This window comes from Myotis daubentonii, chromosome 1, assembly GCF_963259705.1.
Source record: "Myotis daubentonii chromosome 1, mMyoDau2.1, whole genome shotgun sequence".
Taxonomy (NCBI): Eukaryota; Metazoa; Chordata; class Mammalia; order Chiroptera; family Vespertilionidae; genus Myotis; species Myotis daubentonii.
The window spans coordinates 151,280,036-151,340,983 of NC_081840.1; the positions used below are offsets into that span (position 1 = coordinate 151,280,036).

General features: G+C 40.2%; 1 pseudogene; it reads left to right on the plus strand.

Moving 5' to 3' along the window:
• Positions 1 to 35,088: 35,088 nt before the first annotated feature.
• Positions 35,089 to 40,440, plus strand: LOC132236780 (proline-rich protein 11-like; annotated as a pseudogene).
• The last annotated feature ends 20,508 nt before the right edge of the window (positions 40,441 to 60,948 follow it).

The following is a 60,948-nucleotide window of genomic DNA, read 5'->3' on the forward strand; positions in this document are numbered from 1 at the left end:
TTTTTTTTTCTTTTCTTTCTTTTCTTCTTTTTCCATCACCTGATTTTACCCTTTTAATTACTACCTTCTTATTTTTAACCAGTATTATTACTGCTACCATTTTACCATTTTTTAAAGTGCCATTTTATTTTTTCTTTATTTTATTTTGGGATTAGTGTTCACCATTCTATTTTCATCGTTATATTATTGGTTGTTTCTAGTTTGCATTCATATCCAGGGAGCTGTTGCTGGAATTTGTTGGGATTAATGGCTGTTCTATAGGAGTATTCTCCTCATATAAAAAATCTCTTCCCTCTTCCACTTCATTCTCTCTTTTCGCTCTTTTTTTTTTTTTTCTTTTCTTTTCTCGCTTTTATTTTCCCCCTTCCTTTTTCCCAATTTCATTTTTGCACTCCCTTTTTTTGGTCCCTACTTTTCTTTTCCTTTTTCTCTTTGATCTTTTTCTCTTCCTTCTTCCTTATCCCCTAATTCTCTTAATTCGGGTGGTCACCTTTAATTGGGGTTATTAATATCGTGAATATATTTGTGTATAGTGCCTGGTACGTGGTGCCTTGTTGTGTTGTATTTTGTGCCTTTAAATCAACGCAGCAGATCCAAGCAACAGCAACCTCCTGAGCACCTCATCCTCTGCTGAGGAACAGCAGCTGTACGTGAAACCTCGCCCCACCAGCCGGAAGAGCCACCACAGCTGTGAACAGCACCCACCAGAGGAGCTGCTGCCAACTGAAGAGCAGCTGCTACCGCAACCGCCCGAAGAGCAACCACAGACCAAGGAGTCACTGCCACCAAGGGAGCAACCACTGAACAACTCAACGTCTAGATATGTCAGTGAGATCAAACATGGGTAGACAAAGAAACCCCCAAAGGAAAGAGAAGGAGGACTCTCCAGAAAAGCAGCTAAGTAATACAGAGGCATGCAACATGACAGATAAAGAATTCAGAATAAGGATCCTAGAGTGCATAAACCGGATGGAGGAAAAAATCGACAACCTCTGCAAGAAGCAAGAAGAAACAGATGAAAAAATCGATAACATATGGAAGAAGCTAGAAGAAACAGATGAAAAAATCGATAACATATGGAAGAAGCTAGAAGAAACAGATGAAAAAATCAACAACCTAAGTAAGACCCAAGAAGAAATGAAGAGTGATATAGCTGCAATGAAAAACTCCATTGAAAGTATCAACAGTAGACTAGGAGAAGCGGAGGACCGAATAAGTGAATTAGAAGACAAGGAAGCAAAACACACCCAAAATGTACTGCAATTGGAGAAAAAAATTAAAAGACAGGAGGAGAGCCTAAGGGAGCTTTGGGACAACATGAAACGAAACAACATACGAATAATAGGAGTACCAGAACAACAGAAAGATGAACAAGGATTAGAAAACCTACTCGAAGAAATAATATCAGAAAACTTTCCTGAGGTGGGGAAGAAAAAAGTCACACAAGCCCAGAGAGTCCCAAACAAGGTGAACCCGAAAAGACCCACACCAAGACACATCATAATCACCATGGCAAATGTTCAGGACAAAGAGAGAATCTTACAGGCTGCAAGAGAGAGACGGAAAGTTACATACAAGGGATCTCCCATTAGATTGTCAAATGACTTCTCAACAGAAACACATCAGGCCAGAAAAGAATGGACTGAAATTTACAAAGTGATGCAAAGCAAAGGACTGAATCCAAGAATACTCTATCCAGCAAGGCTATCATTCAAACTTGAAGGGGAAATAAGAAGCTTCACAGACAAAAAAAGACTAAGGGAGTTTGTCACCACCAAGCCAGCAATGCAAGGAATGCTAAAGGGACTGGTATAAAAAGAAGAAATAAAAAGCTCAGAAAGAAAACAGCCACACACACACACAAAAAGAAATGGCTACAAACAAGTACCTTTCAATAATAACTTTAAACGTAAACGGACTAAATGCTCCAACCAAAAGACATCGAGTGGCTGAATGGATAAAAAAACATGACCCATACATCTGCTGTCTACAAGAAACCCACCTCATTAGAAGGGACTCACACAGACTGAAAGTGAAAGGATGGAAAAATATCTTTCAGGCAAATGGAAAGGAAAAGAAAGCTGGGGTAGCAATACTTATATCGGACAAAATAGACCTCAAAGTGAAGGCCTTAACAAGAGATAAGGAAGGCCACTTCATAATACTAAAGGGATCAATACAACAAGAAGATATAACCCTGGTAAACATATATGCACCCAATGTAGGAGCACCCAAATTCATAAAAAAACTCCTGGAAAATATCAAAGGAGAGATCGACAACAATACAATCATAGTAGGGGACTTTAATACACCATTGACAGCACTGGATAAGTCCTATAGACAAACAATCAGCAAAGATACAGCAATCCTAAATGACTCACTAGATCAGATGGACTTAATAGACATCTTCAGAACACTTCACCCCAAAGCCAGAGAATATACGTTCTTCTCAGGTGCTCATGGGACATATTCAAAAATAGACCACATATTGGGTCACAAGCAAAGTATCCCCAAATTCAAGAAGATTGAAATCATAAAAAGCGTCTTCGCAGACCACGATGGCATAATATTAGAAATAAACTACAATAAAAACAACCCAAAATACTCAAACACCTGGAAGCTGAATAGCATGCTACTAAATATTGATTGGGTTACCAATGAGATCAAAGAAGAAATTAAAAACATCCTGGAAACTAATGACAATGAAAACACAACAATCCAAAACCTATGGGACACATTGAAAGCAGTCCTGAGAGGGAAGTTTATAGCTCTACAGGCCTATCTCAAAAAACAAGAAAAAATGGTAGTAAATCATCTAACTCTACAACTCAAAGAATTAGAAAGAGAGCAACAAGAAAACCCCAGAGTGAGCAGAAGGAAGGAGATAATAAAGATTAGAGCAGAAATAAATGACATAGAGACCAAAAAAACAATACAGAAAATCAATGAAACCAAGAGCTGGTTCTTTGAAAGGATAAACAAGATTGATAAACCTCTAGCCAGACTCACCAAGAAGCAGAGAGAGAGGACCCAAATAAATAAAATCAGAAATGATAGAGGCGAAATAACAACAGACCCCACAGAAATACAAATGGTTGTTAAAAAATACTATGGACAGCTTTACTCCAACAAACTAGACAACCTGGAGGAAATGGACAAATTCCTAGAAAAATACAGCATTCCAAAACTCAATCAGGAAGAATCTAAAAATCTCAACAGGCCAATAACTATGGAAGAAATTGAAGCAGTCATCAAAAAGCTTCCATCAAACAAAAGCCCAGGACCAGACGGCTTCACAGGGGAGTTTTACCAAACATTCAAGGAAGAACTAAAACCTATCCTCCTCAGACTACTACAAAAAATTCAAGAGGAAGGAACACTTCCAAGCTCATTCTATGAAGCCAGCATCACCCTAATACCAAAACCAGGTAAAGACAACACAATGAAAGAGAATTACAGGCCAATATCCCTCATGAACATAGATGCCAAAATCCTCAACAAAATCTTAGCAAATCGGATCCAGCAGTACATCAGAAAGATCATACACCATGACCAAGTAGGATTTATCCCAGGGATGCAAGGATGGTACAATATCCGCAAATCAATAAACGTGATACATCACATAAACAAATTGAAAGAAAAAAACCACATGGTCATATCAATTGATGCAGAAAAAGCATTTGACAAAATTCAACACCCATTTTTGATAAAAACTCTCAGCAAGGTGGGAGTAGAAGGATCATACCTCAACATAATAAAAGCCATATATGACAGGCCCACAGCCAACATCATACTCAATGGACAAAAACTAACACCATTTCCCCTAAGAACAGGAACAAGACAGGGATGCCCCCTCTCACCACTCCTGTTCAACATAGTACTGGAAGTGTTAGCCATTGCAATTCGGCAAGAAGAAGAAATAAAAGGCATCCAAATTGGAAAAGAGGAAGTAAAACTGTCCTTATTTGCAGACGACATGATATTATACATACAAAACCCTAGAGATTCCATCAAAAAGCTACTAGACTTAATACATGAATTTGGCAATGTAGCAGGATACAAAATTAACCCCAAGAAATCTGAGGCATTTCTATACACCAATAGTGAACTTTCAGAAAGAGAGATTATAAAAACAATCCCGTTTACCATTGCACCGAAAAAACTAAGCTACCTAGGAATAAACTTAACTAAAGAGGTAAAAGACCTCTACTCAGAAAACTACAGGACGTTGAAAAAAGACATAGAGGAAGACATAAACAGATGGAAGAACATACCGTGTTCATGGATTGGTAGAATCAACATCATCAAAATGTCCATACTACCCAAAACAATCTATAAATTCAACGCACTTCCCATTAAAGTACCAACAGCATACTTCAGAGATCTAGAACGAACTTTCCAAAAATTCATCTGGAATAAAAAAAGACCCCGAATAGCTGCAGCAATCCTGAAAAAGAACAAAGTAGGTGGGATCTCAATACCAGATATCAAGTTGTATTACAAAGCCACTGTTCTCAAAACTGCCTGGTACTGGCACAAGAATAGGCATATAGATCAATGGAATAGAATAGAGAGCCCAGAAATCGGCCCGAACCAATATGCTCAATTAATATTTGACAAAGGAGGCAAGAACATACAATGGAGCCAAGATAGTCTCTTCAATAAATGGTGCTGGGAAAATTGGACAGATATATGCAAGAAAATGAAACTAGACCACCAACTTACACCATACACAAAAATAAACTCAAACTGGATAAAGGACTTAAATGTACGACAGGATACCATAAAAATTCTAGAAGAATCCAAAGGCAAGAAAATCTCAGACATATGCCGAAGCAATTTCTTCACTGATACAGCTCCTAGGGCACTTGAAACTAAAGAAAAAATGAACAAATGGGACTACATCAAAATAAAAAGCTTCTGCACAGCAAAAGAAACCATCAACAAAACAATGAGAAAACCCACTGTGTGGGAAAACATATTTGCCAATGACATATCTGATAAGGGCCTAATCTCCAAAATTTATAGGGAACTCATACAACTTAACAAAAGAAAGATAAACAATCCAATCAAAAAATGGGAAAAGGACCTAAATAGACACCTTTCAAAAGAGGACATCCAGAAAGCCAAGAGACATATGAAAACATGCTCAAAGTCACTAATCATCCGAGAGATGCAAATCAAAACAGCAATGAGGTACCATCTCACACCTGTCAGACTGGCTATCATCAACAAATCAACAAACGACAAGTGCTGGAGAGGATGTGGAGAAAAAGGAACACTTGTGCACTGCTGGTGGGAATGCAGACTGGTGCAGCCACTATGGAAGACAGTATGGAGTTTCCTTAAAAAACTGAAAATGGAACTCCCATTTGACCCTGTGATCCCACTTCTAGGAATATATCCCAAGAAACCAGAAACACCAATCAGAAAGGATATATGCACCCCTATGTTCATAGCAGCACAATTCACCATAGCTAAGATCTGGAAACAGCCTAAGTGCCCATCAGTAGATGAATGGATTAGAAAACTGTGGTACATCTACACGATGGAATACTATGCTGCTGTAAAAAGGAAGGAACTCTTACCATTTGCAACGTCATGGATGGAACTGGAGAGCACTATGCTAAGTGAAATAAGCCAGTCAATAAAGGAAAAATACCACATGATCTCACTCATTCGTGGACAATAGAGACCATTATAAACTTTTGAACAATAATAGATACAGAGGCAGAGCTGCCTCAAACAGATTGTCGAGCTGCAGCGGGAAGGCCGGGGAGGGTTGGGGGGCAGGAGGTAGGGGGGTAAGAGATCAACTAAAGGACTTGTATGCACGCATATAAGCATAACCAATGGACATAAGACACTGGGTGATAGGGGAGGCTAGGGGACTGTCTAGGGCGGGGGGATAAAATGGATACATATGTAATACCCTTTGTAATACTTTAAGCAATAAAAAAAAAAAAACACACACACACACAAAAAAAAAAACAAATAGTCACCCCTATAAATTTAATTTTTAAAAAAGAATGTTTGTGCTGGCCGGTGTGGCTTGGCTGGTTGGAGCATCCACCCATGCATCAAAACGCGGCGGTACAGTTCCTGGTCAGGGCACGGGCCCAGGGTGTGGGTTCAGTCCCCAGTTGGGATGCATATGGGAAGCAATCAATAAAAATAAAGAATGTTCAACTGTGAAAACATAAAAAGTAGTAATACAACCATTTCACAATATAAATATTACAGTGATATAGTAAAAACTATTTTTTAATGCTACCGAGGTATAAAATTGTGTCTCTTGCACAATCAGGATGCTGTAAAGTAGGATGTAGATTTTTAGTAATAATAGACTTAATTTCTTAAATTAACTTTATTGGGGTGATATTGGTCAATAGAATCATATCGGTTTCAGGTGTAGATTTATATAATACAAGAACTGTGTATTTCACTGTGTGCCCACCACCCAAAGTCAAATCTTTGGTCACCATATATTAATTAGACTTAATTTAAATAGGAAGGTGTAGTATACAACCCTGAGTGTGCATTCATTAATTCAGCACTGAGTTATCTTTTGTAACCCTTATTATATTTTTATTAATCTTTTATTTTATCTCAAAATTATTATAGATTGCATGCAGTTGTAAGAAATAATATAGAGAGGGCGAATATTTAAACTCCCCTTGTGGTTGCCCAAGACAAGCCTTGTCAATAAGTTCCTTTGCTTATTAAACCTCCACCTACTTAAAAATAATACTAATAATAGAGAGAGATCTCATATAACACTTACATAGTTTCCCCCAATGGAAATACTGGTATCTTGCAAATATCACAATCAGGATGGTGACATTAATATAGTGAAAAATACAGGCAATTTCTATCACCACAGGTATTTCTTGAGTTGCCCTTTTATAGCCACACCCACCTCTCCTCTGATCTTTCTTTATCCCAAATCACTGACAGCTAATGCATTCATCTCTATCATTTTGTCAATCAGAATATATATAATTGGAGTACATAACCTTTCAGGATGGGCTTTTTGTTATTATTATTCAGTGTAATTCTCTGAAGATTCATCTAAGTTGTTGGCTGTAACAACAGTTTGTTATTGTTGAGTAGTGCAGTATGGATGTACTGTGGTTTGTTTAACCATTCACCTGTTGAAGGACGTCTGATTTATCACTAGTTCGGGGTTATTATACCCAAAGCTGCTATAAACATTTCATACAGGTTTTTGTGGGAACATACTTCTTTCATTTTTCCTTTTTTTATTGACCAATTTACTTGGTGCTCTGACCAAGAATCAAACCACATACACACAAGACAACACTCCAACCACATGAGTCACACAGGCCAGAGCAAACATGTTTTTATTTCCCTGGAATAAATGCCAGAAGTGCAATCACTGGGTCATATTGTAGCTGGGTGGGTTTTTTAAAAATTGTTTTCCAAAGTGGCTGTACCATTTTTACGTTACCACCAGCAATGTGTGAGTGCTCCAGTTTTTTTACATCCTGATCAGCATTTGGTGAACCCTTCTATAGTTTTTTTATTGATTGATTTTAGAGAGAGAAGAAGGGAAGGAGAAAGAGAACGAGAAAAAGAGAGAGAGACATTGAGTTGTTGTTCCACTTATTAATGTGTTCATTACTGGGATTGAAGCCATAACCCTTGGCTTTTGAGTCAATGCTCTAACCAACTGAGCATCTGGCCAGGGCAACCCTACTGTAATCTTTTATGTCAGCATATTCCTGGGACATAAATATTAAGACAATGTATTTGTGTAAGTAATTCCATTTTCTTGTGAAGTTATTTGTTCAATTACATATAAATGAAAGATGGCCAGTTAAAAAGAATTAAGAATAAAAGTTGAAACCAGTAAAATTGAAACCAATAAATTAGGCAACATATTCTATTTTACTTCATAAGTTTCTCTAATAGAATTTTTATAAGCCATTGACTTATCCTCCATTAAAAAAAGCTGACAAGTTCAACTTTACCAATCACATCTTAAGTTTACAGCTTTACCAACAATTTGTGGTGTTCAGGGAGTTTTTTGGGGTCAAAATTCAGTGAAAAAGAAATAACTTATCAGCATAAATAAATAACCTAAAAACAGAGTATTATCGCATGTATTCACTTCATTTTTTATTCTTTCATTTTCTATTTCTTTTTTTTCTTTCAGATTTACTTTCCCCTTTCTTCATATTATTTATCTAAGCCAATTGTTACCTCTCAAACACAATTGTCCTCAGAAGTGTTGCTAATCATTTGAAAAGACTCAGGAAACAAAGTCATAATCCATCTAGACTCAACTCACCACCTCAAGAAATCCCCAGGATTATATACCTATTCAGTTATTCAGGGAGTTAAACCCAGGCTTAGGTATAATAAAAGCTTGCTAAAATGTCTTTTGTCCTTTTACTGGAATACACAGTCTCACATGCAAAACAGCAAAGCAGGAAGCGATCACAGGAAGAGGAAAGATAGCACTACAGACTGAGAATAACCAGAACATGTTCTCTTGTGTTTTGAGTTAGCCTCTGCTTTCCATACCTTGAGAAGCATCAAATTAAAAGAATGTGACTTGAGACGGCAAAAAGAGAGAGAGAGAGAGAGAAACCACATAGATTTACAGGCATGCTCATAAGTCCATGTAGTTGCACAGCTCCAGGCAGAAGGTTTATGTTCATTGAAGAGTGGAAAATGTTTAAGTTTTTCCAGAAGCACCATCTGTTTCTACGGCTGGTCTTGGTTTGAATTATTTATTACAATAATCTCAGATTTATCAGGTTAACCTTTGGATTGCCTCTTAAAAATAACTATGGAATATTTAGAATTTTTTGAGTAATGTGGTAGAATACAGGAATGAATTTTACCATTTTATTGAGAGGACTTTAAGGTCTTTATCATAACAAAATTGACCCCCAAAATTGTGTTGTTTACGACATTTAATAGGTTTGCTTTTTACAGATATATACAATAAGTCCACAAGATGGCGCTAAGATAATTAAAAATTTTAAAGGATTATGAGTTGTGCAACTTCAAATAACAAAACAAAACAAAACAAAATATTTCCCACCATAGTTATCGTAAGATAGGTGCCTTATTGGTCTCATAATGAAAAATGGAGAAGAAGAAAAGAAAACAGTTTCCAAAATCAAAGCCAGGATTTTAAAAGCTGACAAATGGCTTTCTATGAATCTTTATGATCTGGTAAGTCTCAGTATCTTAAGAAAAATATAAGTGACTTCCTATAAGCAAAGTTAAAGATAAATGGAATGCTACGAAAGGATTAAATATAGAAACATTGAGGGAAAAGTGCATTTCCAAAAGATAGCATAGCTTTCCCCAGTGCAAAATTACATTAATCTCAATGAAGGTTATTTTTACAAAATGGAGGGAGAAAATAACAATTTTTCACATATTTGTTGATGTAAGAAACATCCAAAACTATAGAGAATTTTCATAAGAGTTTATTTGAGCCAAACTGACAACAATTGCCAGGAGGCAAGATCTCAAATGCTCTAGAACAGCGATTTTCAACCAGTGTGCCGCAAGAATTTTTAACATATGCAATACCTGACTATTTAGCCAGGGGCACTGACCTCTTTTCCCTTAGATTGTCAAATAAAAAAAAAAACTACAACAGCCAACACAACAATAGCCATCTGGTATGAATGAATCAAAATTAACCTGTTTTTTTGTCAGATCAGCAAAAAATATATTTTGGGGTGTACTGCAGAATTTTAGTAATTAGTTCATGTGTGCCATGGGATGAAAAAAGTTGAAGATAACTGCTCTAGAAGGCAGTTTTTCAGTTTCTTTTATGCATTGAAATTTAAGGAGGAAACATAAGGAAAATTACACAAAGGTGGGAGAAATTAAGGCAGAGACCTAATTACAGGATAGTTAAGATTATGTGCTCTCTTGCTTTATAGGAGAGGCCTGAAAAGAGGCATTTCAAGGGTGTCAATATAGTAGATGTGCTGAAGCAATGGACAAGGCTTGCTAAAGGCAAAGATAAGCTTTTTACTAAAGCTTATAGCCTGAGACATGACTATTCACCATGACCTGCCCAGTTAGGAACTTATGATTAGGTCATCTTGTGAAGTTACTTTCCATGGAACCCCTTTTTGGTCCACATATTTAAGAACTCCACTTATAGCTTCTTGGGTTTTGTAGACTGGGACAACAAATGTTTAGTTAAAAATAGACAAATTTTTCAAAAATCAGTTAAGAGCCTGATTACTACACCAAATTGACTAGTCCAGTGGTCGGCAAACCATGGCTCGCGAGCCACATGCGGCTCTTTGGCCCTTTGAGTGTGGCTCTTCCACAAAATACTGACTTCTGCGCATGGGCCACGAAGTTTCAACCGCACTGTACGTGCACACCCGCACGTGGTATTTTGTGGAACTGCCACACTCAAGGGGCCAAAGAGCCGCATGTGGCTCGCGAGCCACAGTTTGCCAACCACGGAATTAGACCAACTACGTTAATGGTCTGCAAGATCATGACTTAGTTCAAGAGAATGGAAATGGACTATTCCCATGGTCGGCAAACCGCGGCTCGCAAGCCACATGCAGCTCTTTGGCCCCTTGAGTGTGGCTCTTCCACAAAATACCATGTGCGGGTGCGCACGTACAGTGCAATTGAAACTTCGTGGCCCATGCGCAGAAGTCGGTATTTTGTGGAAGAGTCGGTATTTTGTGGAAGAGCCACACTCAAGGGGCCAAAGAGCCGCATGTGGCTCGCGAGCCGTGGTTTGCCGAGCCGCAGTTTGCCGACCACTGGTCTAATTCAACTGCATTTTCCCAAGGTTTAGCTTCAAGACAGCATCTAACTGGTTGATAGCAGTGGAGAGCAGTAAAGGGTACAGGCTACAATTCCTTCTCTATGAAGGTATCAGCCTTCTTTTCTGTGTTTCCTTTGGTTTCGTTGATGCTGTATTATTTTTTGGCTTAAACTTTTCCCTCACTCATACCTAATTCATTTTTACTATTTGGAACCAGGAAGAACTGAGAATCAATTATTCCTCATTTTTCTTGGTTTAAAAGTGTCATTTTAGTGATTATTAGCCATTTTTGAATTATGTGGATACATTTTTAAGTTTGTTAGCACAAAGTTACACATGGAAAAATAAAATGGGGTCCTAGTGGTTTTTGAAAGCATAAAACACAACTTAGAAAAGAAGTTCTAGTCCCATTAGATCAATGTTTTTCTTAATTAAAAACATTTCAGACTATGAGTCATGTGTAACTTAGCTAGGAGTTTTAAATCTTTAAATCTTAATCCTTTGAATCTCTATGGAGGCGAGCTCTTAAATGGAAAGCATCCCATACCTAACTCCTACCTGGCCTCTTTAAGATTAAAGTATAGCATCAATTATGCGTGGCCATATTGAAATTCTGTTACTGAGCAAATTTTTCAAAATTCATTTCTTAATTATCAAAGTAATAGTCAATGGAGGAAAAAAATATATCCTCTTCCTGGGTTCACCTTCAGTTTAGTGGCTATTCAGTAATATTCATAGCCAAAGGGAAGAGGAAATAATTGCAGTGTAGCCTTTCCATTATTATGTCTTTGTTTACTAAACACTATCGAGTCCCTAGGATATGTTGATAACAAATGAACCCAGACAGAAAACAGAAGCCCAGAGTTCACTGCCCCAACATCCATGGCTGAAGAAAACCCTGCCAAGAACATTAGCTCGGGAAGACAGAAAGCATGATATGGACAAGAACACGCAAATGCAGTTCCATGTGACAGACACTGTGAATGTGAGTCACTGTATATTCAAGGATGAATAAGACACCATCCTTGTCCTCACAGACTCCATAGCCCAGTTAAGAAACAGGCATTTATACAAATAATCACAATAGCTGCTAGCACTGCACAGATCATCACACCACTAGGAGGTAGATTTGAGTTGCAGTGGCTGTAAGACCCTACAGTCAGACAAGAACTGTTTAGAACAGTTTCCCGAGCATTGCCTGAATGCAATGGGTAGCACCAAAGTGGCATGAGATCCTTACAATGTCCTTATACTCAAGTTGTTACCTTTCTAGCTTAGGCAAGAAAACTAACATACAAAAAACATTGAACACAGCTCTAGCAAAGATGTAAATCCAACTAATATTGCAGTCTAGCAACTGTAAAGTCCATATTTGTGTTTCCTTTCCAACGTTCTCAACCCTGACTGACTTTAAATTACTAGTATAGATGCTCAAAAGATAAGAATCTGTTTGAACAGCAGTAGTCTAAAAAGGAAGTTTGGAAAGAGGCAATTTGACTTCTAGTCTCCCTACTCTATTGAAGCTGCACTTTTCAGGGTTTACAATGAATTCTTCGTTGAAGGTTCAAACATTATTGTAGAATCATATCATGCTTTATTTGTTACGTCATTCTTTTTCCATCTCCCTCACAGTACCCAGCCAGTTGCCAAACCTTGTAGTTACCTCCAATGTCTCTCACATCCATCCCTTCTTTTCCATTCACTCTAACTGTACGAATCCTAGTCTCCTGCCCCCCACCAAAAAAAATCCCAAGCACACTTAAAGGAGTAACTGAAGAGCATTGAATAAAGGGACCTCTTACAGAGGTGTAAACGGTGGTGAAGCTCCCAGGGACTTACAACAGCTGGAAGCCATCACCACCTTGAGTCCTGAAGGAGCAAGATGAGGAAGTTGTGTTACTGAAACCCAAAGAGAGCTGTACTTCTGGGAAAGGGGCCACCTGGTAGAGAATGTGGCTTCAAGGAAAAGGAAGGCAACATCATGACCCAGAGCTGTAGGGAATTTGCAGTAAGGAATAAATACTCCAGCCTCTTTCTCCTTTGACACCCCAACCTCCTGTTTTTGTCTCCAATTGGCCAAGCCTCTTTAAAAGCCAGATGCAAAGAAGCCCAGTGACTAGTCCACAAGGCTCATCCGGGCAGAGACTAGACCTCCAGGGACAAAGAAAGAACAGCGCACTCTACTCAGGAAGCGCAAAGCCCAGGATATCTCACCTGGCCTTTGTAATTACCTACCTGTTCTCTCCCTTCTATGGTCAATCCTCCAGCCCATGTATTGGTCCCATAAATAGTTGTTAATTTTTTTTTTTAGTTGGAGTTACACATCACAAAAGCATTCTCTACTTTCTACTTTCTTTCTAGCTCTACCTGTTTCATTATTTTCTCAGCAGTTACATTTCTCTAAAATTATTATGTTCATTTTTCATGTTCATCGCTAATCATCTACTTCCCCAAATAGAATTAAGTCCAGAGAGCACTGGACTGTGCCTACTGCAGAGTGGGCGCTCATTTATTAATGAATAAAGGCACACGCATGAATGACCACTGTATGTTGAACAACATGACTGATACAAAATGAATTGGCTACAAAACCTGAACCGAAGGAGATAAAAATTAATTCATCTTTTTAATGCCCAGCATCTTTGAGTGCAGTTCCCAAAGACATATATTATTGTCAGGATGCACAATCCCCATCTTTTATTACAGGAGCAAAAGGGTAGAAATCACCTGTTTCTCTGCCCAATGGCAGCCAACACATGAGCATATGACCTATACCTTGCCAATCAAATGCTCCACTTTGAACCTTGGAGGAGTGGCAAACAGAAGTATGTTCTGATTATATCGCTTCTTGTCTCAAGAATCCATCAGTAATGCTGTTTTCCAGTTAAGTATTTCCAGTTAAGTATAAATTTCTTGGGCTGATTTACAGATTTTCCAGGTCCTTCTTGTGTACCATAAGATTAATTAAGAGCTGGAATTAGAGTTCAAGGTCAGGGCTGTCCAACCACAACAACAACAAAAAACGTGTACTGTCTTTTCAAATGTTACCTCTGGCATCAAATGAATGAATCAGTCAGAAAAGAATTAGTGAGTTGTGCAGATGTGTTTTTATTTTACCTTAAAAATCACAGACCTGAATTTATAGTTAGAAGATGTAACTTTTAAATTTTCTAAACATTCCTTCCAAATGAGAATTTATTCTCATTCATTGTGAAGGAGTCTTGGCCACTTTTAACAATGAGAGAAGCTGTTTCTTTTCATCTCTTACAAAGAAAGCAACTAGAAAAATCAACTGCAATAAAGAAGTCATGTCATTGTCTAAGCTGTTTCATGAAATTGATTTTGGTTTTTATCAAAGTCTTCAAATCACAAAGTAGTAAATAGTATATATATATATGTCAAATGTTTTATTTGAACTGTTTTCTTGAAAATTTACCACTAATTCACTAAAAGAGAAGAAAGAAAGCTTAAAATCAGAATTTAAAAGGGTGTTTAGAGAATGGTAACAATTATTTCTAACCCAAAAACCACAGAATTCAAAACCACAGTTCAATTCAATCAGGTGAATATAAAAATATGCATTGCTATTGCTGGTCAGTCCTTCAATCTACATCTGACCTGAGACACCATTCTTGCAAATCCTATCTAATAAAAGAGAAACATGGTAATTGGCGTACGACCGATACCCTTTTCATTGGCTAATCAGCAAGTTATGCAAATTAGCTGTCAGCCAAGATGGCGGCCGGCAGCCAGGCAGCTTGAAACTAACATGAGGCTTGGTTGCCTCAGTGACGGAGGAAACCAATGTTCCCCGCCTGCCGCTGCCTCTGAGCCGGCAGTTTAAGAAACATTGTAACAAATACCGCCCAACTTCAGCCAGCAGATTTGCAACATTGTAAGCAAAGGCCAGAAACCTACTTTCAGCCGGAGGCCTAAGAGCTGGAGCCAAGCCTCAAGGTAAAGCTGGCCCAGAATTAAAAAAAAAAAAAAAAAAAAAAAAGGAAAAAAGGAGCGTTTGGGAGTTCAGTCACCCCCAGCCTGAAAACAGCCCTCAGCTCCTCACCCAGACTGGCCAGGCACCCCAGTGGGGACCTCCACCCTGATCCAGGACACCCTTCAGGGCAAACCAGCCGGCCCCACCCATGCACCAGGCCTCTACCCTATATAGTAAAAGGGTAATATGCCTCCCAGCACCGGGATCAGCGGAGCCGTGAGGCCTCCCGGCACTGGAATCAGCGTGACAGGGGGCAGCACCCAAACCCCCTGATCGCCCTGCGGCTCTGTGTGTGACAGGGGGCGGGGCCCCAACCTCCCTATCCACCCTGCTCTGTGCCTGATAGGGGGGAGCTCCCCCACCCCACGGGCCCTGCTCTGTGTGTGACGGGGTAGAGCCATAACCTCCCCATCAGCCCTGCCCTGAGTGTGAGAGTGGCGGCGCCCCAACCCCCTGATCCGCCCTGCTCTGTGGGTGATAGAGGGCAGCACCCCAACCCCCTGATGGGCCCTGCTCTGTGCGTGACAGGGTACAGAGCCCCAACCCCCCTGATGGGCCCTGCTCTGTGTGTGACAGGGGGTTGCTCCACAACCTCCCCATCGACCCTGCCTTGAGTGTGACAGGGGGCGGCGCCCCAACTCCCCAATCAGCCCTGCTCTGAGCCCGACCAGGGGCTGCACCTAGGGATTGGGCCTGCCCTCTGCCACCCGGGAGCAGGCCTAAGCCAGCAGGTCGTTATCTCCCGAGGGGTCCCAGACTGCTAGAGAGCACAGGCCAGGCTGAGGGACCCCCCCTCCCCCCCCGAGTGCACAAATTTTTGTGCACCGGGCCTCTAGTAGAAGAGAACAATGAAACTACAGAGGGAACGAATACTGAGAGGGCAAGCTTATATTTTGGTGAGCTATATCTTATATTAATGATGATATAAATAAAATAATTATAACTCACCATTTATAGGTCCTGTTAGTCTTATATTAGCCTTTGGTTAAGAGCCTGATTCTAGGTCCAATATTGGCAATTAATGGATTAATTATTTAGTAGGTGATTTTAGAGATATTTTTTCTTGGTAGAGAGTGATTATACAAGTTAGATTGTGGATAGAAAGAGACAGATGATAGAGATGGATAGGTAGGTAGATAGATAGATAGATAGATAGATTATAGATAGCTGATAGATGATATTTAGGTAAATTGAAAGCTTTCTAATATAGAACTGAAAATAACATTAATTTTCCTGGATGTAGTTATCAGTATATAAACACTGGTTAAAGTTGAGACATATTTCAATATACAATTTTGCAATTTCACTGAAGGCAAAAGGAAACTACTGAATGGTCCCCAGTATTAGGAGAGCTTAAGTCATGTCAGTACTTATTAAGGCTATAGAAAGCACATGTCACCTACACCAGTAATTACTGGTATTGGTTTATGACACGCCAAGAGTGGTGTAAAATTATCAAAACAAAATTAACATTCTTAATTTTAAAAAATATGTCTTAAGACTCTGCAAAAGAACTCAATGAATATAACCAAATAAGTAATAAAATATTTCAATTCAAAGTTGCAGGAAATCAACAATCTTTACCTAATAAGCTAAGCAAAATGATGGCTAAAAGAGAAATTACTCAAACCTATAGAAGCATTACTTGCCTGATGCTATACCTCCACCCAGTGGCAGTTAATGCTAACTGGACTAGGAGGACTCCAGCCAGTAAGAGCAAAGGAAAGAACAAAGATGCTCACAGCTGCAGAGCTTCTGCAAAAGGTCAGGTTCCAACATTAGAGCTTCCTTGTACAAACCACACCCATTATTTCAAAGTATTCAGAGGCTCAAAGCTGCAAGACCATTTAGAATGAGGAAACTAAATCATTCGACGCCACAGTTATGCCTACAATATGAAAAAAAAACACACAAAAAACAAAACAATGAAAAGTGGAAAATTAGGTCAATTGTGCAGGTATTTGACTCTACATAATTAATAACCCTAGGGCTGACTTTTCCACTGAATATTCTTAGGTAACATTTGTATAATCTGAGATTAGAATTTGAGCATTTTGCCTTCATTGGGTTTTATCTGATTTTCCTTAACATTTCTTGTGAAATGCTATTCCTTTCAGCATGTAAATTCAATGAAAGAACAATCTGTCTGGTTCATAACTGTCCCCCAACCTTAAAACAATGCCTGTCCCATATTATGTTCTCAATATATATTTATTGATTTAATGAAGAAATATGATTCCTCCTACAATACTTGAGATACATAGTCTTTTATTCTCAAATACCTTTGAGAATCTGAAAAAAAAAGCAATAAATCTTTTCTCCCAAGATATACATGTATAATTATGCATACAGTTTCCCTTGGACTCAATCACTCATGTTTATGGACCAAGAAGTTCTGCTCTAAAAATAATATTAAGACCAAACTTCAAATCTGGGAAATTGAGATGATTAATTGCATACATTATTTTTGCTCACCTTGCTTCAGGTGTTATTATCTCAGATCATGACCTGACAGTAAAATGAAAACTAATGGGGAAAAAATCAGTTAAATTTGAAAATCATGCAAAATATCAAAAAATATATATATGAGAAGAACACAAGAAAAAAATTAATCTGAGAACACCAAACACTCAGTCTACTATTGTTCCCGTTCTCTTCTTCACAGGGTTGTGCCCAGAGTGGTCATAGTGATCAGCAGTCTGAGAAGAATAAGATTCGCCAGGTCCAAATGCCCAAAGAAGGCACGCCTGGGGCTTTACCCCTATTGTTCAATAAGGGCCAAGCCAGTGCCCAGAAGTTTCCCCACAAGTCAATAAATCTATTGCTCAAAATGAATTTGGCACTAAGACAGTGTCCTAGCTCTGGGCTCTGAAATCCTTGTTGCACCAATAGTTGTACAACCTCCCTTTTCTGTGTCTTAGGTTTTGCAACCGTTCCTTACCTGCATCTTTATGGCAGAACATAAGAATTTTTCAATTGTTCTCTCCAAGAGCATTTCTATGGGCACATCTGGTGCTGGTTTGCAATTTCTTGGTTTGCAACCTCGGGAGTCCCCCAGGTGTAATTTGGCACTGGCCCCATCCGTGAAAGGCAGGGAGATACTAAAGAAGGAGGCAAACCATTCCAGGTTTAATAAAGCAAGAAAATGTAATATATATGAGGCTTGTCTTGACAGCTATAAGACGGTATCTCTGCACCCTCCCACCAGAATCTTCAAAGTTTAGATAGAGGCTTATTTTTTTAATATTTTGCATGATTATAGTCCAGGTGGTTTCAACAACACAGTGCTCTCTCAAGGCTGCATCCTTGAAGTGACTGTCAGTATAAGAATAGTAGGCAGAACCTGCATTCCAAGGATGGGGCCGGGGCGGGGGGGGGGGGGGGCGGGGGGGGGAGGGGAGGACCCTCTGATTGCCCGGGGTCAGCTCTCAAGTCAACGGGTAGTCACATCCTCTTAATGACTTCCCCCAACAACTGGCCATAACCCATGACAGCCGTCTACTTTAATTTAATTGAACTATTATTTACTGATAACTCTTATGTCCCAGACTCTCTCCCAAACATTGTGGGGATGGAAAAACAAAAAAACAGCAATTCCACTCTTATGAATGTACCTGAGAGAATTAAAAACATATGCTTACACAAAAGTTGTCCATAGCAACATTATTCATAATACCCAAAAAGTGGAAACAACCCATCTGGTCATCAAGTGATGACAAGCTAAATAAAATGTGGTATATTTATACAATGCAGTACTTATTAAGTCATCAAAAGAATTAAAGTAGTGACGCGTGATGCAACATGATTGGATCTTAAAAACATGCTAAGTAAAAGAAGCAAAACACAGAGGACCACATACTGTTTGATAATATTTATATGAAATGTCCAGAATGAGCAAATCCATGGAAATAGAAAGTAGAGTAGTGGTTGCCAAATAGTGTGGGATTGTAGGAATTGAGATTAACTGCTAATATATACAAAGAATTTTTTTGGTGCAGGGAGATGGATAAGTTCTGGAATTAGATAGTGATGATGGTTACACAACATAGTAAACATACTAAAAAGAACTCAAGTGTACACTTTAAAGTGGTGACTGTTATGCTGTGTGAAATATATCATAGCAACAAAAAATACTATTAAAAAAAAGTTAAGAGCGTCCATATTTCTGGAGAGGACAGTAATTGGGAAGGGGTACATAAGGACTTTGGGGGAGCTAGCAGCATTTTATTTCTTGATTTTGTTGGTAGTTACATAAGTGTTTGCTTTAAGCCATATATTTATGTTTTATGCATAATTCCAAATGTGTCACAATAGAAATGTTTTAGGAGAAAGAAGGTGCGATATAGTACATTAATATCTATATGGTATTGTTTCCAAAAAGAAACTAAAGTAACACAATTAATAAGGAATCTCAATTTTTTGGAAATGAGATAAATGAATATACATTTAAGGCAATAAAATTTTTATATATTACATGTGTTGGTATCATTACATATTCTTATATCTCAAGTTGGTATCTTAAAAGATGTGCATTTGGGGGGAAGAATTTTTTAAAACTGAAGCAAAATCAGAAAAATAAAGATCACATACAAATAGGAAACACTGACCTTAAAATTTTACAAATGATGAAAAGGTAACTATATTTTTCCATAAAAATTCAATGACAAATTAATCTATAACTAAAACAAGTTTGGTGAACTGTGAAAAATTCAGAAATCTAGATACTTTTTTTGAAAAATAAACGCTTAGAAAATTACCTGTAATATATGCAACTTGTGTTCTTTGCCCATTCACCTCTCTTCTTCCCTCCGCTTGTTCCTCCTCTTTCTTTTCTTCCACGTCCTTGTCCTCCTTTTCCTTTCACCATTTCGTACTAAATGGGTGTAAAAAGGGAATCAAAATAATGTTGAATAAAGGAAACTCTTGTAAATCAAATACCTTTTAAGTATTTTGGGAAAGTAACCACATAAAGAACTAGCTGGTTTGGCTCAGTGAATAGAATGTTGACCTGCGGACTGAAGGGTCCCGGGTTCCATTCCGGTAAAGGGCACATTCCTGGCTCAGTCCCCAGTGGGGAGTGTGCAGGAGGCAGCCCATCAATGATTCTGTCTCATCACTGATGTTTCTATCTCTCCCTCTCTCTCTTCTTCTCTGAAAACAATAAAAAAAACATATATTTTTATTTTTATTTTTTTTTAAATATATTTTATTGATTTTTTACAGAGAGGAAGTGAGAGAGATAGAGTTAGAAACATCGATCAGCTGCCTCCTGCACATCCCCCACTGGGGATGTGCCCGCAACCCAGGCACATGCCCTTGACCAGAATTGAACCCGGGACCCTTCAGTCCGCAGGCCGACGCTCTATCCACTGAGCCAAACCGGTTTCGGCAAAACATATATTTTTAAATGATGTGTCTCCCTCTCTGCAGAGAGAGTTTTACATAATAAAATTTCAGCACATGTTCAGTAGAAGTAATAATATATATTAATTGATATGTTATAAATCTTTCTCTAGGAAGTCTACCATTTCTACAAATGTAGTTTAAAAAATTCTTTCTACCTAAGATCCTCCTTCCAACCAAAAGAGCAAACCAAGAAAAAAAAATGTCATTTAAATCCAAACCCATTTACTAAAGTTTTATCGTGCCAATATATTAGAAGCTATAAATATGCTAGGCTTTGTCCATGCAGAACATCATATTTTATCTGTCAGCTACTGACATTGATAGAACTACAAAAAAAGGAAGAGGAAATTACTCCTTTTACTCCTGCATGGTAACAAAAGCGCTCCTTCTCCCTCCTCGCGTCTATACCCAACTCTTTTGTATGCCTCCTACTCATCATCCTTCAAATCTCCGTTTCAGTATCTCTTCCTCAGGGAGCAAGTTACATCCTCACATTCTTGCCTCACAGTTTCCATCCTTCTCCTTCATAGCACTTGGCACAATTGAAGTTAATGATCTGTACAGTGCTTGTTTGATACTTCTTTACACCCACTAGATTGCAAGCCCCATGAAAATAGAAAGCATGGATATCTGAGTTGCTATTGTATCCCAGCATCTAACCTGGTATATGGCAATAAATAAATAAATAAATAAATAAATAAATAAATAAATAAATAGGAATTTTATATTTTATTCCCTTGAATTCCCTTACGTTAAAATTCAAAAAAATTAAGATGAATTTAAATACCAAATAAGACATGTGATATATATACTTAGCCTAGGACAGTGCCAAACTCCATTAAAATTTATTGTTTAATAAATATTGAACAACATCATTATGAGTCAAGACCAGGCCATGAAGTCAGACATTTACTATAAATTGATACGATTCTTAATCTCTCCTGAAATATTCCTGTTAAATTTCCATAAATAAAAGGGAAACTTAAATGTACTGGGAAGTTCTCTATTTTAATGTCTGTGGCATTTAATTAAAACATAAATCTGTATAGCCCACATTACTGGTTTGGAATATATGTTTGGTCTCATCTTGTATTTTCCGCTGTATATCTCTTTCCCCCTACCTGGCTTTCTTAGTAGAAGGTTGATTATCTCTCTCTTCTGACCTCCCCTTTCCCTTTCTGAGCCCAAAGGCTCATTCATTCAAAATGCCTGGCTGATGGTGCAAACAAGAAAGGTCCCTTGCCTCGCACAGCTGTTGTTTCTTTCACCGTCACAAGATGTCACTGCTGAAAACCAGCCTTCGCAATCGAACGGACACATACATGTCGTCTCTAATCTGCAGCAAAATCCTTTCTAATCCCAGTCCCTGCAAAACTCCACCCTTCAATGTAAGTTTATAGCTCTTTAATTTCCTACACAGATGCTCAGTCTTTTTTTTTTTTTTTTTTTCCAAAAGCATCACACTTAGGCCAGAGTAGCTGAGTCCATAGGAATTTCATACTGTGCCAGAACTTGCAAGTCAGGGGCCCCTGGTTTAAAATTTTCTCTTTGATATGTTTTGTTCGTCCACACTTTTAAAAGTCACATCAAGTTTTTTACAGAAAAAAAACTGAACTTCCAGTTTCTCTCGAATAATGTTGCAATACTGAACTTACATCTGACCACAGCAACAACCTTCTGGAGGTGAGTTGCAGGCACTTCCTTCTGCCTCCTACATCAGATCGCACAAGGCAGGCACTCCTCTACAGTCTTCCTCCACTCCACACCCTTCAATGTTGGCTGCTGCCTGACTTAAGGTCATTGAGTGTATGTTCATTCTAAGTGCTAATGGTTACCCAAGGTCAAGAATCCAGAGTCTGTCTTTTTTCACAAACTTTCCTATGTGGACTTAGGGGTCCTCACCTGCCATGAAACATGAATCAAGGCCACTTTTGTTCATTAGAGAGGTCTCTGGAACCTCTCCTCCCAAAGGCTCATTGACCCCCGGCCATCCAGTAACAGGTTCTACAGACCAGGCCAGCTATATAATTTGCAAGGCCCAGCACAAAATGAAAATGTGGGATCTCTTATTCAAAAGCCAAAAAAGTGTCCGTGACAGTACTACAACATAAAACTTTTCCTTTTTTTATGGTCCCTCTCTCTAAACATGTCAACATGTTTTTTTTTATTTACTATTTAATAAAATAGTGGAAACCTCTCATGTATAGCCAGTTGGTCAGAAGCACAGGGAACAACCTGGGATTTTCACTGGCATCTGAGGTAGCTCATAGTCTTGCAGCACTAAACCCTTAACCTGTGGAATCTGACATTACCTCCAGGTAGATAGTGTTGAGTTGAATTGGAGGACACCAGCCGATGTCAGAGAACTGCCTGGTGGTGTGGGGAAAACGGCCACACATTGTAATTGGTGACCAGAATTGTTACAAAGCATGTTTTATTATAAGAGTTATCAAATCATGCTAGCCAAAGTTCTGAAGATCACCAAGTAGCAAATATTAAAGCAATCATTAATGAGGACACTCAGCTTTTCCTTCTCAATTAAATACAACTTAATGAGGAGCAGAGGGAATTATTTTGTTTCCTTTGCCTCATCTCCTTTCCCTTTCCATCTGTGTGCATTACATCAGATACTATGTGATAGATCATACTTCCACAGTGACCTTCATTCCTGAATATAATTTCTTGTACTATGCCACAGAAAAAGTTTTCTTTATCAGAAGAAAGCTTAGCCAGCCCAATTTCAATTGCACATTAAAATGCAGGCTTCAGCCCTAACCAGTTTGGCTCAGTGGATAGAGGGTTGGCCTGTGGATTGAAGGGTCCCAGGTTCGATTCTGGTCAAGGGCATGTACCTTGGTTGCAGGCACATCTCCAGTGGGGGGTGTGCAGGAGGCAGCTGATCGATGTTTCTAACTCTCTATCCCTCTCCCTTCCTCTCTGTAAAAAATCAATAAGATATATTTTTTAAAAATGCGGACTTCAATAATTTAATTTCTCTGATAAAAGGATGATAAATATGGTATAAAAATATGATGATAGTGTTCATTTCCAGTGGGAGATTTTAACAATCTATTAATAATCAATTTTCCATGCATTTTTTGTTTTTCGTTTTCCCAGAAGGTATGGTTTTAGTTTTTTCCCACAGAAATTTAAATATTTGTCTCTTTTAATACTTCTAATCCTATATCACACCTTCCATCAAACTGTCTGCCTTGGGTTTGTCTAAAATAAAGGATAAGAAAATTAAAAACTAACACTTAAAAATATTTTATTTCAAGTTTACCAAAATGAAATCCCCATCAAAAGTAATATATACCTCTCTCCCTCTCTTATTTATTTTTTTCTTATATGAGTACTAAGTTGTAGGCCTGGTTGGCCCTCCAATAATTCTACCATAGAAGAAATTTAAATTAAATTCCTAAGATTCAGTTAAATTCATCTGATATTCCCGTTTTTAAAAATGCCACTATGTGGAAAGATACTCTAAACTGATAATAATGTAAACCTGAAGGAAAACATTTAGTTGAACTTTTATAACTGGATTTTAGACAAAATGTTGAATTATGCATTATGAAAGCAATGCTGCTAAGCAAAAAAGACAGAGCCCTCTTTCAAGTCTTCCCAAGTAACTGTGTTAGGTCTCATGTCCCGACTGATAAAATTTCCTAATGACATTTAGCAAGGATGCTGACTATAAGAAAAGAGACATACCTCACTCAGCAAACTATTTAGGTTGTAAATGTTTAACAGATTTAAATGGTTATTAAGATAAAGAGATGCATAGCTAAGGAAATAGAAAATAAAAAGGAGCTATTGATGTTTTCAAAGTAATAGGTTGTCCTACAAAATATATACATACATTTTGAATAATTATAAAGGCAGTGCTTATTAAAATACATTTCATTTTCAAAATTGAGCTATCAGCTGTTATATACACACTTTGGCCTATAAAGTGTGTATACATTTGAGGGGACACCCAGTATATGCCAAAGAATGCTGTTTGTGGTGACGCCAACACCAAAATAAGCTCTGAGTATTGGAGTGAACACTGTTCAGGGGTAGCTATACACCACTAAGCTACTAATAAAGGCACTAACTTCAACTTGCACTGGGACTCAGCCGAAGCCAAACAACAGTTTTCTTTGAAGATTAAACCAGGCAGTATTCACCAAGCCAGCTGATTCTCAAAACTAATATTGAGGATGTTGGTTTCTCAAAAAATTAAGCATAGAATTAGCATGTTTATTCCACTTAATTCCACAGTAATTCCACTTCTGAGTATATACCCAAGAGAATTGAAAACAGGGATTCAAATGGATATTTGGACAGTAGAATGGTAGTTTCCAGAAATGAGAGGGGGGTATTAGGGAGGTATTGCTTAATGGGTACAGAGTTTCAGTTTGGGAAGATGAGAAAGTTCTGGATGAATAGTGGTGATGGCTGCACAACAACATGAATGTACTTCATGTCACTGAACTGTATACATAAAATGATTTCAATGGTAAGTTTTATTATGTATATTTTACAATTTAAAAAATCTTATAAAAGAAGCAGATGTTAGCCATGTAAAATTTTTAAAATTCAGATAAGCAAAAAATTCTCATATTTTACAAACAACTTTTATATATAACAATTGTTAGCATGGGGGGGGGGCGTGGGCGGGATACCCTAATACCAATGATTATGCTGAATGTGACATGACTAGTCATATCCCTAAAAAAAAAAAGTCGAGCAGTTTAAGCAAAACCAAGTTGAAAGAAATCTTAAAACTCCTATCTTTTACACATTAATAAAACAGCAACAGAGTTCCAGAGGGGTTAAGGAACTTCCTAGAATTCAAAATATATATTGACTCTCTTAGCTAGTGCTCATTAATGCAACATATCTATTTGACAAGTATTTTATCCTATCTAGAAAAAAAGCTAATTAAGTCCTAAACAAATTAAATCTATCCATGATAGCCAATGTGTTTTCCATTTAAACACTTACTTCACAGATATAAATAGCACAAGACTACAGCACTTTTTTTCGGGGGGGGCGGGGAGGGAATGGCTGCAGCACTTTAATTCACAGATAGGAAGGTGGTGAAGAGTATAATTTAGATGGCAGCCCAGCTCCTATTAGGTATACAAGTATGAGTAATTATCATTTGACAATTTATCATTATTACTGTTTTGTGTTTTCATCAGTGTTCTTTTTCATACATTTAGATTACTCAGTATCATATGGATTTTCAAACACCTAAAAGTTCATCTCTAATGTGGAAAGAGAAATTGATTAAAACATTGAGAACAGAAATTGTCTCTCAATACTTCATGTGGCCTCACTACAATAAGAGGAACAGAATCCACTTGATCTAGAATTCAGCCACTGTAAATTCAACTTGACTTGATTTTTTTTGCATAATCTAGGGTTTATAACCAATACCATCAATATCTGAGTATATAATTTTTAGAATACTTATGGCCTTTCTGCTATTGCTTCTAGTTTTTAAATTAATTCAATTTCTAATTACATTTGACATACATTATTATATTAGTTTCAACTATACATCATGTATATACCTTACAAAGTGGTCACCTTAATAATTCTAGTACCCATCTGACACCATACATAATTATTACACTAGAGGCCCAGTGCACAAAATTCATGCACTGGGGGGAGGGGCTCCCTCAGCCCAGCCTGCACCCTCGCGTGGTCTTGGACCCCTCAGGGTATGTCTGCCTATGGGAATGAACCTAAGCCCGTGGTTGGCAAATCAACCAAAAAAATGAGTTCGCGTGTCACCTCTGACACGTGTGTCATAGGTTCGCCATCACTGCCCTAGAGCCATTTCTGGGGAAGTAGGGATCCCCTTGAGTGCCATGTTCTGAGGCTGAACTAATTGGTCAAGCTGAGGCAGAGGTGGGTGGCCATATCAGCCATCTTTGGTGCTGTTTACCCTTTCCCACCCCAGCTCTGTTTAAAACCCCAGAGCTCTGGATTCCCAAGGCCCCTTCCAGACCAGAGGCCCTGGAAGGGGGTGAGAGGAAGTGAGTAGGGCAAGTTTGAAAGTCGATATGCCTGTGTGCTGAGGGATGGCCGGAGACAGTGGTGAGAGGTAGCAGAGGAAGGGCTCTTATACACACCTTTCTGTGGGAGCCACAGGTGAAGGAGGCCAGGGGAGTAGAGTAGGAATGGGGCACCATGGCCCCAGCCTCTTAGGCATCCCTGTCTGTCCTCTGCAGTGTGCATGGAGGAAAAGGGCTGCCTCTGAGGAGGGGCCAGGCCAGGCCAGGTGACCATCTTGAGTTCTGGCTGAGGTGATGGTCCTCACCCTGAGATGCCTTCTAACTGGTGATGGACCCAGGCCACTACCGTCAGGACCCGGGTGTTCGGTCGTCCATCCAGTTGTGATGGCCCTAGGCTATTATTAGTATAGATTATTGGATATAGTCCTTATGTTGTATTTTACAACCCTATGACTATTTTTATAACTAGCAATTTTTACTTCTTAATCCCTTTCACCATGTCCACCCATCCCTCAAACCCCTTCCCATCTGGTGACCATCAATATCTTCTCTGTGTCTATGAGTTTGATTCTGCTTTGCTTGTTTGTCCTTTTTAGATTCCACATACAGTATATGTGAAATCATATGGTGTTTGTTTCCTCTGACTTATTTCACGTAGCATAATATCCTCTAGGTCCATCCATGTTGTCTCAAATGGCAATATTTTATTCCGTTCTATGGCTGAGTAATATTCCATTGTGTATATGTACCACATCTTCTTTATCCATTCCGCTCTTAATAGACCCTTAAGTTACCCTGGCCGGTGTGCCTCCGTTGGCTGGGCATTGTCCCATGCACCAAAATGTTGCTGATTCGATTCCCGGTCAGGGCACATGTCAAGGTTGCAGGCTCTATCCCCAGTAGGGGCATGCAGGAGGCAGCCAATCAATGTTCCACTCTCACATAGATGTTTCTCTCTCTCCTTCCCCCTTCCTCTCTCTCTAATAATCAACACAAGTATTTTTTTAAATAGATACTAAATTTGTTTCCATATCTTGGCTCTTGTAAATAATGCTTCAGGAAACATAGGGGTGCATATAGGGAGGGGCAAAAGTAGGTTTACAGTTATGAGTAGACAAAGCAGTTTTTGTGCTATTATTTATTAATTATTGTGTTCTTTTCCATACAAACAACTATAAACTTACTTTCGCCCCACCTTGTATATTCTTTAGAATTAGTGTTTTGGATTTCTTTGGGTAAATACCCAGAAGTGTAATCACTGGGTCATAAGGCAGTTCTATTTTAAATTTTACCCTTTATTAATGTTTTCAGTAATGGCTGCACCAATCTGCATTTTAACAGTGCACAAAGATTCCCTTTTCTCCACATCCTCACCCGCACTTGTTGTTTGTGGATTTATTGATGATAGCCATTCTGATAGTGACAGGTGATATCTCATTGTGGTTTTAATTTGCATTTCTCAGATGATTAGTGGTGTTGAGCATCTTTTCACATATCTATTGGCCACCTGTATGTCCTCTTTGGAAAAAATGTTTATTCATATCTTTTGCGCATATTTTAATTGGATTGTTTGGTGTTTCTTGGTGCTAAGATGTATGAGTTCTTTATAAATTTTGAATATTAACCCCTTATAGGATATATCATTGATGAGTATCTTCTTCCATTCAGTAGGCAGTGTTTTATTGGTTATTTCCTTTGCTATGCAAAAAAAGTTATTTCAATGTAGTCCCATTTGTTTATTTTTTCTTTTGTGTCTCTTGCCAGAGAAGATATATCAGGAAAAAAGCAGCACTACTAAGACCAATGTCAGAGAGTGTACTGCCTATGCTTTCTTCTAAGAGTGCCGGGGTTTTTGTTCCAACATCTAGAAGGGTTCAGCAATCTGGAGAAGGACTGTGTGTAACTTAATAAAGAGTCCAGAGATGAAGCATAATTTTGAAAGGCATTTGGGGGTCAGAGGAGTCTAGCTAAAGAAACTAAGATCTCCTTGTCTCAGGACCCCTTACTTTTTATTAACACAATTTGTCCTAAGGCGAGGTGGAGATATACACTTCAAAGGGTAGGGTTAGGTACAGAATCCATTGTCAGAATGGAAGAACTTGCCTACAGCTATTCAGGTGTTTGGCCAGTAGGAGGCAATAACATGTAGATTAAGATGCCCTGATTGCTTGTCTGGCAGCAAGCAGTCATCCTTTTCAGGTTTGGGGAAATGACTTTAGCCATTCCCAACAGACGATAACATATGAGACTCGGCCCTTGCTGACATGCTGGAATAGGCTTCCGGCATAAGAGTTTTATGAAAATACAAAATTTGTGCACTCATGGGAGGTGGTCCTTCAGCATGTCCTGCATCCTCTCGCAGTCCGGGCCTAAGCCGTCAGTTGCACATCCGTAGTGCTGCCACGAAGGCGGAAGAGGCTCCTGAGCCCAGCTTCTGGCTGAGCGGCACTCCCCCTGTGGGAGTGCACTGACCACCAGGGGGCAGCTCCTGTGTTGAGCGTCCGCCCCCTGGTGGTCAGTGCACGTCATAGCGAGCAGTTGAGCAGCCTTCATGTATCATTAGCATATTACACTTTGATTGGTGAACAGCCTACCAGGTGACTGGACACTTAGCATATTAGGCTTTTAATATATAAAATCTTCTTAAACTTAGGATTCTGACATTTCCTAAGGCTGGGGAATTTTCAGGTTTTTTAAGGAGATCCATGGTTTAATAAGTAAATAAGATGTTGCTCACAGCATATTTTCTTTTTCCTAATTTTTTCATTGGGAAATCTGATTAAGAGCAAATCAGTGTTACCAAAAAAAGGTAAGCACTAGTACCATTACTATTCATTGCAACACATAACTGAAGCCAACCCCTAGGTCTTGGTGCTGATAAAGTTGTGAATCCTCTGACCTCCTGGCATATGCCTTACTGATGAATGTAGTTCATGGAGAGACTGCCACTTCAGGTAATGTCTTCAATTTCTGCTATTGATAGAGCAAGGATTCTCAAACTTTAATGGACAGAAGAGATTCACTTACATTATTTGTTTTACAAACTGCATCCCCAGTTTATGATTCAATAGATCTGGGAAAGAAATCCTTCATTGATCACACACTGAAGATGACTGTGAGGCAGGACCATGGACCATGTTTTAAATACCATTTGCTACCTAAGTTCCCTCTGTCATAAATATCTGGATTCGGGCTATGAATCTAACAATGTGATAATGGGTTCTTACTGATGTATAGTGGCACAGATGAGAAACTAATTTTGCTCAATGAAAAGGGAAGGCAGAGAGAGTAAAAGAGATCCCCAAAGAATAGGTGACATTTAATCTGGGATTTTAAAGATGAGAAGGAATTTTCTAGCGAGGACTACCTGATGCAGAGCTTTGTATCCTCAGAGGAGCATAGTGTATCCTGTGGAGGGGTTGTTTCCAAACACAACAGCTGCACCAGAAATCTCCTGAGCTATTTATTAAAATGTAGATTCCCAAGCCCTCCACGACATTGAACTGAATCAAAGCCCCTGGGCAGAGACCTGGGTATCTGGACTCTTAATTAACCAGGGTCCCGGGGATTCTGATAAGCAGCCAGTATGGGAACTATTGGTAGACCAAGCGTTGTCCATCCTGAGAATCTAGGTCCTTACCAGGATACAGCATCTGAGAGTTGATGGCAGGCACTATCCAGCCGGGGAGCAAAACATAGTCAAGGAGAAGGTCCAAAGCCAGAAATAGGTCAGAAAATTTCCATAGAAGAAGAGATAGATATAAATATGAGGATTAGGCAAATGAGTTGGACTAGAAAAGGCATAAGGTGTGACCACAGAAGGCAGTTTGTAGAAATAAAGACAAAGTGAGACAGAAAAGCATCCCATAAGAGATCAGGCAGAAGTGAGCTTCCTGAACTCTACAAGGTATCCTTAATCTAGCTGATGATTTTCACCTGGGGTTGAAAAGCCATTTTTTTTTCATTTAGCAGTTGAAAAGACAAATCTAAGAAAAAACCAGGATTGGAGTTTGGAAATTATGACTCAATAGAAACCTGACTTTAAAGGAACCCAGTCGAGAAAACAGACACTAATTCTCAAGAGAAGAGGGTAGTGTGTTGTCTCTTCATTCTGTAATTTGCATTCTCAGTAGGATTTAACTCAGTTTCCCTCATGCTTCCTATCTAAGCATGTAGACAGTGCCATGGTTTTGGTAAAAAAAATAATAATAAAGGTAAAGCCAATGATAGCAAATGAAATAACTTGTTTTAAAATGAAAAGAAATTGCTGAACAAAAATAGATCTAGAGACAAATGTCAGGGTAGGAGGTGGGGGGGGGGGGGGTGGCGGGGTTAGAGAGCAACCAAAGGACTTGTGTGCATGCAATACACTGACACTGGGGCGGTGGGGCTTGCCCGGGGTGGGAATGGCTAGGGGTGGGGGAAGAAGGGGAGGTCAATTGGGGAAAAGGAGACATGTAAAACTTTAGACAATAAGAAAAATAAATAAAAATTTTAAAAAAGAAAAACTTATGTTAAGGAAAGTCTAAGCCAAATTAAGATACTAGCTAGACCCATATCTGAAGGCTTATTTATTGTCCAAGCAAATATTACTCTCAGAATTTTATGCTCTACATTAGTTTTAACTTATGACCAAAAAATTGCATAACCCAGCCAGGAATGAAACGGATCACCAAACCCACAAACATAAAAACGCTGAAGAATTTCTAATATGGTTGTCAGTTGAGAAGTGGGTTTTTTTTTTCCCTGTAAAGCTAACTACTTTCAGTGTGTTATAACTTTTGTGGCCTTTGGGCACTTTTATTTTCATAGGCCCCTTCCTTCATAAAATATATATACATATAAGTTGTTTTTTATTACTGCTTTGGCATAAAGACAAATATACTCCAGGCTTGATTAATTATAAAATACTCGAGGCCTGGTGCACAAAATTCGTGCACTCAGGGCCATCCCTCAGCCCAGCCCTCTCGCTGTCTGGGACCCCTCGCTTCTTACCGCCCACCTGCAGCAGAGGCAGGAGAGGCTCCCGCCACCACTACTGCGCTCACCAGCCGTGAGCCAGGCTGGCTGAGCAGCGCTCCCCCGTGGGAGCGCACTGACACCCAGGGGACAGCTCCTGCGTTAAGCTGCTCCCTGGTGGTCAGTGCGCATCATAGTGACTAGTCATTCTGCTGTTTGATTGATTTGCATATTAAGGTTTAATTATATAGGATTATTGTTATATTCAGTTTTTCCTTTTAATTTAAAATAATTCTGTGGCCCCCTAAAAGTATCATGGGCCCTATACACTGTGCCTATTATGCTTAATAGACAAGTCCATCCTGGCTACTTTAAGTTATCCTAAGAAATGAAACATAAGTAGAAAGTAAAACTAGAGAGAGAAAATGAGGATGAAGAAGACTATAACCCAAGTTGTCCATGGCAAACATAAAATTCCTTGGAAGCTGCATGCATTATCTTAAGATTATATTCAAATATTTTTTTAAAATGTTTCAAATTACTTCTCATGACGACTTGGGCTTTATCTTTTAAAGAAGATATAGAAAGCATAAAACCTAGTATACAAATAGGTTTTCATTTTAGAATGGCTCTTTCACCACACAGTAAAGAGTAAATTAGAGGAAACAAGGTGAGCATTTGGATTAGAAAGATCACCCACCACTCCTCTCACAGTTTCTTCTCACAAACTTCTCTCAAAATGTCATGCAACCTCCACTGGCTTTGAAATACTTCTGAAAATCCTTCCTCTAAACGTGGGTAAGCCGAAACACAGATATGGGGGAAGTGGCATTTCTGCTTGGTTAATCTTGGCTGAAGGGTAGCAAGATATTAAGTAGGACTTTTTGTCTTGGAGTTTCACCAGTGACCCCAAAGTCTAAGGACAATGTCTAAATTGAGCTGCTAGCCCACTGAAGCAATACATCCTAAGGACTGTGAAACTGATTCTATCAACATCGCTCAGTCTCCCACCTCCATTTCTGTGAATGTTGAAACTGAGGATGTCTTTGGAAAAAATTCTGGGAACTATAGCGGGGATGGGACGGAACCAGGGAAGGAAGGAAAAATATTCCCCACACCTTAATCCAGGAGAGAAGGGTTTTTGTGAGCTTCTCAAAGAATTGGCCTACAGCCTCTGAAGATTGGGAGACTCTCTACCTCTTGTGCAAGAAATCTAAAGAGGCAAAGCTGTGACTAGATTAGCCTGACTGTAAACAGCAAAGAGGGTCGGTTGCACTGGACAAGATCTACACTCCCAGTGATGGTGTGCAAAGGTGTTTGTCTTCTAGGGGATGTGAGGGCTCAACCAGAAGAAGCCAAAGATCCAGAGTGAGAGGTATATTGCCAGAAACTTATAGCTAAAGGGGGACTCAAAAGCATCCAGATATGGGAGCATTACTTGCTTAATGCAGTCATAGCTCCTCTTGCAGACGGATCTCCCAGGGGGAAAAAAAGACCCCCAGAGGGAAAAAAGAGCCAATAATTGTATATATGTCATCTTTCAGACACCTATCTTTGTCCCCTGCAGTCGACCGGTGTGGGTGTGAGTCTCTTTTAATCAGTAAAATGAGGACGTGACATTGCAAGACTTTGAGGCTTGGTCAGAAAACGCAATGTAGCTCTCACTTTGTTTTCAGATACAATGAAATCAGTCAAATAAAACCTTTCTTATGTCTTACCTTGCTTCTCCGGAGAAACAGGAAATTATATCTAGGAGTGGAAGAGGAGGTAGAATTAGGAAATCATTAAAAGGCAAAGCATTCCTAGGCAGGCCTCCACTGAAGGACTATAGAAACCTAAATTAGATTATAATCCTAAATGTTTATATTAAACTAGAAGCCTGGTGCACAAACTTCATGCACTGGAGGGGAGGGGGAACAGGCCTAAGCTGGCAGTCAGACATCCCTCTCTCAGTCCGGGATCCCTCGCTCCTTACTGCCTGCCTGCTCACTGCTCCTTACCACACGGCTTGCTGCTCCTCAGCGCTGCCGCAGAGGTGAGAGAGGCTCCTGCCACCTGCCGCTGCGTTCACCTGCCATGAGCCCGGCTTCTGGCTGGGCAGCACTCCCCCAGTGAGAGCGCACTGACCACCAGGGAGCAGCTCCCGCGTTGAGCGTCTGCCCCCTGGTGGTCAGTGCACATCAGAGCAACCAGTCATTCTGGTCATTCCACTGTAACAGTCACTTAGGCTTTTATTATATTGACTAGGGGCCCGGTGCACGAAATTCGTGCACTGGGTAGGGGGGGGGGGGAGTGTCCCTCAGCCCAGCCTGCCCCCTCTCACATACTGGGAGCCCCCAGGTGTTGACCCCCATCACCCTCCAATCGCAGAATCGGCCCCTTGCCCAGGCCTGACGCCTCTGGCCTAGGCGTCCGGCCCGGGCAGCGGGGACCCGCAGCTGCAGCGGCCCCACGATCGTGGGCTTCGCTTTAGGCCCAGGCAAGGGACCCCTAGCTCCTGGGACTGCCAGCTTCGACCGTGCCCAGCTCCCATCGCTGGCTCCACCACTACTTCCTGCTATCACTGGCCAGGGCGGAAAAGGCACCTGATTCTCCGATCATGGCTGGGGGGCAGGGCAAAGGCGGCCCCAGGGCCGCCTTTGCCCTGCCCCCCAGCTCTTAGCTCCCCCCTGGGTTTCCGATCACTGTCAGTGGCAGGGGGCTTCTTCCTGCTTTCCCTTTTGCCTCCCTGCATTGTGCCTACATATGCAAATTATCCGCCATCTTGTTGACAGTTAACTGCCAATCTTAGTTGGCAGTTAATTTGCATATAGCCCTGATTAGCCAATGAAAAGGTTATCGCTGTACGCCAATTACCATTTTTCTCTTTTATTAGTGTTGATTTGATAGGATTTTTTTTTTTTTGAAATGAGACTTTTTTGTGATCAAAGAAACCAGAAAGATATTTGACCTGCCAATTCTTTTTTCAGGGCAGAGAAGAGTAAGACCAAAAGCAAGTTTGAAAGAAAGGAATAAAAAATAATTCATACCTGGCCAGGTATGGCTCAGTGGTTGAGCATTGACTTATGAACCAGGAGGGCACATGCCTGGGTTGTGGACTCGATCCCCTGTGGGGGACATGCAGGAGGCAGCCGATCAATGATTCTCCCTCATCATTGATGTTTCTGTCTCTCTCCTTCTCCTTTCCTCTCTAAAATCAATAAAAACATATTTTTAAAAATAATTACACATATAGATTAATTTGTTTGATAAATTATTACACAATTTATAATGTATTTTGATGCAGATATAAGACAAGAACTACAGAGTCAACAGAGAGCTGGAATTATATAGAAAGTGAAGGTCATCTATGACCATACCCAGACCAGTTAAAACCCTAGCCTACTGAGGGTTAGGATTTTATATAAAATAAATAAATTAGCTAGTGCAATCATAAGATAAACCAAAAAAAAAAAAGGGACAGAAGAAAGAATAACTGGGTTATACTTGCTCAACTTTATTTTATGCTCTTAAAATATTATTGGGAAAAAAATGTTTGGTAATTCCTGGAAGTCCTTTAGAAGTTGAGCAACATGGAATTAATTTAAAAAGCAAAACTTATTCTATGTTGTGGCCAGTAGACACTCTGCCTTAATAAGCCAGAGTAAGTCCCAAACAGGCCTCTCTCTTCTGTATGCAGTCTGCTTTCTAATTCTTCTCAAAAACAAGGCAAGCAGTAGCTTGTTGTTGTTGTTTTTAGGAAGTTTGTTTGTTTGTTTGTTTGTTTATTTTCAATATGTCTTATAACTTAAATTTCCTTTAAATAGATGTGTTCTTTTTTTTTTAATGATTAGAAATTTTTGTATCAAGAGAGGATATAAAGCCTAAATCTATATCTCCTACCCCAAATCTGGGAGGGAATATGGCCCATTTTTAACCCGTAGAACATGGCAGAAGTGACATTGCATGACGTACAAGGCAAGATCAGAAAAAGTGATGCATCTCCCACTTAGTTTGCTGAGATACTAACTCTGGGAACCCTTGATGCCACACGAAGGGGATTACAGAGGTTGCCGTATTTTGAGGAAGCCCAGGCAACATGGAGAGGTCATGTGGAAGTGCTCCATTGACACCCTATTGACTTAACTGACAAGTGAGGGAAGACGCCTACAAATGATACCAGTCTCTAGTCCTTGAGTCAACCCAGCCTTCATGTCTTCACAACTGTGCTTCTGATCAACTGACTGCAAATTGGACATTCCAACAACTCCCTCCAACTCAGAATACCATTGTTACCTATACTTCTAACTGACTGGCTGTAAATCAATTAATGGGTTCAATTAATTTGCCAGAATGGCTCACAGAAATCAGAGAAACATGTTACTTACTAGGTCACTGATTTATTGTGAAAGGTTTATTGGTTTATTGTATTCAGGAACAGCCAGGATGGGGAAGAGCTGCATAGGGTGAGATATGTGGAGAGGGGAATGACACTTCCGTGTCCTCCCCAGGCAAGCCAGGCTCCCAGATCCTCCATGTGTTCCCCAACCCAGGAGTTCTCTGCACCCCATCCTCTTGGGTGTTTATGGAAAATTCATTACATAGGCATGATTGATTAAACCACTGGACATTGACAATTGATTTCAATCTCCAAACCCTCTTCCTCCCCTGGGAAGTGAATGTTTTGGAGTGAGACTAAAAGTTCCAGTCCTCTAGTCACAAGGTTGGGTCTCTTGGCAATCAATCCCCATTGAGGTGTTTTCCAAAAGTCACCTCATTAACATGACAAAAGATACCATTTTCACTCTCTTCACTTAAGAAATTTCAAGAGACTGGGAGCAGGGAGCCAGGAATTGTGGACTAAGACTAAACATATATTTCTTCTAAGTCACAATGATTCGATGTCCCTTCACCACCATGATTATTCTTTCATGAATTTGAGTCCTTTTATGCCCAAACAAGAAACTTCCTATAGTAAAAACTAGTCAATAATGCCACAGACTATCTTATAAGGCAGTGAGTTTACTGTCACTGAGAGAACAGCTTTAAAGACTCACTCAGGGATGTTGTAGAGCAATTACTAAATCAGAGCGTAACAGAATGAAATGCTCAGTCTCTCTTTCACTCAATCTTGTTCAAGCCTGCTCTGTTCCCACAGCCTTCAGGCTAATAGCTGAGTCTTGCATAATGACATGCTAATGATGAGGAGAATTTGGCTTGAGTTTTACAAAAACAGCCCCTCCCATTTCCCCTACCCCTGACCTAAAAGAAGCCTGAAGTCTGTACTTTCTTAACATGGATTTAAGGCACCACCAGGGCTCCATCTTCTCCGTGGGTGCCTTCTCCACCTGTAAACCTTTCCTTACTCCAAACCCTGGCTTGTTGAGTTTGGGCTTTCAAAGAATCAGGAATATGGACTTTGGACCAGTGACAAGAGAAAATACCAGACTGTCTGTACTCAAGGAAACATTTTTATTTTAGATTTTACAACATATGTGAGACCTCAGATTCTGTTTATATTCTTTCATGAACTGAGTATTAAATATAGAGTACAGAGGGGGCACGTAATAAAAATTCTGATGATAGTATTGAAATAGGAATTTTAGGGGGATATAAGCAGGTTTAGGAAACTTTAAAAAATGAAAGAGGTCCATGAAAAAACATGGGGCTACAGACTGGGAGAAGTTACATTTCCTTAAGACAGGGAGCAGGAAGCCAGCAGAAGTTACATTTCTATAAGACAAGAAAGTTGGGGGAGGCAGCAGTTACATTTCCATAAGATAAGGAAACTGGGAGTAGCAAAAGGTCTATATTTACAAAATAAAGAAGGAAGAAGAAAGCCTAGAGCAGCGGTTCTCAACCTGCGGGTCGCGACCCCTTTGGGGGTCAAACAACCCTTTCACAGGGGTCGCCTCAGACCATCGGAAAACACATATATAATTACATATTGTTTTTGTGATTAATCAGTATGCTTTAATTATGTTCAATTTGTAACCATGATATTGGGGGTCACCACAACATGAGGAACTGTATCAAAGGATCTCGGCATTAGGAAGGTTGAGAACCACTGGCCTAGAGGGAATAGAAGAACAATGAGGGAGGAGGGTCTCATAGGTCCCATGTGAGATTTGACCTTTGAACTAAGGAGTTGCGATAGTGACCAAATCAAAAGGGAGGAGATAGTGGCCAATCAGAGGGGATATCAAGGCACAAAGATCTGCAGCCTTTATAAACTGTGGAAGAAGGGACTTGGTGGGACTCTCCCCCACCCCACGTGGTAGTCTCTGTACTTGTTCTTCAATAAATTTCCACCATCTTCCATCTGGGGATTCATTCTTTGACTCCAAGGGACAAAGAATCCGGGAACCATCCTGCCCAGGGGAACACCACGCGTTCCAGTCCAAAAAATCCCATATCAGTATACTTTAGTAAGTCTTCACAAAGGAAGAGAACTGCAAAAAAAGAAAAGAAAAGAGAGCCTTTGGGTAAACTAGGTGTTTAATCCTTCTACCACAGATGCTCACGGGAACATTTTTACAAAAGAATTTTTTAAATCTGCATTGAAATAAAAAGGCTAGGAGGAAGATTTCTTCACATGGTTAGCCCTATGGCATTTTCTACAAAGTTATCTACAGATCAATCTCTGAAATATGGTTCCTTTTAGTAAAACATATTTGAACAAAACTTTCATCTTTGTGTAAATAATTAAAAGGTTAAAAGGAAAATTGTTGACCCTGACCCAATGCACAATGAGGTTGTATTTCTAAGCTGTCTGGCTTCCGGCTAGTTCCTTTAACTGAGAGGCTGACCAAGAGAACTTATCTACAGACTGAAAATTCCTAAACTTGTATTCTACTCTAGAATTAAAGGAGCTTCAACTACGACACTTGTGATAAAACAGCAAATACAGAATAGCAAACCCTCAGGAGACTGAAATTTCAGTCATGGTCTTATCCTTACTCTGGAGTCAGGGGCACTTTCTAAAGCATTAGATCTTCACTCTTTGAAAGACTACAAAGAAGAGAAGGGTTGCCTAAGGGCAGCGAAGGGGACTTTGGTAGCCTTGTTGAATTCCCCCAAAAAAAGTGGCTTTACTCTTTACCGCAAAATAAATTTAGGTTTAAGACCAAAGATTTAAATGACACAAAACAAACCAAAAACTGAAAAAATGTCCAGAAAAAATTAGGGATTATTTTTTAATCTTGAAAGGAGAATAGCTGTTATAAACATAACCTCAAACATGAAAGCCATAAAAGTGAACTAAGTTTAACTTCATAAAATGTTAAACTCTCTTAGTGGTGTTAAATAAATAAACAAAACAAAACCATTGACAACAGGCTAAGAACAGACCATTCACAGAAATAAATATGAACAACGAACATGAAAAATGCTTCATTTCCTTCAAAATTTAAAAATGGAAATCAAAGTGAGGAAACTGCATATTTTACCTATCAGATTAGCATTCCTTTAAAAAATAAAACCAAGCATGAGTGGAAGAAAATAGGCCTCCTCATACACTGTAAACCAGTGGTTCCCAACCTTCTAGCCCTTTAAATACAGTTCCTCATGTTGTCACCCAACCATAAAATTATTTTCGTTGCTACTTCATAACTGTAATGTTGCTACTGTTATGAATCGTAATGTAAATATCTGATATGCAGGATGGTCTTAGGCGACCCCTGTGAAAGGGTCGTTCAACCGCCAAAGGGATTGCGACCCACAGGTTGAGAACCGCTGCTGTAAATGAAAGAGTAAGTTGCTAAAATTTTTTAAATTGACTTTTTAAAGGAAGAAAGAGACAGGGAGAGAGGGAGATTTGCTGTTCCATTTAGTTATGCATTCATTGGTTGATCTTATATGTGCCTTAACCAGAGATTGGGCCCACAACCTTGGAGTATTGGGTGATGCTTTAACAACTGAGCGGCACAGCCAGGGCACAAACTTTTTAAGGGTCCATTGTGAAGAGGCCGTGGCTAGATTGGCCCCTTCACTAGGTTTTAATGTAACTTTTTTTTATTGGCAAGAGTGAGGCCACTGCCTGGACTCCATTTAATCCCCAGGATCTTAGGCTAAAATAATGAAACCTCAAAGAAGAAAGCTAAAAGCAAAAGCAAAAAAGATCTTTAAAATAAATAAGAAAACCTCGCACTTTCAGTCCAAACTAATTACACCTCCCCCTGCACCACCCTCAGAAGAAAGAGGGGTCTTTCTCCAATAGATGCACCACTTGGCAGACGCTGGCTAAGATCATTGAACTTCAATGTCCCAGCGTCAGGGATGCAGTAAGGCTCTCCCTCTCCCCAGCAGCCGGCGCCTTTCCCTTCCCCCTTCTCCTCCCCAGGCACATTTCCCTCGCCTTTCTCACTCCTAGGCTCCGAGGGCCCTTCTGTTGCTTCTGTAACTTGTTTCATGAGCCTATGCAGCCCAGGCTCACATCTGTCTCTGTAACTTTCTAAATAAACTTTCTCATAATTTGGGGGAAGGCAGAAGGTACAGTAAAACTTTGGACAGAAGATGGTCTACCTGCAACCGGTGCCAGCACTGCATGGCCCAGAGTTGAGAAAGATGCCATCTTTCCATCCCATTTCTGCCACCGAGAACTTTATAGTCTTATAAAAAATGGTTTTGCATTTATAAAGTGAATTATGCAAGCTCCAGGAACTGCCGAAGGCCGACTCAGAAAATTCTTCCTGTGCAATCTGTGGTCAAACCTGTTACACGACCGGTAAGCTTACAAACGTGGCTTCCTGTGCTCTAACCACCCCTGGAGAATCCTGAGCTGCACTTCCTCCCACGCAGCCACAGCCAGCCAGCCCCACCCTGCCACCTTCTCCTCTGCCTCACCTCCACCACCCAGAGCACCTTCGCTGCTCAGAAAGCCCAGCCTCACCAAAGCACTTAGACTAGATCGTTAGAAAAGATGCTCATGCAGAAAACAGTTAAAGATCTGCTGACTGTAAAATTTACAAACACAGTTTTGAGGAAAGGATAAAGCTCGTTCCATCACCAAAGGCATGGAATTCACTAGTTATGTCTCTGACCTGCAGCAGGTTTCCCTGAAGCCCAGCGCCAAAACTGCAACTCGAGTTGCAAATGCCTTCATGCCTCCTGGTAAAAGTCACATAGATCTGCAGGAACTGCTTAGAAAAGTCGATGCAGAGAAGAGCCCAGGTGGGACCCCAATTCCCAATCAAGAAAATATGGAAACAGAAACTGGACGGATCCCGCCGATGAGCCGATGAGCCGGGTCCTTCAGGAGAAAGTTTCAGCCGGCTCACCCACTCTGCAGGCAGCTTTGATGAGCAAGACTGGAGCAACTCTGCCTGACTCTACGAGATGATTCATGAAATATATAGATGTCACTGCAATCCTTTCTTTTAAATGTAATAGGGTATGTATAGATTATTATTCTAACACATAATTTTATTTAAAGAATTAAAGTATGTACGGAGCCCATAAATACTGTGGGTATCTGGATATTTTCTAGTTTGCATGATCAAGAAGTGAATGAACGGAAAATGCAACCCCCAACATGATGTTTATCCTGGAATTACTCAAGTTAGGGTGGAAAGGTTGTTCACATTTAACTGGATAGCTCTAATGTGTACTCCGTAGGCGCAGTTATGACATTAAGTTAATAACCTAGCTCCCATTCATCTTGGGTAATTGAAAAGAAAAGTATTTCAGCCTGTAAAGCTCAATCATTCATTAAGTGCTACTGTTATATTATAAATCAGAAGACGCCTTAACCAATAAGGCAATTTATTTGGAGTCCTATTCATTTTCGCTAGTGCTAGCGGGCCCAGAGGAACTCTTGCTTCTCAAATTCTGGGGCCCAATATGGTGGAAGTCTTTTCAATTTATATGTTTTTCAGCTCTTTGTTTTCCAAATTTGGAATGAGACTTCCGGACCTTCTGAGAAAGAAGCCCTGCGTGCTGGGAAGGGGCTGTGAGACCATATCTCAAGGCCTGGCCTGGCGCCAGCACTGACAACTCTGTCTGGGGCATATTTTATGGCCTCTCTGGAGTGGGGAGTAGTCTGATTTTCCCTATTATTTAAGGAAGCAAATGTTTACAGAAGCCAGAATAGCAGGGTTAAAATTTTAAACAGCAGTTTTTACCCAAGATGGAAGTAACTGTACCTCACTACAAACTAGATCAATAAGAGACACCCTCTAGATTTCATTTCTGTTCACTATAAACAGTCAAGAGGTAAACCCGTCCTCATCCAAACCCAACTGCTTTCCAAAAGGACTGGAAGCAAAATACCCAATGTGACCTCAAAAATAAGAATGTACCATTTCTAGCATCTTTGGTAGGTAGGTAGTTCTATCTGGTGCTTGTTCTTTGACATCTGCTGTCCGCATTCATACAGCTAAATATAAATCTCATGAAGTCTTCCACACGAACCTTTTATTTTCCACAGTGCCCTGCGAAGGATGCTCTGAGGTGCTCAGCAGGTTCACTGTAAGGCCTGATTCCTAGGCCTCAACAGCCTGTTGATTCAGTAACAGTAAGTGCACACCTCACTGGATTTTTGTTCTTTCCTGCCAGTCCAGGGCTGCCAGATCCAGCAAACATGAATGTGATGCCCAGTAGGATTTGAATTTCAGATAAACAACAAATAACTCTTTAAAGGTTGTTGTTTTTTTACTCTTTTAAATGTTTGAGTATAAATATGTCCCATTAAACAGTGAGTAACATTTTTTAGTATGACTATGTACCAACTATTGCATGGGACATATTTATACTGAAAGAAAAATGCATTGTTTGCCTGAAGTTCAAATTTAACTGGGCATCCTATATTTTATTTGGCAACCCTATCAGTCAGTCTCCTACAAAGTTGCCAAGTAGTTCTGGGAGCCTGCAGTTTGTAAGACACGGGTACTTAGCAGAAACACTAGTATAGCTCCAACAAGGATCCCATCGCTAATGTTCTAAGTATCATGGAGGAAGGGACACTCTCATTAGGTGAGTGTGACTGGAGGTGCAGCATTAGCTGAGATGCTGTAACCTCCACTGCAGTTCCAGAAATCAGGAGAGCAGTTCTTCATGGATAGGAACCCAGGGGTTTCACATCTTCACTGCACTTCTTAGCCTGAGAGGAAGCAGCTACATAGATGATATCCTTGAAATACCCCCTGGTTAGCTTAGACTAAAAAGATGCTTTAGCATTTTCCCAGAAATTCCTGTATTTCCACAGATAAATAGTACTTTGAGATGCCAAATAGTGTTGTGAAAGTTGCCAGACTGGAAAGTAGACCTGAGGAACCTTTTATTTTTATGACAACCACATTTATGTTTACAGCACATTTATGGATAAAAATTCAACAGATAATGAACTTAAGAAACTTATGTGCTTCTAGTACAAGTTGTTTTTTTTTAATTTGCTAGCTACATTATAAAGAGAATAATCCCTGAGAATAAAGCAGTTGAGTGCTTGTTTCATGAGGCACTTATGATGTTTCTAATATTAATAAACCATTGTGTATTATATCAAATAAATTTAAATAATTTGATGATTTGATCATTCTTGTTGAATAAAAGTTCATTAAAATGTTATAGAAAGCCTATAGATAAGCATTTGTAAATATATTGCCATTGTATCAATATCAAAATGTATTCTAGTTTGCATCATTTACTAATTTTTACATTTTATATTGAACCCATTTAAGAATCCTGTAAATACATGGTTTCATTAAACTATTGCTGATCCAAAAAAGTGGGGAAGTTTGACAATATTTATCTCTAATGCTTTTCATCAGTTTTGGAAAGTATTAGCTGTTATCTATTTTAATATTGCTTCTGTCCCATTATGTCTCTCCTCCTCATCTAATCAATTATATGTATGTTAGCCTAACATAACTTGAAGAAGAAAACTAAGCAATTTACACTATTTCAAATCAAAAACTATTAGAAAACTATAGTAATAAGACTATGGTAGTGGTACAAGTATAGACAAATCAACTATGGTAGGCAGAATTTTAAAAATACCACCCCACCCCCAAATTACTATTCACTGTTATTCAATCAAACCTAATTGAGACTGCTGTGAAGGAAATTTGCTGATATAATTATGGCTACTCATCAGCTGACCTTAAAATAGGGAGGTTGTCCTGGATTATCTAGGTCAGTGGTTCTCAACCTTCCTAATGCCGTGATATCCCCTCTGATTGGCCACTATCTCCCTTTTGATTTGGTCACTATAGCAACTCCTTAGTTCAAAGGTCAAATCTCACATGGGACGTGTGAGACCCTCCTCCCTCATTGTTCTTCTATTCCCTCTAGGTTCTCAACCTTCCTAATGCCGCCATCCTGTAGTAATACAGTTCCTCATGTTGTGGTGACCCCCAATTTCATTGTTACAAATTAAACATAATTAAAGCATAGTGATTAATCACAAAAACAATATGTAATTATATATGTGTTTTCCGATGGTCTGAGGCGACCCCTGTGAAAGGGTCGTTCGACCCCCAAAGGGGTCGCGACCCACAGGTTGAGAACCGCTGATCTAGGTGGTTCCAATGTAACCAAGTGAGCTCTTAAAAGCAGAAGAATCCATCAAAGATGCAGCAAAAGGGATAATAGGAGAGATTCTAAGTAAGAGAGGAACTTGACTTGCTATCGGAAAGCAGGAGAAGAAATGCATTACTTTTAGGAGCAAAAACTAAATCACAGCTGTCAGCCAACAAGGAAATGGGGGCCGCAGTCCTACAACCACAAGGCATTAAAGTCAGCCAACAACCTGAATGACCTTGGAAGCAAATCAATCTTCAGACACTAGAGTTCAGACCTACCAATACCATGATTTCAGCCTGTCAGACTCTAAGCAGAGGATTCAGGAGAGCCACACTACGCCCAGACTTCTGTCTCACAGAGTTGTGAGATTAAAAAATGGGTGTTGTTTTGAGCTACTAAATTCATGGTAATTTTTAATGTCAGAAATACAAAAGTAACACACTGACCAAGGAAAAAAGATCTCTAACTGGGCCTATACATATAGCAAAAGTGACCCTGAGGTGCAGTGAGAAAAGGATATTCCTTTTAACAATTGGTACTGGGTCCATTTGATTTTTTTTTAATTTGATTTTTTTAATTGATTTCAGAGAGGAATAGAGAGATAGAAACGTCAATGATGGGAGAGAATCATTGACTGGCTACCTCCTGCACACCCTCCACTGGGCATGGAGCCCGAAACCCAAGCATGTTCCCTTGACCAGAATCGAACCTGGGACCCTTCTGTCCACAGGCCAACACTTTATGCACTGAACTAAACCAGCTAGGGCTGATTTCCTTTTATTTTTTAATGTGTTTTGACCACTATTTCATACCAAATACAAAATAAATTCCAGATGGATTGAAAATTTGAATGTTAAACTGGTAAGGGAGAGGGAGGGTTGTTACAGAAAAACATGGGAGAATATCTTTATAACCTTTTTCCCCCAGCTTTATTGAGGTACTAGTGGCCCAGTGCATGAAATTCATGCACATTATAAGGGAATTAATTAGAGGAAATATTTTAATATTGCTATTTGCCCTTTCTCTACAATAGAAGTGTCAGAGATGAAAGAAAATTAGTAAAATGTATATGAAAATCTTCCTCCTGTCAAAGTCTGGGGCACTCCGCGGGACCCAGAGTCAAGTCGCCGCCCACCTGCATGCACCTCGAAATCACACAAGACCCAGACCTGGCCGGCCCCACCCCCATTGGGTGAGATCCAGACCCAGCCAGTGCCACCCCATCAAGCCCCACCGGGCAGGGGGCACAGCCTCAGGGCGCCTGTCAAACCCTGCTGGGTGGGAGGTGCAGCCTCAGGTCCCCTGGCCTGGCACCAGGGCGGGGGGTGCTGCCTCAGGTTCCTCAGCCCGGGGCAGGTTTGGCCTGAGGTCCCCTGTCAAACCCTGCTGGGCAGGGGGAGTGGCCTGAGGTACCCCTTCAAGCCCCACCAGGCAGGGGGTGCAGCCTCAGGTCCCCCGCCCTGGCCCGGCAACATGCAACCTCAGGTCCCTGCTGATCGCTCATTACGGCTCATTATGGGAACCCTGCCTCTGCTGTGGGTGCAGCCATCTTGTGATGGTGTGAGGAAGTGAGGGTCAATTTGCATATTACCTCTTTATTATATATGATGATTGACAAGTGAAAGCTATATGTATTTAAGTTGTACACATGAATTTTTGAAACTGTACAACATAATGACTTAATATATACTATGAACTGATTACCACAATTAAGTTATTAACATATCCATCACCTAACAAAGTTATCAATTTTTGATGTGCTTAAGATGTACTCTTTTAGCAAAGTTCAAATATACCATACAAAATGCATAACTATAGTCACCACACTGTGCATTCAGTCCCCAAAACACATACATCTTATAACTTAAAATTTGACCAACATTCTTCATTTCCCCCACCATTCCAGCAATTGCTATTCTACTCTCTGGTTCTATGAGTTCAGCTTTTTCAAATTATACATATAGGCCTGCCAGGTGTGGCTCAGTGGTTGAGGATCAACCTATGAATTAGGAGGCCACAGTTCCATTCCCAGTCAGGGTACATGCCCAGATTTAGGACTCTATACCCAGTAGGGGACATGCAGGAGGCATCTGATGGATGATTCTCATCATTGATGTTTCTATCTCTCTCTCTCCCTTTCTCTCTGAAATCTGAAAGTATTACATATTTCCCTTCTTTTCCCCATTGACCTCTGTACTTATTATCTTTCCATCACCTTAATGTCCCCTTTTGTATTTTCAGTCCTCAAATACCTAATCCACCATTTCTTTATCTTAAATTCTCTCCTTTGAAATAACTAATATTTTGATAGTCCATCAAAATATTAGTTATTGTGGAGGTGTTGGCTAGTGGCTTGGGAGCACAAGAAGGACTTCTGCAATGCTGGTAATGTTCTTAGCTCAAGAACCTTGAGCTAAGGTTCTTGGCACGGCAGTGTTTAGTTTGTGAAAATTCACTGAGTTTTACAATTATAACATGGCCACTTTTCTGTATGCTTATCATACATCCAGAAAATATCCAACCAATAATGTAGCAATCGTTGTAAACTAGTATTTGCAGTCCAAATGGACACTGTCAGTAACTTTCTTTATGTCGTAAAAATATTTTATATAGTCAAAAATGTGGTAGGATCATGAGCAATTCATACTTTTAAAATTAAAATATACAAAAATAGAAACAGTACTTTTTCTTAATAGTCTTTTTCTATAATGTATCACATTTGTTTTTGGACTCTTGTCCCATTTCTTTTGTAAAATGTAGTGTAGTGTTAGTCACTTCTTTAGCACACTCAAGCTAGTTTTATCAACATGGTTTTATAAGGATAAGGAAAACTGGAGATGAGTTTTAAAATGAATCATATATTTATTCTTGAAAACCTGACACCACTTGAGATCTTGGTTTTCGTTTGCCTTTCAGGGTATAGACCCTAATAGCTACTAAAAATCTACAACTGCTTTTTATCTGCTTCAGTTCTAGCTTTTTATATTCCTTTCCCACACTCCGTCTGCTTGACAGTACTTAGTACATCTCTAATCTCCCTGATGCAATTCACAATACTGGTCTGGACTGTTAGTCTTCTGTATACCACGATCCTATTTCAGGCCAGACTTCCCCACAGCAATCCTGAAGACTTAGCCATTCAATTTATCCCCATCCCTATCCCTATTTCTAAGTCCTGACCCTTCCTGAGATTCCAGGTCCCACCCTCTCCTAAGAAACATCCAAAAATAGAATTTTCGCAAACTGAACACACCTATAAAATGAAAGCCCAATGAAAGACACAGTACATTATGAGCATGCCTCATGGTGTAGTTTGCTCAAAGTCTGGATGAGAATCCGTTAAAATCATTTATTCATTCTACTGATATTTATAGCACATCTACAATACCAGTCCACTTCCAGCTACCCTGGAAGTTTATGAGGCCACATTTTTTAGTGCCACTTTCTAGCTATTTCATCTTAAATGCATTACTTAATTTTTCTAAGCCTCAATTTCTTTACATGTATAAATGTATTCAAACATTTCTAAGGTTTCATAATTATCTAAAGATAAGCCTTCCTGGGAAAATATGGATTAGAAGGGGAAAGGCATAGATTTCCAGTTAAGCAGAGTTAAGTGAGCATGCTTCTCTCTCCTCTCTTTCATAAATTCCACGAAAATTAACAAACAAACAAAAAAAGAGAAGAACTAAAAGGAGATAAAGTACAAGAAGAAGAAAAAGAATGGACAACAGCAAATGAGAAATATGTCAAGAAATGTAGTGGAAAAGAAGGTGGCGCAGGGATAACTAAGGTAGCAGTGTAACCTGCGTGTCTATAGAGAGGCATACCAGTAAACAAGACAGTTTTTTTTCTAGAGGCTCTGGGCTAAGATATGAGTTCCATGGAAAGAGGGTAGGGATGAGTCCTGCTAAAACCAGGACCCAGTTGAAAATCTGTATGTTTGCATGTGAAGCAGCTAGAAGTCTAGGTCCCCATCCCCCCTCACCAGTGGCGGGCGAGAAATTGACTCAGAGAAGCACTTGACTGATGACACTAAAGAATATGGGGGATGGAAAAGGAAAATAGGATTAAGTGAACATCTGAATACCGAAAGCTGAGACTTTCTGTCCCTTTCCTCTACCCTATTTTCAGAACAGCAGCCAGACATTCACACCAACCTGTGACATTTACTTCTCTCCTCATTCATGGTGCATTAAATATAGTCAAAATACTATTGTCAGGCGTGTGGCGGAGACATAGTATTTGTAAAAAAAATAGGAAGAGAATCTTAGCAAACCTGGCAAATGAAAAGATGAGAGAATTATTAACTGCAGAAAAAAGTACATGAACATAAGGTGGGATGTGGCACATTGTGTGGCTTGTGGGTAACATTTGCACAGGCATGAAAATGTAAACACTGAGTAGTGACTTAGCCTCAAATCGTCATGTAGCTACATTCGGGGATGAGAGAAGGAGAGTGTGCTAGATATGATTGTTGGGTCTTACCCCTTCTATGTACTCCTTGATCACCAGTGCTGGGAAGCTAAAAATGGCCACATTTCCCAACAGGTCTTGAAGCTACAGCTCTGGATACACTTTCAGTTATGTCATAAAATTCAGCTCTGGATGCACTTTAAGTTAGGTCATAAAAGGCAGAAGTGAGACAAAGGCCATTTCCGTGTGGCTGTGGCTGCTGGTGAACAGGTTGGTCAGATAAGAGTGTTTACAGTGGGCAGATTTCACATTCCACTGCCTATTCAGGCATCTAGGGGTGTGCCATTCGGTCGGCATGGGTTGCCACAGAATCTAATTGTCCTGCGGTGGCCTTTGCCTCTCACCCTGTTGTTGCCTTCTCCACCCCCACAACTTGGTAATTGCCTCATTCCCTGCTCTGAATCCCTAGAATGGTTGCCAAGAAAAACAAGTCCAAAAGAACAAATTGGCCCAGCAGTATGAGCACATTATTTAGAAATCTAGAATTTCTTACCATGAAAGTCATATCACAATGAGAGTGCGTAGACTTGGAGAGCAGGCCTGGGGATACATGAGTATAATTTATAAATTATACTCAGGTGTCCTAGAAATATGAACTGGATCTGGCCTCATTTATCTAATATTGTTGTTCCAAGATTAAAAATAGTATTACGGTAGAGTAGTTTTAAACACCTACACATATGCCAATTTTTTTCTCTCGAGTTTTTTGTGTCAAGTTTATAGTATTCACACAGCCAAAGGAAGAAATAGCAATTCACAATATGTCTCACCATACATCTCTTAGAATCAGACCCATAGAGAGCAGGCAGACAGCTCTGGTGTGTGTGTTGGGGGGGGGGGGGGGCAGGGGGTGCGGGGGGGGGGCGGTGAGGTAGCAGGAAAGGGATTAAGAAAAAAAAGGGAGAGAAAACTCATGGACACTAGACAAGGTGGTGATTGCCGGGAGGAGGGGAGTAGATTTATGTTCGTTTTTTGTTATCTTTTTGTGGTTGTGTGATAAATCTTCACTCATCGCCTCTCTCAGGAGTACATAAAATATGATTAGGTAAAGACCCCCAAAGTTATCCTTGAAAATAAATTCCTGTGTCTGTTTAATTGTCTTAACTTAATTACCAGTATGCTTTTATATCACCAAAATTTTTTCTGCTTTGGCAAACATGCCATTATCAATATCAATGTTTTTGTGATATTTAATTTCCACATAAGCAGTCATTGGATTATAACATAACTAGAAAACATTTTTATTCAGTAGATAGTTTCTGAAACTGCAGACTGGTAAATATATTTTTCTTTAGAAAAGTACACTTATTCAATGTTTCTTTTCCTCACTAAAGATGGAAGCCAGCCCTAGCCAGTTTGGCTCAGTGGGTAGAGCGTCAGCCTGTGTACCAAAGGGTTCTGGGTTTGATTCTGGTCAGGGGCACATACCTCTGTTGCAGGCTCCTCCCAGCCCAGGCCCTACCGTGTGTAGGAGGCAACCAATCAATGTGTTTCTCTCATCTCACATCAATATTTCTCTCTGTCTTTCCCTTTCTTCTACTCTTTCTAAAAATGAATGGAAAAATACCCTTAGGTGAGGATTTAAAAAACAAAAATTGAAGCCAGAGGTGAAAGAAGCTGAAAACTGAAAGGTTAAATCCCCTGAATATTTATTTATTGCTTTTATTTAAGAACTAGAGGCCCGGTGCACAAAAAATTGTGCACTTGGGGTGTGTGTGTGGGGGGGGGGGGGTTCCTCAGCCCAGCCTGTGCCCATTTGTAGTCCAGGACCCCTTGGGGGATGTCCACCTGTTGACTTAGGCCCACTTCCCGGGGGATCAGGCCTAAGTTTGCAGTCAGACATCCTTCTGGCAGCCAGGGAGCCCTCGGGGGATGTCCGACTAAAGGCTTAGGCCCCCAAGGGATCAAATCTAAACCATTAGATGGACATTCTTAGTGCTGCCACGGAGGTGGGAGAGGCTCCTGCCACCACCACTGAGCTGGCCAGCCATGAGCCAGCTTCTGGCTGAGCGGCACTCCCCATATGGAAGTGCACTGACCACCAGGGGGCAGCTCCTGCATTGAGCATCTGCCCCCTGGTGGCCGGTGTGCATCATAGCAACTGGCCATTCTGCTGTTCAGTCAATGTGCATATTAGCCTTTTGTTATTATTATATAGGATGTCCCTATTTCCCCCCTTTTGCCCCCTCTACCCAGCTCTTGCCCCCCACTTCTCTGGCCATCACCATACTGTTGTCTGTGTCCATGGGTTGTGCATATATTTTCTTTGGCTAATCCCTTCTTTAAATTCACTTCTTTAAATTTTTATTTTCAGATAAGTGCTTATAAATGCACTATTACATATTTTCTATTATAGCATTTAGAATTAAGATATTTTTTAATTGAACCCTTGTAAATTTTAGCACAATTTAATAAATGATGCTAGAAGCAATTAGGAGATGTTTCATGTAATGCATACCCATTTCAATTAATATTTTATTAATTTTTAATTTTTTAATATTTTAATTTGAAATAATCTCATACATGTAAAAAGAACTATAAAATACTACAGCATATTATATGTACCCTTCACCCAATTTCTTAGGTGTTAATAATTTAAACATAACCATTATACAACAAAATTTGGAATATATTTTTCTTATAATCTCTTTAATGTTACTTAATCCATTTACTTTGTTTTTGTTAATCTTCACCCAAGGATATTTTTCCACTGAATTTTAGAGAGAGTGAAGAGAAAGGGAGAGACACGTTGATTGGTTGCCTCCTGCACATGCTCTGATAGGGACTGGGGATCAAGCCAGCAACTGAGGTACATGCCCTTGACTGGAATCAAACCTGGGACCCTTCAGTCCAAGGGTTAATGCTCTATCCACTGAGCAAAACAGGCTGCAGCTTAATTCATTTACTTTTAATCTATATGTGTCTTTATATTTAAAGTGGGTTTTGTTTTTGATTCACCCTCATAATCTGTCTTTTAATTGGTGCATTTATGCCACTGACTCTCAGAGTGCTTACTTATAGAGTTACTTCCATATCTGGCAGCTTCTGGGGCTTCAGGGGCCCGCCATCGGGTCCCAGGTGGCGGGCAGGCAGCTCCTGGGGCTTGTGGGGCCGGCGTGGCGTTGCCCACGGTGGCCTGGATAGTGGCTCATGCTGGCAGCTCGCACTGTCCCACCCTGCCTGCAGTATGCAAATTAGCCATCATCTTTGTTGGCAGTTAATTTGCATATCTCGATGATTAGCCAATGGGAGGCGTAGTGAAGGTATGGTCAATTACCATGTTTGGCTATTATTAGGTAGGACTAGAGGCCCGGTGCACAAAAATTTGTGCACTCGGGGGGGAGGGTGGGTCCCTCAGCCCGGCCTGTGCCCTATTGCAGTCTGGGACCCCTCGGGAGATAATGACCTGCTGGCTTAGGCCTGCTCCCGGGTGGCAGAGGGCAGGCCCAATCCCTAGGTGCAGCCCCTGGTCGGGCTCAGAGCAGGGCCGATTCGGGAGTTGGGGCACTGCCCCCTGTCATGCACAGAGCAGGGCGGATCAGGAGGTTGAGATGCCACCCTCAGTCACGCTCAGTATAGGGCCGATTAGGGGGTTGGGGTGCCGCTCCCTGCTACACTCAAGGCAGGGTCAATAGGGAGGTTGCGGCACCACCCCTGTCACACACAGAGCAGGGCCCATCAGGGGGTTGGGGCACTGCCCCCTGTCACACACAGAGCAGGGCCCATCAGGGGGTTGGGGCTCCGTACCCTGTCATGCAGAGAGCAGGGCCCATCAGGGGGTTGGGGAGCTCCCCCCTCTCACGCACAGAGCAGGGCTGATCAGGGGGTTGAGGAGCTCCCCACTGTCACTCACAGAGTAGGGCCGATAGGGGAGTTGGGGCACCGCCCCCTGTCACACACAGAGCAGGGCGGATCAGGGGGTTGAGGCACCGCCACTGTCACACTCAGGGCAGGGCCGATGGGGAGGTTATAGCTCTACCCCATCACACACAGAGCAGGGACCGTGGCGGGGGGCGGGGGGGGATTGAGGCGCTGCACCCTGTCACACATAGAGCAGGGCCGATCAGGGGGTTGGGGCGCCACACCCTGTCACACACAGAGCCGCAGGACAATCAGGGGGTTTGGTCGCTGCCCCCTGTCATGCTGATCCCGGTCCTGGGAGACCTCGCGGCTCCGCTGATCCCGGTGCTGGGAGGCCTTGCTGCTCTGCTGGTTCCGGTGCTGGGAGGCATATTACCCTTTTACTATATAGGATAGAGGCCTGGTGCATGGGTGGGGGCCGGCTGGTTTGCCCTGAAGGGTGTCCCGGATCAGGGTGGGGGTCCCCACTGGGGTGCCTGGCCAGCCTGGATGAGAGGATGATGGCTGTTTGCAGCTGGTCACACCCCCTTCAGGGTGGGGGCCTCCACTGGGGTGCCTGGCCAGTCTGGGTGAGGGGCTGAGGACCGTTTTCAGGCTGGCAGGTGACTGAAGCTCCTAACCTGTCCTTTTTTTCTTTCTTTTTTATTCTGGGCCAGCTTTAGCTCTGAGGCTCGGCTCCAGCTCTGAGGCCTCGGCTGCTGAAAGCAGGTATCTGGTTTGTTTGGGTTCTATAATTGAAACAATGTTACGGTCCTGCTGGCTGAAGCCCGGCTGGCTGAAAGCAGGTTTCTGAGGATTTGTTTTGCTTCTACATTTGTAACAATGTTTCTTAAACTGCAATCTCATAGGCCGGCAGCGGCAGGCGGGGAACGTTGGCTTCCTCCGTCACTGAAGCAAGCAAGCCTCCTGTTCACTTCAAGCTGCCTGGCTGCCGGCCGTCATCTTGGTTGGCAGTTAATTTGCATATTGCCCTGATTAGCCAATGGGAAGGGTAGCAGAGGTATGGCTAATTACCATGTTTCTCTATTATTAGATAGGATAAGAAACATAAATGTGAATTTGTGATTTTTTTAAGCTTTTTAAAACAGCTTAATTGAGCTATAATTTACATAATATAAAATTCACCCATTATAAGTATATAATGATTTTTAGTAAATGTACAATTGCACAATGACCTTCACAACCCAATTTTAAAACATTTTTGTGGCCTGCGGAATTGCCAAACTGTCTTCAAAGCAGCCACACTGTTGGTGTTGTTTTGTTGTTGTTGTTGTTTTAATATATTTTATTGATTTTTTTACAGAGGGGAAGGGAGAGGCATAGAGAATTAGAAACATCGATGAGAAAGAAACATCGATCAGCCACCTCCTGCACACCCCCTACTGGGGATGTTCCCGCAACCAAGGTACATGCCCTTGACTGGAATCGAACCTGGGACCCTTCAGTCCACAGGCTGATGCTCTATCCACTGAGCCAATCTGGTTAGGGTGCCACTCTGTTTTTGTATTCCCACCAGCAATGCATGTAAGTTCCAACTGCTACCCATCTTCACAAAAACTTAATATTGTTAGTCTGCTCTGGTCTAATTTGGAGGTTACCAAGAAAGAAGTCACTGAACCTTCACATAAAAACAAAAGGAAGACCAGGTTAAAAAAAAAAAAATCCAAGCCTACAGATTATAAAAATATGTTATACCAAAAAAATGAATTCTCTGGAGCAGAAAATGGAGAATATTTGAGAACAGTGGTACCACTACCATTTACCAGGCAAGCCAATTGGAATGAACTATGGTAGCTCTGGAGAATGCATTCCATGTGCTTTGGGTGGTGCTGGCCCTTTCCATCCCCCCACAACTGCAAACACACAACCCTGGCCTTGCAATCAGAGAGCTCCTCCCCCTTACCTCTGAGGTTGGCTTGGGAAAGGCAGAGGAACTGGAGGAATCATGAGAGCCCTCCCTGGAACTTTCACTGGAAGGAGCAAGAAAGAGGTGTATTCCTTTTTGCTGGGGTGGCCTGCCAGGCATGAAGACAATGGAAGCCTGGAGTTGTAGTTTCCTCAAATGGTACACTGTTACAGAAGACCAAAGAAATACCAAGCACGCTTCCTAGAGAAAGGGAGGGACCCCATTTATTAACACTAGTGGACTCCGGGAATAATTTCCAAATCAGAGTGAAGAAACATACAGGGAGCCTGTCTATATATATCCCGCTGGGGTCTTTGTCTTGCAGATATGCCCCCTGCCTCCTTCGTGGCCTTGCAGGAAGGCCCCCAGGCGTCAGGCCACATCCTGGCACCAGCATAACAACCATTCCCCCCCCAACCCCCCCCCCCCACCCCAGGGCAGTGCATTGTTCACAGTTTTTATGGCCTGACACGCCTTGCAAGACCAGTTTCCTCCTCAACACCACTCCCCTCCCACCATGGAGTCATGGGATTTGGGAGTGGTTTTTAAAAAAATCAATTATCCCATCTTTCTTTCTACAATCCAAGGCATTCCCTCTCCTGACAGTTCTGGTCTAGAAGTATCTGATGGAGGCAAAGGTCTGGACTTTCAATCAGTGGTTAGGGAAGCTAAATGCTCTCTTTACCAAGAAGTGTGACCCAGTGGCTGTTAGCAGCCATGAGAAAAATCAGTCTGAGGGTAAACCTATCACAAGGCGAGGGAAAAGCCTGGAGCATCTCAGAGAAAGATACTGAGCCCTGAAAAGCCATTCATGAAAATAGTGTGTGAACAAAGAGATTTTTTTTTTTTTTTTAGCTGGTTCAAATTAGATTTTCTGCTTCTTGCAACAAGAGCATTCAACATTTCTTCAACATGGGTTTGGTTCTGTTTTGTTAAACTTCTCTGTGTTGTTTGACACTACCAATCCCTTTTTAGAATTTTGTCCTCCTGGGCTTTGTCAAAATTCAGGGACTTTCTTGTTTCCATATAAATTTTTGGATTTTTTGTTCTAATTCTGTAAAAAACACCATTGGTATTTACATAGGAATTGTGTTGAATCTGTAGATTGCTTTGTGATCTACAGTTTAATGAGTTAATTCTTTTTCCTCAGGATTGCTTTGGATATTCAGGGTCTTTTGTGGTTCCATACAAATCTGGCGATATTTTGTTCTCTTTCTTTAAAAGGTGACATTGGGATTTTGATGGGGATTGCACTAAATCTATGTATTTCTTGGGGCAATATGGCTATTTTTAACTATGTTGATTCTCCTAATCCATGAAAATGAAATATCTTTCCATTTCATTTTGTCTTTTTCAATCTCTTTTAATAATGCTTTGTAGTTTTCAGTATATGAGTCCTTCACATCCTGTGTTAAGTTTATTCCTAGGTATTTTAATTTTTGATTGCAGTTGCAACAGGAATGAATTTTTTCATTTCTTTTTCTGAGGTTTCTTCATTAGTACATAGGAAAGCAATGGATTTTTGTACATTGATTTTGTATTCTACAACTTTACTGTATTTGTTTATTGTTTCGAATAGGTTGTTTTGGTGGAGTCTTTAGGGTTTTCTACATACAGAATCATGTCATCTGCAAAAAAGTGATACTTTTACTTCTTTCTTCCCAATTTGGATGCTTTTTATTCCTTTCTCTTGCCTGATTGCTCTGTCTGGGACATCCAGAACTATGTTGAATAAGAATGGTAAGAGTGGGATCCTTGTCTTGTTCCTGATTTTAGAGGAAAAGATTTTGAAGTATGGTAGCAATCATCTCAGGTAGAAACTATAATTTAACTTTAGCCCTGCTCTTTGGCTTCTGTACTTATTTGCTTTGTTTAACAATAGAAAAGTTACTTTGATTTTCTGAATTATATAAATCATCCCATTCGATTAAATACCCTATTGATTGTAATGTGAATACCCCATTGGTTGTGGTCTTACTGGTCTTAGAAAGCACATTCCGCTGTACCTGGGAACCAGGACAGCACAATTATCCTAAATTGTCTCTGTGGCTACAGATAATGCGTTCTGGTTGACTCAGTGGTCCCAAGACCCGAGGGCTCTAGATAATGTGTTTCTGTCAACTGAGTGGTCCCAAGACCCAAAACTATAATTAATCTTTGTAGATAACTAATCGGCTCAATTTCACTTCTGTAACTGCATTGTGCAAACCAGGGTCCTCATTCCAAACCCTGGGATGTAATCAATACCTTTGTGATCTTTGCCTATATAAATCTGGTGTTGGGGCTGGGGAGGGTACTGTGAGATTTGGGAGAGCGAAATGCCCCCTCGTAGTCCCGGATTTGCAATAAATGTGACTCCTTAATTCGACTTCTTGAGGCGTCCTTGTGTGATTCGCAGGGTACATTACAACATTTTCATACTCAATTTCACCATTATGATATTAGCTGAGGGTTTCTCATTTATTGCCTTTATTATATTGAGGTACTTCCTTTCTATACCCATTTTATTAAGTGTTTTGATCATAAATGGATATTGTATCTTATCAAATGCTTTCTCTGCATCTATTGATAAGATCATATGGTTTTTAGACTTTGTTTTGTTGATGTAATGTATTACATGGATCAATTTGTATATGTTGAATCATCCTTGTGCACTTGGAATAAACCCCACATGATCATGATATATTATTTTTAATGTATTGTTGTATTCAATTTTTTAGTATTTTGTAAGATTTTTTGCATCCATACTAATCAGAAATATTGGTCTATAGTTTTCTTTTTTAGTGTTATACTTACCAAGTTTTGGTGTCAGGGTTATGTTGGCCTCATAAAAATGTTAGGTAGTATTGCCTCTATTTCAATTTTTTGGAAAAGTTTGAGAAGGATAGATATCAAATCTTCTTTGAATGTCTTTTTGATATTCAAAGTGTTCCTTTTATCATTATAAAATGCCCCTTATAACCTTTGTTATCTTGAATTCTGTTTTGTCAGATATAAAGTCACTATTGAAGCCATCTGGTCCTGAACTTTTATTTTTGGGGAGGTTTTTGATGGTTGCTATAATTTCCTCACTATTTATCAGTCTATTTAGATTTTCCATTTCTTTATGATTCATTCTGAAAAGATTATGTATTTCTAAGAACTTATCCATTTCTTCTAGATTATTGAATTTGGCAGCATATAGTCTTTCATAGTATTCTAGTATGATCTTTTGTATATCTTTGATGTCTTTGTAACTTCTCTTTCATTTCTGATTTTGTTTATATGGGTCTTTTCTCTTTTTTCCTTAGTGAGTCTAGCCATGGTGAGTCTTTATTAATCTTTTCAAAGAATCAGCTCTTTGATGTATTAATTTTTTGTATAGTCTTTTTGTTCTCTATTTCATTCAATTCTGCTCTAATTTTTATTATCTCTTCTGCTGACTTCAGGTTGTTTTTGCTCTTCTTTTTCTAATTCTTTAATATGTATTAGTTGGTTGTTTCTCTTGTTTCTTGAATTAGGGCTATAATGATATAAACTTCCCTCTTCCTACCACTTTTGCTGTATCCCAGAAGTTGTGGTATATTGCATTGTCATTTTCATTTATCTCTATATCTCTTCTGATCTCACCTTTTAGTTATTCTTTGACCCAATCATTGTTAGTAGTATATTAACTAATCTACACACATTTGTGGGTTTCTTTACTTCCTTTTTGCAGTTTATTTCTAATTCCAAACCATGTGGCCAGAGATTATGCTTGGTATAATTTCAATCCTCTTGAATTTGTTGAGCTAGTTTTGTGACCCCACATATTGTCTATCCTTGAGAATGTTCCATGTGTCCTGGGGAAAAATACATAATCTGATGCTCTGGGAAGAAAAGCTCTGTAAATGTGAATTCTATCCACTTGGTCTAATACAGCGATTCTCAACCTGTGGGTCGCGACCCCTTTGGGGGTCGAATGACCCTTTCACAGGGGTCACCTAAAACCATCGGAAAACACATATATAATTACATATTGTTTTTGTGATTAATCACTATGCTTTAATTATGTTCAATTTATAACAATGAAAATACATCCTGCATATCAGATATTTACATTATGATTCATAACAGTAGCAAAATTACAGTTATGAAGTAGCAACAAAAATAATTTTATGGTTGGGGGTCACCACAACATGAGGAACTGTATTAAAGGGTCATGGCATTAGAAAGGTTGAGAACCACTGGTCTAATATATCATATGAGGCTGATATTTCTTTTTTTAAATATTTTTTTATTGGTTTCAGAGAGGAAGGGAGAGGGAGAAACATCAATGATGAGAGAAAATCATCGATTGGCTGCCTCCTGCAAACCCCACACTGGGGATGGAGCTCACAACCTGGGCATGTGACCTAGACTGGAATCAAACCTGGAATCCTTCAGTCTGCAGGCCAACGCTCTTATCCACTGAGTCAAACCAACTAGGGTGAGGCTGATATTTCTTTGTTGATTTTCTGTTTGGATGATCTGCCTAGAGCTGTCAATTAAGGTCCCCGATTATGATTGTATTTAGTTCTGTGTCTCCCTTTAATGCTGTTAGTAGTTGCTTTATATAATTCGGTGCTCCCTGTTTCTGTTGAGAAATCAGTTAACAGTCTTACAAGGGCACACTTGTAGGTAGCTAACTGTTTTCTCTTTGTCTTTAACCTTTGCCATTTTAATCATGATGTGTCTTGGTGTGAATTCTTCTCATTTGGGACTCTGCACTTCCGGGACTTTTGTGGGAGATACACACTCTTGATATGAATTGGTCAAATGGCTTTTAAGATTTCAGATCCTTTTTAAATTTTATAATGTGTCTCCATTGAAATACAATAAGTATAATGTTAATATTTGCTCTGCAAACTTCAGTATGAGTAAGAATCACCTTGAGAGCTAACTAAAACATATATTGGAGCTCCACCCAACCACCACCACCCCAGCCCCATAGATCCTGATTCAGTATGTCTGAGGCAAAGCCCAGGAATTTGCTTTTCTAATAAACTCCCAAATGATGCTGGTTCTGCTAGCCCACAGACCATGCTTGGAAGAGCTCTGCTAATTATAATTTTTATTAGTTATTTATGAGGAGATGAAAGAAAATTAAAAGCCTTTAGCAAGCAAAAAAAAGGAAATAAAAATGAATATGTACTTAGAATTCATAGGAAATAAAACACTGTAATGACCACTTCAAAGAGAAGAATCCTTTCAAAACATAGCATATCTACTCAATAGTAAGATGACAGTATTTAGAGAGGAAATTAATTGGTACAGATGACTGTGGGTGTTCCTTTGTAACAATACTAAATGTTCCATCAGAGCCTTTCTTTTAAACATCTGGTTAAGTAATTCTAATGAGATGATGCCATTTAATAACCTCCCATTTTGGGTGAGGAACCCACTCAGGCCCAGGCAGCTCTTCTGCTCATCTCTAACACCTTTAGCAACTCCACCCAGACGGGTAATAAAACCAGGGATGAGCTTGCTAGTGAAAAGTAACGAACAACTCTTTGGGACAAATAGCAAATTTAGTCTGTAAGTGTCTTTACCCTTGAAATGGAGATCTGTAGTCATCTTTTTGAAAATGCAAGCTCTCCAATGGCAAATTCAAAGGAAATCCTTATCCATTCTTCAAAATTCATCTAAAATTGCACTCTATCATTACTAGTAAGTCTTTCCAGACCCCATCAGCAGACTGAGTTCCAAATCCTTACCTCATGTTCAAATCTCTTAAGACACTCCATACTTACTATATTCTGCAAATGTTATCTGTTGTATTACTATAGGCCCAGTCAAAAGTGGGTTAAACAAGAGAGCATGTAACATAAAGAATTATTACATTATGACAAATGAGTGTGTAAAACAAGCATAAGGAAACTGCATGGCACCCTATGGATGAGGGAGAGTAGCCAAGGGAGAACAAAGTTATAAGGGGGTCCCCTCCCCAAGGCTGGGGTTCAGACCTCAGGAAAGAATATAGCTCAGCTCATTGGAAAACAAAATAGCTTACTGGTTTGCTGGTTTGTTCTAGTGCGAGCTGATTGGAGTTGCTGGGAGAGCAGGGGTCTCCCCTCTAGAACGCAGCGTAAGGATAACTGATCCGCAACCAGAGGTTTGGGTGTGCATAAGGGCTGGGGCTCCTGGGAGGAAGCTAGAAGAGGAAATAGTGGCTCTTGAAAACCCTCCAGGCTTCTTGCAATCTACGTGTGGGCCTGCACAGGGACTGAGGGCAGTAATGTGAACAGCAAGCCTTCAGGACACCAGTTGCTGTGTGGAGGAGGGGTGGCCGGGGGAAGCTTACTGCCAGGCTAGGCTGAGGCTGCAAGGTCACCTAGTGACCGCACATTTGGAGCATGTGGCTGAAGCAGAGCTCCAGCAAATGTTCCAACACCCACTCCACCAGCTGGAAATAGCAGGAGATACCCTTCCAACAGCCTCTACTGAGAGAATTTGGCATCATCCTCACTGTACAGAGGAGGTACTTAGAAGAATTCTGCCCATTATCTAAGAGCACACTTGAAGATCAAATTTGGAGCTGAGAGGCAATAAGTTGATAATTGACACATTTGTGTTATTCCTAGACTGTTTTCTTTTAAGATTAAGGAGTGGGCTTCATCTTTGTAGTCTCTGTGGTGTCTAGTTTTAGATAGATAGATAGATAGATAGATAGATAGATAGATAGATAGATAGATGATAGATGATATATATATAGATATATGTATATAGATATATCTATATAGATATATAGAGATATAGATATATATATATAGATATTGATTTCAGAGAGGAATGGAGAGAGAGATAGAAACATCAATGATGAGAATCATCAAGCGGCTATCTCCTGCATGCCCCCCGCTGGGGATCAAGCCCACAACCCGGCACGTGCCTTGACTGGGAATCGACTGACCTACTGGTTCATAGGTCCATGCTCAACCACTGAGCCATGCCTGCTGCATTTGGTGTCTAGTTTTTATAACAAACTATGCTTCAGTAAATATTGAGAATTCCCAACTGTCTTTTTCTTTTTTCAGAAATTGACAGGCTG